General features: G+C 46.6%; 3 protein-coding genes and 1 non-coding gene across 6 annotated transcripts; 2 read left to right on the top strand and 2 right to left on the bottom strand.

The window, feature by feature from the left end:
- The first annotated feature begins 26,990 nt into the window (after nt 1–26,990).
- LOC125544625 (kinesin-like protein KIN-14C) lies at nt 26,991–34,516 on the top strand. Its single transcript, XM_087547465.1, has 22 exons — nt 26,991–27,334; nt 27,730–27,884; nt 27,964–28,071; nt 28,643–28,850; nt 29,247–29,344; nt 29,429–29,512; nt 29,627–29,704; nt 29,785–29,877; nt 29,955–29,984; nt 30,357–30,698; nt 30,777–30,858; nt 30,976–31,071; nt 31,148–31,327; nt 31,413–31,519; nt 31,930–32,106; nt 32,199–32,362; nt 32,458–32,711; nt 32,787–32,950; nt 33,314–33,470; nt 33,561–33,675; nt 33,886–33,992; nt 34,186–34,516. The coding sequence occupies exons 1-22, from the start codon at nt 27,295–27,297 to the stop codon at nt 34,263–34,265; spliced, it is 2,919 nt and encodes a 972-aa protein (XP_087403591.1). The 5' UTR covers nt 26,991–27,294; the 3' UTR covers nt 34,266–34,516.
- Nucleotides 34,517–35,025: 509 nt separating this feature from the next.
- Nucleotides 35,026–35,098, bottom strand: TRNAF-GAA (transfer RNA phenylalanine (anticodon GAA)). Its single transcript has one exon. It is a non-coding gene; the product is annotated as a tRNA-Phe (tRNA).
- A 161-nt stretch (nt 35,099–35,259) lies between these two features.
- On the top strand, nt 35,260–37,609 carry DTA4 (downstream target of AGL15-4). 3 transcript variants are annotated; one of them, XM_048711003.2, is made up of 3 exons: nt 35,289–36,688; nt 36,770–37,115; nt 37,206–37,609. In XM_048711003.2, the coding sequence occupies exons 1-3, from the start codon at nt 36,192–36,194 to the stop codon at nt 37,458–37,460; spliced, it is 1,098 nt and encodes a 365-aa protein (XP_048566960.2). In that variant the 5' UTR covers nt 35,289–36,191; the 3' UTR covers nt 37,461–37,609. The 3 variants fall into 3 exon arrangements, with proteins under 3 accessions (XP_087403593.1, XP_087403592.1, XP_048566960.2); XM_087547467.1 differs by having other exon boundaries at nt 35,260–37,115; XM_087547466.1 differs by having other exon boundaries at nt 35,286–36,688; nt 36,770–37,609.
- Nucleotides 37,610–37,727: 118 nt separating this feature from the next.
- On the bottom strand, nt 37,728–43,043 carry LOC125544627 (casein kinase 1-like protein HD16). Its single transcript, XM_048708367.2, has 16 exons — nt 42,414–43,043; nt 41,995–42,108; nt 41,803–41,876; nt 41,615–41,684; nt 41,476–41,531; nt 41,324–41,395; nt 41,158–41,252; nt 40,967–41,033; nt 39,708–39,837; nt 39,408–39,626; nt 39,190–39,332; nt 38,896–39,070; nt 38,682–38,772; nt 38,445–38,602; nt 38,146–38,334; nt 37,728–38,056 (listed from the first exon to the last, which is right to left on the bottom strand). Exons 1-16 carry the CDS (start codon nt 42,705–42,707, stop codon nt 37,997–37,999), a joined length of 2,007 nt encoding a protein of 668 aa, XP_048564324.1. The 5' UTR covers nt 42,708–43,043; the 3' UTR covers nt 37,728–37,996.
- Nucleotides 43,044–71,491: the final 28,448 nt, after the last annotated feature.

The following is a 71,491-nucleotide window of genomic DNA, read 5'->3' as shown; positions in this document are numbered from 1 at the left end:
AATACCATCTAATCTATTGTCAAAGCTATACTTAGCGATTAAGTGTGCCACCTTATTGGCCGAACGGCTAATCTTTGACAATTGAAGATTGTTGATCAACTTTGAGATGCTCAACGCTTTCATCTTCAGGTCACGCATAGCATACCTATCATAGTCCCGCGATGCAAGAGACGCTACCACAAAAGCGCAATCAGTCTCTAAAATTACAGGATTATGAAGAGAAATACCTATGTAGAGACCTGCTATGCATGCCCTAAGCTCCGCTTCCTCCACGCTTTGACAGGCATCAATGAAATCCCACGACCAAATTTATACTAAAAATATCAATATCTACAATACTGATTATAATGAGTATAAGAACTACGTTTTATAATGAGTGTAAAAATATTGATTTGACATTGTGAATGTTGACACATTTTTCTATAAGTCTGGTGAAAGTAGAGGTACATTGACTTCAAACAAAACTTAAATGCACAATGTAGACTAGTTCCTCCGTCCAGGTGCGTGCCATGTCCTATCTTGTCATCACAACAAGGTTAGCTATTAGAGTACCACTACCTCCCTTCTAGTTTAAAGGGCTCGATTCAAAAATTTCACCTACTCTTAGCAAGATAGTAGAGGCGGTGGAATAGTTTTTGAAGTCTGCAAAAGTACTCAACTAGTGCTGTCGTTCTTCACAAAAAAATGTGTTTACCAATGCATGCATGAACACTAGTTACTCTAACCCCCCTCTCTTCTTTAATTCTTTGCCACATCAGCATGTTTGCTATTCCCGTGTGCATGATACCAGCTAAGATACCACCATTATGGCCAGCCTTAATCATCGCATGCAATAATTTAGTGCACCTTGAAATATGAACATGTGTGGGGCGTGTATGTTTTTAATGACTTGAGACTATACCTAGCCCGGCATGCAAGATGACTTATTATGCACCATTCCCCATACCTGCAGGAAGCCCGTTCGTCTCCAAATCTTTTCCTCTCCATGTGTGGAAACAATATGCCTGCCAAACACTCCTTCTCCCTCCGGCGGTCCCACCACTCCACCCCGTGTGAAAAAATCTGCATGCATGACTCTCCTCCCCCCACGCTCGTCCAATCCGTTGTGACCAGCAATATTTCCACCCCTTCGCTCCCCCATAATTTACTCCAACAAATATGCCCACGTAGTATTTACTTAACTGCAGGTGCATTGGGTCACTGACATATGGGCCCAACAGGGGTCTGGCCCACATGTCAGTGACGCAACTGGACCTGTAGTTAAGTCAGTGCAGCTCAGTCCATATCTTACATAGGTGTGCCATTGCTCAATATAAATATTGCGCCTCCCACGACATCGCTATCTCCTTCCCCTCACGTTCACGTTCATCGCTATCTCCTCCCCCTCCCTCTCACGTCGACCACCATGGCATCGCCCCTCCCAAGCCATAGGAGCCCCTCGCTGCACCGCGTGGACGGTCACGCGTCGCTGTTCCATTCCTCGCCGCCACTAGTCGAGGAGGACGTGTCGGTGTTCCGCTCCTCGCCGCTACGCGACGCGTCGCCGTTCCGTTCCTCGTCGCCACTAGTCGAGGAGGACGCGTCGGTGTTCCGCTCCTCGCCGCGACGTGATGCATCGCTGTTTCGTTCCTCGCCGCCACTAGTCAAGGAGGACGCGTCGACATTCCGCTCCTCGCCGCGACGCATCGAGGTGGACGCGTCGGCGTTCCCAATCTCGCCAGCACGCGCACCGGAGGACGCGTCGGCTCCCCGCTACGAGGAGAACGCCGCGCCGCCCGCCAAGCCCCCCAGCCTTGAGGAGCTTTGGAAAGAAATGGATGTCACCTTGTGGGAGGCTTTGCCTCCAGCAGAGCGTGCCAAAATAGAGGTGGAGAAGAAGGCCGAGGAAGAGAAGCGCACCGCGGAACAAGCTGCCTGGGAGGCCTATGTCGCGTCCGAGAGAGTCAGGCAATTGGCTCTTTGGCAGAAGGCTCGTGCGAGGGCCATGAGGGTGGCGGAGGACGCCCGTGCCAACGCCCTGAGTGCAGTTGGGTCCAAGCGCCTCATCTACGCTTGGCGGTACGTCGACCGGGTGCACGCTTCCAGTGAGGAGGAGTACCTGTTGGCGCCGGATCACCACACCGGTGAGATCGCGCTCGCCCGCCGGCAAGCCGCCAATCAGCACCTCGCGAGTTGCGAGGCTGAGGAAGAGGCGTTGTGTCGGCGCGCTGGGAAATGGCCGCGCACCAGGGCACTCATGGCGCGCCGCAAGCGCTCCTGCGAGCGCCATGGCTTTTAGGAGGAGTATAATTTTTGTTTCGTAAGGCGATCTCATTAGTTTTGGGACGCAAATGATAAATCCCGAACGTTCAGGAATTTTTAGCGTCCTTAATTAAGTATGTAAAAGGGAAAGTTTGGAAACCTTGTGTATTCGTACGCATTTTGCAAGTACGTGCATATAGCACAGACTTTACTATATACTATCGCACTACACGTCTCTCTCGATATATGCTTGCAGACTGTGCTACTCCCTCCGTCCAGGTCAATAAGTTATCTTTGGTTGTGCACCGTGACCAAGAAGGAGAGAAGACTTATACACCTAGACGGAGGGAGTACTACTATTACTTATGTACTCCCTCCGTCCGGGTTTATTAGGCCTCTCAGCATCACAAGCATGTCCCCTTTTATAAGGCCCCGCGTTGGAAAGGTGCATGCATGCAACCATTTCATTGGTTGTATTGAAAGCTATTGTTGTTGGTGCCATGGCTGAAAAGTTAATACACTTCATGTGTGCTTTTTCATTGGCTGCATGCATGTGAGAGAGTGCATTGGGAGTGGAATGGAAGAATTAATGTGAGCAAATTACTATGTGTCTTGGTCTAAGAGAAGTTGTCTTTAGGCCTAATAAACCCGTACGGAGGGAATACGTGCAAATGCACGTTTTAACATTATGATGCGGTTTTTGTAAAAGTAGAAAAAACAGCACTAGTCAAGCTTGTGAAATGATTCAATGCAAAACAAATGCAAAAATGCTCGTTTGATTGTTTACTTTTAGCTTCCTTCTCTGTGGTTATTTCTCTGTAGTACTTTGTACGAAGTATCTCACTGGTTGGAAAGGCATGTAAATTCCCAAACCGCTTCCTACACCCTGTATCGAATTTTTTGCCTAACAAGTTGTGCCGTGCATTGGAATTCCAACTTGAGTACTACTACTAGTAGGAGTACCAGGGCCAGTTCTTTTAGGCTTCTAGATTAGTAATCCCATAACTACTACCTCCGTCCTGGTTTATTGGTCCCCATTGTAATCTGTGTCAAATTTTGATCATAAATTTAACTAATGAAATGTTAGTGCATGTCACATGCACTACTCCATCCGTCTAGGTGAGTAAGTCATCTTAGGCTGTGCACCGTGACCAAGGAGGAGGAGAAAATGAGAAACGTTAATGTTTATTTGCTAATTAATAGTATTGCATGCAATGAACTAACCACTGCATGTCGTGTTTGATATCTCAAGTCATTAAAAGCATGCACACTCTTTATCTCTTATTGGTTGATATGTCAAGAAACAAGAAATGAGGTAGAAGTTAATGCACCGCGCCTAAGTGTTTTGGGATTATTTGGTTTTCGTAAGATGACTTACACACCTAGACGGAGGGATTACAATGGTGAGGAATAAACCAGTTAAATCTTTGGTCAAAATTTAGCACAAATTACAATGGTGAGGAATAAACCAGGACGGAGTAGTAGTTTAGAAGCCCAAATAAATGAGTGAGGCGCCTTATTGTTACTCTCCACTGTGACTAGTCTTGTGGGAAAAGCTGGGGAAGCCGCCAAAAGAACTGGCCCTAGGAGTAGTAGCTAGGGATCGAGTGTGCGAGATAAACCGGAGAAAGTAAATGCAGAGAGATGAAATGCAAAAAAGACGGAGGGATGTGATAGTTGCTTGTCCGTTTATTTTACCAGGCCACTTATTACTGGGAGTGGTTGGGTTTTGTGATATGACGGCTTTACTGCCGCACCACGAGCGGGGTGAGAGGCGAGACTCCCGTGCAGCGCCGCCCTCTACACTTGTACTACATCGGCCGTGGTTTATTAGTCCCCCATTGAATTTGACTGAAGATTTAACTAACAAAATGTTAGTGCATGTCAACAAAAATTATATCGTTGGATTCGTATTTGAACATAGTTTTTGAATGATATAATTTTAGGTGACATGCATCAGCATTTATCGTACTATATATAATGTTAGTTCAATTTTTGGTCGTACTAATCTATAGTAGTAAGGTGCCCGTGCGTTGCATCGAAGAGTGAAATGCGTTGAACGGGGAGTTGTTTATTTTGACAAAGGATGTGGGGGTCATCTCATGTGTAACGGGTATCGATAGGTTTCTTCGGATATTATTTCATCTCTAGAGCTCACAAACATCCAGGTGAAATAGATAAAAAGGTATCTTTTGCAAACAAAAGCGTTCAACTGTTCAACCTGCATGCAAAACTTGTGAAGAAATAACACTTATTGTGCTTTGCAAGAAATGATCTTTAAGAATTAGTTTTTGAGTATCGATTGTTATACATGTTGGCTACAGATGACATGGCACTTTCTTATAGTCAACAGTTGTCTATACTATTAAGTAATATTAACCATGCCCTTATACACCTAGACGGAGGGATTAAATCAGGATGACTTGCAAGCGGCCAAAGGAGATGTAAGAAATGGTTCATCGTAAGTCTTTCACCAGTACTGTAGTAAAAATTCATACATGGAAGATTCTAGACTAAACCATAAACAGATACACTTTTATTCATGCGCGATACTCCAATAGAGCAAGATCCTGCATGGAAGTCTCCACATGCTTAGATAGCGGATTACATTGAGTGAAGACTAATGATCAACATTTAACTTGATAATGTGTATGTCCAGGTGAACCTCCTTGGAGTCCCCGTGCACCGCATCGGCGGGTAAAGGATGCCATGGGTTTTCCAAGTCCACATTGGCGGGATAGTCCCAGCTCCCCAGAGTCCAAGTCCGTTCGATGAGGCCGGTGTCGCTGCCCACGTGACCCGGAGGGGTAGTAACACTGACCATGCACCCGTACATCGACCTCGTGTCAGTGTCAGCATCAGTGGCATCGCCCCTGACGCACATTACAGAGACGGGGCGGCAGCCTGCACGGGCCTCACCGGTGCCCACGATCAAGAGGAAGACACTGCCATCCTCCTCCGAGACTAGCACGCGGCGGTGATCCTCCAGCGACTCCGGCATGGTGAACGGGTAGCACGTCTCGTACTTGATGTTCTCCGCCAAGGGTCAACAGTGACCGCTGCACGCATCCGTGAGGTGATGCACCATGTCCGCCGACGAGCCAGAAAACGGCATTGGGCACTCATAGCAGTGGACGAAGGGCTCCTTGGAGGCATCGACCAGGCCATCCATGAAGCGGGAGTGGCTGTAGGGGACGTTGCGCCAGTTGAATATATGAGCAAGTTACTACGAGATTTAATCTGAATAAGCACAAAATAAATCATGAATTCTACCACGATTTCGAACAGGAAGGACAGAAACACATATGGTGCAACGGGAGCAGCACCGTTGGCGTTGAGGTTGTCGCCCATGTCCAAACACCACGTAGACACGGTCTTTGAGCATGGTTCGTAGTCGTTCCATGCTCGGGCATTGAAGTTTGTAACTATTTTCGATTAGAATATACTACTCCTCTGGTGCTAGTAGTAGAGCAGAGTCCTACTCTACTACTCTACTCAAGCAAGTTAGGGCATAGCACTGTAGGGAGTACCAGTACTGTGATCACTCAAGCAAGTTGTCTGGCATCGACATGACCCTACGCTGCTGGTATGTGTCTCGTAAGTCAAGCGGCATGTTGTAGTCATCATCACCTATCCACTTCCCGCAGCACATATTCGCTTCTCCATCTTTGTCCGCACATAATCTTGTCCAATATTCCATCCCCGCTAAGGCGCCTCCCCCCTCGTCTGAAACCCAAGCACTAACAATGGCAGAGCCGAGCAGCGTCCATCGAAAGAGTGGCTGGAATTCGCTCCCCACAGAGGTAATCAAGCTCATTGTTTCGCGTGTGGACAATCTCAGTACCATGCCGCTCGCCGCGTGCTCGTCGAGGTTGTACCATTTACTCAAAGCCCTCAGGCCGGAGCTTTTTAAGCCAGCTCCTTGCTTGCTGATGCCGCCTGATCTTCAGAAACGGCGTGTCACGCAGCATAACAATCATAGGGTGGCGAGCATCAACCCCCTTGACTACGATCCGATCCCCGTCAGCCTCAACTACATTAACGGTATGTACTAGGTCGGCATGAACACGTCTTGGATGGTGCTCGTCGATGGTCGTGGCAGCTGGATGCTCGTGGAGGTCTACACCCGGTGATTGATCCCCCTTCCTTCGATTAACACTGCACTGCTTTGGCACCGTGACCCAGAATACTCGGAATCTTGTAGTAGCCAACATGATACCAAGTTTAATTTGCTCAAGGTTGTAATCTGCATGTCCATCGCAGGATCATACATCCTCCATGGTTCTCTGATGCCATTGAACACAAGGGCTTCATTTACGCTGTCGACTCCTTCTATGGCTGGACGTATTGCTGGCCTACTCTAGTCATCGCTACAAACGGCTGTTACAGCAGTATGTTACTTTTCTATGATATCATGATGGCTTGCTTATATTACTGTCAACATTTGCTGAAAAAAATATTCATGCTCATAACATGATGTTCTTAAGGTTGACTAAATCAAGAGCCCTTTTTTATTTGACTCCAACTTGATATGATGTTGTAGGCCGCCTGGTGTCCCTACCCTTCCTAATCCCAGAACCTTTCAAAGAAAAGCGGTATGGCAGTTGCAGGTGGTTCCTGGCTCGATCAGACGACGGCGAAAGTTTGATGATTGTTCGCACGTACCGGACGTGTTGTTTCACGGAATACAATCATAGTCACTGTAAGGTCTTTGAGCAGGATCCCAGCTTCTCTGGGCCTTCAGGAATTTTTGACTGGAGGCTGGTAAGTAGCCTTGGTACACGCTCTCTGTTTGTCGGACTGAATTATCCGATTAACCAGGAGATAACCGACGGCAAGGATCATGATGGCAGCGCGGTTTTGTTCATCAGGCAAAACTATGTGTACACAGCGTACCATGCGTCTTTGCATGCACCATACCCTGATATGTGCCGCCACGCTCTGCAGCCCAAAGTAGGAGAGAGGGTCACAAGTATCAGACTTCGACCTGCTGGCTGGAGTTTCCCCCGTCAGGCACCCATCTGGTTCAAGCCGTCAGCCAATCTCCACAGCTTAATAAATAATAACGTCTAACTGCGCCAGTTAGTTAGATGCATACACTTGGTGTAGTAGGATCTTTATTTAGTTTGATGCATACACTTGTTCTTTTTTGGTAGCCCTTTTGTAATGATGGCTGATGTTTGGTTTGGAAGAGAGAGCTGCGTCTTCACTCTTCTGGCCTGCTTACTGCTTCTGTTGCACCCCCAGCCCTGGTTGCTGCTGTTGTTTTCAATGTACAATCAATAGTATATTTCGTTTGTTGGTTGAATAAATGTGTTGTTAGAACAGCAAACACAATGTTTTGGAAGTCGTTGCACGGTTCGATCCTTTAGTGCCCCGTACCATACGTAGCGCATACTATTTTTCATACGGAACATATTTTCCACTTGTTGATAACATGCAGCCCACTGATGAAGGCCCAGTAGAGAAGCCCATAATTAACTGGAAGGGAGGCTCTCACATGAATCCGGCCCAGGTACATGCACATGGTCCCCTAAACATAAATAAGTAAATAAATAAATAAAGCTAAATGCTCATGCACCAGTTCTTTGGGAAAATAGGTAGCCCAGTATTTCTTTTTGAAGAATACCCAAGCTAGGCCTATTTGTTTTCTCCGAATTACTGGGCTGCAAATCTTTCAAGACGAGGAGGGATGCATTCTGGCCTGGCTTAAGAGTATGGTCAATGTCTGTTAAAAGTAATATCAAAAGGGGTTGAAAATTCCAAAAAAATATAGCAAATGGGATATAAGTTTCTTTTTTTGTTTTTGTTGTTCACTGATATCTTATACGTATTTCATTGGATTTAACATGGCATAGTACTAATTTATTTTTAAATTTGTTTTAGTATGGCTATTAATGTTTGGATTAAGAATATTTCGTTCCCCAGCAAAAATTGCGAATTTTCAAAATTTCCCACATATTTAGTTAATTTTTTGACCCTCGTACTGACGAGAAAATGGCCAGCAATTCTAAAAATGGAAAATGGGCTGCAATAAATTCCATATGAATTAGAAAATGAGTAAAAATTATAAAAATAATAGCAAATGGGCTGTACACGCCACAGATTTCGAGGCTGACTTGTTTACGCAAGGCTTTGTCAGTGAACACACGATTCTAGCAGCAGTGACTGTTGGATGTCCATCCAACGGCCGACGTGCTTCTTCAATCTCTGATCTTCCTGCTCCAGCCGCCTAAACTAGCGCCGGTGGGACTGCCTGCTCCTTCCTCTTGTGGCCCGTTGTGATGCCGCGCAGGCTTCCCCGGCCCACCCTACTCCCTCCGCTGGCCTGGCCGCACGCAATCAACTGCCTCCTTATTACGCGAAAAAATGATTCCTTCCACTGACATCTGGGGCGCACCAGTTGGGAGGTTGACCTGTGGGCCTAATAAGTTGACGCGTACGCAGGGCTTGTCAACTTAGTCAACAAACGATTCTAGCAGCAGTAACCGTTGGATTTGAATCGAACGGTCCTGGTGCTTCTTCAATCGCTGCTCTTCTTACACCAGCTGCCCAAACCAGCGCCGGGGAGACCGCCTGCTCCTGCCTCCGGTGGCCGGCTGTGCTACCGTTGAGGCCTCATCGCCCCCTACTACTCCCACCGCTAGCCAGGCCCTGCGGCGATGGCAGCCTCACACCACAGCCGAACCAGTGAACCCTCGTACTCCTCTTCGCATGGGCATCCACTGTCGCGTCTTCCCCGGCTCCGCGTCGTCCCCTTCCTAGGCCTCGCCGTCGTCCACCGCCTTGGTGCTCTCGGCGCGGCGTGGTCAACGTGGTCAACGACATTCCATCGGAAGAGTACTGTACATGGAGAGGCTGGCAGCTGGGTCCACGACCACAACCCAGTTTTTTTGTGATTTGCCAAGTAAGTCGCTTTGTCAGGCCTGTTGGGCTGCAAATCTTTCAAGACGAGGAGAGCTTTCATTCGGCTGGCCGAGAAAATGGCCCATTAGTAATGAGAAATGGGATGTACATTTTTAAAACACATCAAACCGGCAATTAGTTTCAAATATCTTTTTTTTTCATTTTGAGATTTTAAATTACATTAATTGTTATGCGTGGAGAATTTGTTGGATTTTATATTGATATACATTTATTTTTAAAATCAGTTTGAATGTGAGTCGAAATTTCGGGATTAAAAACAGTTCGGACCGCACCGAAATATGCAAAATTTCGTATAATTTTTTAACCGTGGCCACAATATGGGCTGTAATGCTAACAAAAAGAATATGGGCTCCAAAAAACCTTAATAATTAGAAAATGGGCTATAAATTATTAGAAATAATGGCAGATGGGTTGTATGTTGTTTTCCACAGATTTGACGCTTTCCTAAAAAAAGGTTGACGCACAAGCAGTGACTGTTGGATGGCCATCCAACGGTCGTCGTGCTTCTTCAATCTCTGCTCTTCCTGCTCCAGCCGCTCAAACAAGCGCCGGCGAGACTGTCTGCTCCCTCCTCCCTGCGGCCGGCTCTGCTGCCGTGCAAGCCTCACCGCCCCACCGTACTCCCATCGCTGGCCTAGCCATCCCTCTACTCACCCACACCTGCTGTTATTCTCCGGCGACGGCAGAGGAACTAGTAAACCCTCGTACAGTTGTACTCCCCTCCGCGTGGGAAACAACTGCCGAGTCTTCCCTGCCTCTGTGTCATTCCCTTCCTAGGCCTCGCCGTCGTCCACCACCCTGGTGCTCTCGGCGCAGCCTGGTCAACATGGTCAACGACCGACATGCATCTGAAGTGGACTGTACGTGGAGAGGCCGACAGCTGGGTCCATGGCTGCACGCAAGGAAATGCCTCCTTATTACGCGCAAAATAATGATTCCTCCACCTGACATCAGGGACCCACCGAAAGGGCCTCTGTATTTCGTGAAAAAAATGTTACCGCCGCTGATAGCTTGGACCCACCAGCTATATCTTCGCATGCAAGGAAGTGTCTCCTTATTACGCACAAAAAAATGAATACTCCCCCTGTTAGCTGGGACCCAGTATAGTGGAAGGCTGACTTGTGGGCCTACTAAGTTGGCGGGGACGGAGGGCTTTGTCAACTTAGTCAATATGCACGATTCTAGCTCCAGTGACCGTACGATGTCCATCCAACCGTCGTAGTGCTTCTTCAACCTCTGGTCTTCTTGGTCCAGCCGCCCAAACTAGCGCCGGTCGTGCCTCGTGCTCCTGCCTCCCGTGGCCGGCTGCGATGCGGCGGAGGCCTCACCGTCCCCTACTACTCCCACCGCTGGCCAGGCCATCCCTCTACTCACCCACACCCCCTGTTATTCTGCGGCGACAGCAGCCTCACACCATAGTGAACCAGTGAACCCTCATACTCCTCTACGCGTGGGCATCCACTGTCGTGTCTTCCCCGGCTCCGCGTCGTCCCCTTCCTAGCCCTCGATGTCGTCCACCGCCCTGGTGCTCTCGGCGCGGCATGGTCAATGTGGTCAAGGAACGGCTTCCATCAGACGTGGACTGTACGTGGAGAGGCTGACAGCTGGGTCCACGTCCGCAGCAAGGAAGTGCCTCCTTATTACGTGCAAAATAACTATTCCTCCACCTAACAGCGGGGACCCACCGGACGGGCCACCGTATTTCACGAAAAAACGTTTCCCCCTGACTGCTGGGACCCACCTGGTCGAAGCGTACGTAGCGTTGTCATTCTGGTCGTGAACGTGTACGTACATATATACTGGTGGATGTAGAGGCGCGCACGTGTCGTAGGAGAGGCGCGCACGTAGCATGTACACGTACGTACAGCGGGCAGGGCGCAAGAAAGAAAATACGGCCACGTATGTGTACATACGGGCGGGGTCTCGAACGCCTACTCGCGCATACGTACGGCCAGGGCTCGTGTACATGGTTGGGTCGGAACGGAGAAACAGCGTCATCTCGTGTTCTGGGGAGGAAACGGAATGCGTCATGTTCATGGGGAGGCAACGAAATGCGTCGTGTTCATGGGGAGGCAACGGAATGCGTCGTGTTCATCGGGAGGCAACGGAACGCGTGGGAGCCAACCGGCTGGGTCGGAACGGAATGCGTGGTCGTGTTCATCGAGAGGGCTTGGATGGAACAGGCGATGGAAACGAGGCCTGGCGTACCGCAAAACGGAGGAAACGGACCTCCTATGTTCGGAATGGGGTCCTGTTGATCGGGAGGGGTGTGGCGTACCGCAAAACGGAGGAAACGGACTTCCTACGGTCGAAACGGGGGTCCTGTTGATCGGGAGGGGTGTGGCGTACCGCAAAACGGACGAAAAGGACCTCCTACGGTCGAAACAGGGGTCCTGTTGATCGGGAAGGGGTGTGGCGTACCACAAAACGGACGAAACGGACCTCCTACAGTTGAAACGGGGGTCTTGTTCATCGGGAAGGGTGTGGCGTACCGCAAAACAGGACTCCACGGGATACTGTTCATCTCCACCATCGACCTCCTCCAGCCTCCACGGGCTACCGTCGACCTCCTCCAGCCTCCATGAGCTCCTGTTCATCCAGCCTCCACCGTGGGCTACTCCACCGGCTACTGTTCAACCACCCCTCCACGGGCACCCCTCCACCGTCTACTGTTCATCCAGCCCTCCACACCACGGGGTTCTGTTCATCCAGAGGCAGCGCCACCGCTCACTGTTCATCCAACCCTCCCCCCCCCCCCCCCCCGCAACACTCACTGTTCATCCAATCGATCGGCTTCAGTTAGCAGTAGTAGCAAAGGAATCGCTCGATCGGGTTCAGTTAACAGCCATCGATTGATCTCTCGGGTTCAGTAACGCGTAGCCTGCAGTGCAATCGCTCGGGTTCAGTTAGAGCCCAACGCCTCGCTCGGGTTCAGTTAGAGCCAATGCCTCGCACACACACGCGTACGTGTACGAGAGAAACATGCATCGCTCGGCCCCCGACCTCCCACCGTAACCGAGAACTCCCCGAAATTTCCCCCCCCCCTCACTTCTACCACGGTTTTTTCCGTCATGGACGGCCCAAAGAATGTCATGCAGTTGCGTCTTCGGCCCGCCCAGGACGAAAAGCCCATTTTCTGTCATGATTTTTTGTCATAGAAGTAGGAGCCCACCAGATCTATGATGATACCGGGTTTTGTCACAATTATCGTCATAGAAGTGTCATATGTATGACAGGAAAAAAAATTCATTCAGCCCAAAATGTCATGGATGTGTCTTTTTTTGTAGTGTTCGTTTCTCCATGAATTTAATACACTAGATGCATGCTAGATAGCGGTCGGTGTGTGGAGTAATAGTAGTAGATGCAGGCAGGAGTCGGTCTACTAATCTTGGGCGTGATGCCTATATAATGATCATTGCCTGGATGTCGTCATGATTATTCGAAGTTCTATCAATTGCCCAACAGTAATTTTTTTACCCACCGTATGCTATTTTTCTCGAGAGAAGCCACTAGTGAAATCTACGCCCCCCGGGTCTCTTCTTTATTATATTTACCTTCGAGACCTATTTTTATTTGCTTTTATTTTTAGATCTATTAATCTAAAAAATACCTTGCTAGAATTTATTGTTATTTATTTTATCTCATGTTCCCGCAAGATCTATTTATCCAATCTACTACAATTTTGCCTATCTTTTTACCCGTGAGGGATTGACAACCCCTTTCTTACGTCGGGTTGCAAGTATTTGTTCTTTGTGTGCTTGAGCCGTTCACGTGGTGTTGTGTGGTTCTTCTACTGGTTCGATAACCTTGGTCTCATCACCGAGGGAAATGCCTACCGTAGCAGTGTTGCATCATCCCTTCCTCTTTGGGGAAATACCGACGTAGCTCAAGCCGCATCAAAAGGAATTTCTTGCACCATTGCCGGGGAGACATCATCAACATCTATCAGGTTCCTAATCAAAAATCTCATATCCTTGCAATTTACATTATTTGCCATTTGCCTCTCTTTTTTATCTCCCCCACTTCACAAAAATTTGCCTTCTTTTTTGTTCGCCTTTTTCTCGTTAGATCTCTTGTTTGCTTGTGTTGGCATGTGTCTTCTATTTGCTTGCATCTTTGCTTGCTAAAAATTATTGATATGGATCCCCATCCACTTGCTAATATTTTCAAAAGATCCAATTATGATGAACCAATTTCTAGTGAATTGAGTTCACTAGATTATCTTTATGAAGTTTTGCTTGAGATTCATGAATCTGAAAATTGTGATGAAGTGTTAAACGGAGAAATTTATAAAGTGATTCATGATAGCTCCTTGAATGAAAAACATGATTGCAATGATGTTATTGTAAATTCTATTAGTGTCAATTTTGTTAGTGATATGCAAAACCCCAAGCTTGGGGATGCTTGTTTTGTTATGTCCACAACTTGTTGCAATGATCATGATTGCGGTGACAATGATTCTTATGATCTTGACAGTTTATTTAAGCCTCATGATGAATATGTTATTTGCAATAATATTAAAAGTGGGTTCCGAAGAGTGTCAACTTTAGGTAAAAATAACCCCACATATTTGGAGAGTGTTCAATCTTATGAAATTTTTGATGAAGGTGGGTTTGGAGAGGTCATGACTTTAGTTGATGTTAATCCCACTATCTTGGAAGATGATAAGACTTTTATGCATGTGGATCATGAGGAGAAATTTTCATATGATAGCTATATTGTTGAACTTGATTATATCATAGACGAAAATATGGTTGTAGAAATTTTCATGTTACTAAATTACCTCTCGTTATGTTGAGATTGCTATTGTTTCTTTCTTCTTCCTTGCATATGCTAGATATTTCTTGTCTTGATAATTTGTTTGCCTACAAAATGCCTATGCATAGAAAGTATGTTAGACTTAAATGTGTTGGTCACGCGTTTTATGATGCTCCCTTTGTGCTTCAATTCTTATCTTCTATGTGAGCATCAATAAAATCTTATGCCTAGCTAGGGGCATAAAACGATAGCGCTTGTTGGGAGGCAACCCAATGAATAAAATTTATTTTTGTATTTTTCTTTCTGTTCCTGAGTGTTTGCACAATTATGCTACTGTTATGATTGTTTTTTATGTTTTAGTTAGTGTTTGTGCGAAGCAAAGCCTTTGGGATCATGTTGGGTGATAGTTGATTTGATCTTGCTGAAAAATAGAAACTTTTGCGCTCACGGAAATAATTCTCATTTTTAACAGAAGAGCGATAAAATACTAATTATTTTTGCAGAATATTAATATACAAATTGCCCACGTTGTCCTAATTTTGTAGAATTGTTGGAGTTACAGAAGTATCGAAAGTTTTCAGATTGCTGCAAACTGTTATGTTTTTGACAGATTCTGTTTTCTTTGCGTTGTGTGCTTATTTCGATGAATCTATGGTTTGTATTGGAGGGTACAAGCTATAGCAAAGTTGGAATACAGTAGATATAATGCAAAAATAAAATATGAATGGGTTTTTAACATTACTTATAGTATTGATTTGCTTTCTTATACTAACAGATCTCACGAAGGTTTTGTTGAGTTTTGTGTGATTGAAGTTTTCAAGTATTGGGTGAGATCACGATGGATGAATGAATAAGGAGTAAGAAGAGCCTAAGATTAGGGATGCCCATGGCATCCCAAGCTATTATCTAAAAGAGAAGCAAGCAATTAAGCTTGGGGACGACCATCGGTATTTCACTTGGAGCTATATTTTTATTCGTCACATATCATGAGTTTTGCTTGGAGCGTCTTGTATGATATGAGTCTTTGCTTGTTTTGCTTTTTACTTTTAGTCATGAATCCTTGCTGGAAACACCTATTTGAGAGAGCCAAAATTATGCTATGACTTGTTAGAATTGCTCTCTATGCTTCACTTAAATCTTTTTGAGCTACGGAATTGCTATAGTGCTTCACTTATATCTTTTTGAGCACAATGTGCTTTAGTAGTTTTGAATGAATGCTCTCATGCTTCACTTAGATTTATTTGAGAGTTAGTAAATTTTTTAAGAAATTCTCTCTTGCTTCACTTCAATTATTTTGAGACAAGAAAATTTTTATGCTCATGTTCTTCACTTAGATTTGTTTGAGCTATCAAAAGCAACATGTGAAACTAGTCCCAAAGTGATAGATATTCAAGAGGGATATAATAAAAACTTTCATGAAGATCATTGGACAAAATAAACTTGATTCCTTGTAATAGTTTTGCGATATGATGATATAATATGTGAGTCATGTTGATGAGTAATTATGCTTTAGTAAGAATATTGATGTTAAGGTTTGTGATTCCCTATGCAAGCATGAAAGTCAATAGTTATTCTATGAAATTACATCCTACTTATGGTGCATTATTCGGTGTTAGTTATGCTTAATGCTCGCTTATGAGATTTTTTGTTTCCTGGTTGGATGCTTCTCAATCTTTTGCTAGCCTTCATTTGCACTAAGTATGATCACTACTTGTGCATCCAAAATCCTTAAGCCAGTTTTGCCACATGAATCCATTATACCTACCTATATGCGGTATTCTTTTGCCATTCTAAGCAAATTTGTATGTGTCATCTCTAATTTTCAAAAGAAATTTCTCTTTTGTGTGCTCATCCCACTCATGAAACGGTAGGGGGTGGCTGATATATTTCCATGCTAGATGTGTTATTCTCAAGATGAGTGTTTATTCACTTGTCATTGCACGAGAGTACGGCAAAGGTATTAGGGATGCCCAGTCCCGAAATGAAAAATGAATTTACTTTATGTTGTCAAATAATAAATTCCTTGGAAAATGTTGGTATGGAAGGCACCCGTGGATACAGCTAGCCATGGAAAGTGAAAGTATGGTGGAAAAAGGAATAAACTTTATTTTCTGTTTGGGGACCGCCTATGATATATCTAGCATGGAAAGTACTGGGAACTACTCGATCGTTTTCGTTGACAAGAAAATCATGCCACCCAAAATGTTTTTATCTCGATCCTTTTCTCTTTGAGCTCCAGCACCTCTACAAATCCCTACTTCACTATACGAAGGGCCTTTCTTTTACTTTATGCTATTTTTATTTTTTACTTGAGTCTCCATCTTCTCCTATTAAGCACCAACTAAGGGGCACTATGATCATACTTGAGCATTGGGTATAGCTAATATGCGAGTGTGTTTCATGAATGGATTAATGATTGAGCATAATGGGCTAGGGATGATACGTCCATTTTGCATCATGCTTTTATATTGATATTTAATGCATTATGGGCTATTATTACACATTATGTCACAATACTTATGCCTATTCTCTCTTATTTTACAAGGTTTACATGAAGATGGAGAATGCCGGCAGCCGGAATTCTGGACTGGAAAAGGAGCAAATATTAGAGACCTATTTTGCATAACTCCAAAAATCCTGAAACTTCACGGAGATTATTTTTGGAATATATAAAAAATATTGGGTGAAGAAAGAACCAGAGGGGGGCACCAGCTAGCCACAAGGGTGGAGGGCGCGCCCCCTGGCAGGCCTCCGATGCCCATCTTTGGCTATATGGTGTCTTTTACCCTGAAAAATCATAGAGGAGTTTTTGGGGCGAAGCGCCACCGTCTTGAGGCGGAACTTGGGAAGAACCAATCTAGGGCTCCGATGGAGCTATTCTGCCAGGGAAACATCCCTCCGGGAGGGGGAAATCGTCACCATCGTCATCACCATCGATCCTCTCATCGAGGGAGGGTCAATCTCCATCAACATCTTCACCACCACCATCTCCTCTCAAACCCTAGTTCATCTCTTGTATTCGATCTTGGTCCCAAAACCTCAGATTGGTACCTGTGGGTTGCTAGTAGTGTTGATTACTCCTTGTAGTTGATTCTAGTTGGTTTATTTGGTGGAAGATCATATGTTTAGATCCTTAATGATAATTAATACTCCTCTGATTATGATTATGAATATGCTTTGTGAGTAGTTATGTTTGTTCCCGAGGACATGGGAGAAGTCTTGTTATAAGTAATCATGTGAATTTGGTATTCGTTCGATATTTTGATGAGATGTATGTTGTCTCTCCTCTCGTGGTGTTATGTGAACGTCGAGTACATGACACTTCACCATTATTTGGGCCTAGGGGAAGGCATTGGGAATTAATAAGTAGATGATGGGTTGCTAGAGTGACAGAAGCTTAAACCCTAGTTTATGTGTTACTTTGTAAGGGGCTGATTTGGATCCATATGTTTCATGCTATGGTTAGGTTTACCTTAATTCTTCTTTCGTAGTTGCGGATGCTTGCGAGAGGGGTTAATCATAAGTGTGAGGCTTGTACAAGGAAGGGTAGCACCCAAGCACCGGTCACATATCAAATTATCAAAGTAATGAACGCGAATCATATGAGCATGATGAAAACTAGCTTGACAGTAATTCCCATGTGTCCTCGGGAGCGCTTTGCTTTATATAGGAGTTTGTCCAGGCTTGTCCTTTGCTACAAAAAGGATTGGGCCACCTAGCTGCACCTTGTTTACTTTATTTGCTTGTTACCCGTTACAATTTATTTTATCACAAAACTATCTGTTACCGATAATTTCAGTGCTTGCAAAGAATACTTTGCTGAAAACCACTTGTCATTTCGTTCTGCTCCTCGCTGGGTTCGACACTGACAACAGGGACCCACCGTACGGACCATCGTATTTCACGAAAAAACGTTTCCCCCTGACTACTAGGACCCACCAGCTACATCTTCGCACGCAAGGAAGTGCGTCCATATTATGGGGGAAAATGATTCCCTCCCTGACTGCTGGGACCCACCAGCTACATCTTCGCACGCAAGGAAGTGCCTGACAGTTGGGACCCACCTGGTCAAAGCGTACGTAGCGTTGTCATTCTGGTCGCGAATGTGTACGTACATACTGGTCGATCGGTCTGTCCGCAGGCTGCAGCAATGAACCGTGGCCGTGTAAGGAAGGGCACATGTCGTAGTAGAGGCGCGCACGTAGCATGTCACGCAGTCCCGTTAATATTGTGTACATATACATACAGTGGCCAGGGTGCAAGAAAGTAAATACGGCCACGTACGTACATACGGGCGGGGTCTCGAACGCCTACTCGCGCATACGTACGGCCAGGGCTCATGTACATGGCTGGGTCGAAACCCCTCCACGGGCCACTGTTCATCCAGCCCTGCACCGGCTATTGTTCAACAAGCCCTCCACGGGGTCCTGTTCATCCAGCCCTCCATGGGGTCCTGTTCATCCACCCCAACCGGCTCGATCGGGGTCATGTTCATCCAGCGGCAACGGCCACTACTACCACGGGGTTCTATTCATCCAACCCCCCACCCACCGGGAACTGTTCATCCAGTCCCCCCAACAACGCTCAATGTTCATCAAGAGGCGGCATCAATCGGCTTCAGTTAGCAGCAGTAGCGAATGAATCACTTGAGTTCAGTTAACAGCAAGGAATCGATCAGGGTTCAGTAACGTAGCTAGTGCAATCGCTCGGGTTCAGTTAGAGCCCAATGCCTCACTCGGTTTAGTTAGAGCACAACGCCTCGCACACACACGCGTACATGTATGAGAGAAATGTGCATCGCTTGGCCCCGACCACCCATCGTAACCGGGAACTCCTCGATATTTTCCTCGCCCTCGCTTCTACCACGGTTTTTTCCGTCATGGACGGCCCAAAGAATGTCATGCAGCCGCGTCTCCGGCCCGCCCAGGACAAAAAGGCCATTTTTTGTCATGATTTTTTTCATAGAAATAGGATCCCACCACATCTATGATGATACCGGGTTTTGTCACAATTATCGTCATAGAAGTGTCATAAGCATGACAGAAAAAAATTCGTTCGGCCCAAAATGTCACGGATGTGTCTTTTTTTTGTAGTGGCTCCCCGGGTGATTTTGGTAATTAATGCCAACATATCTTTTGTTGGACTAATATCTTTATCTAGCATATTTCAGAAAGTTCAACAATGGCGTGGCATGGACAAGAGGATGTGGAACCCCTTCAAAATGCTAAGGACAAAGATTGGCAAAGGCTCAAGACTCTTCATTTCTATTTTAGTGATCCAAGATCACATTGAGTCCATAGGAAAAGCCAATACTATTAAAAGGAGATGAGGTGCTGCTTAATGGTCTACTTGCTCAAAGTGCTTAGTGATATCCTCCAAAGCCCTCAACCACTTTCTCAATTCCAAATATGTCCAAAACCTGAAGTAAAACTTGGCCCCACCGATTTGATCTATCTGGCGCCATGGAGTTCCTTTGACATAGCCACTGCCAGAAACCCTAATCAATTCGGTCTCACCGATCGGGATCTCGGTCTCACCGAGATGGCAATGCAAACTCTTTGTTTCCCTTCGTAACGTTTCAGTCTTACCGAAATGAGCGAACGGTCCCACCAAGTTTGCCGGACTAACTCTCTGGTTTGCTCATTGCTGAAATCGGTTTCACCGAGTTCATGCAATCGGTCACACCGAGATGAGGTTTTGCCCTAACCCTAGCACATCGGTCCCATCGAGTTGATCATGTCGGTCCCATCGAGACTCCCAACGTTCACATTTTGAACTGAATCGGTCTCACCGAGTTCTTCTATTCGGTCTCACCGAGTTGGGTCAAATGTGTGTAACAGTTGCATTTTGTGTGGAGTCTATATATACCCTTCCACCCCCTTCTCTATTCAAGAGAGAGCCATCAGAACGTGCCTACACTTCCACTACTCTTTTTCTCAAAGAGAACCACCTACTCATGTGTTGAGACCAAGACATTCCAATCCAACCACAAGAATCTTGATCTCTAGCCTTCCCCAAATTGCTTTCCACTCAAATCATCTTTCCACCATAGCCAAATCTGTGTGAGATAGTTGAGTATTGGGGAGACTATCATTTGAAGCACAAGAGCAACGCGTTCATCATCATCACACCATCTATTACCTTTTGGAGAGTGGTGTCTCCTAGATTGGTTAGGTGCCACTTGGGAGCCTCCGACAAGATTGTGGAGTTGAACCAGGGAGTTTGTAAGGGCAAGGAGATTGCCTACTTCATGAAGATCTACCCAAGTGAGGCAAGTCCTTCGTGGGTGATGGCCATGGTGGGATAGACAAGGTTGCTTCTTCATGGACCCTTCATGGGTGGAGCCCTCCGTGGACTCGCGCAGCCGTTACCCTTCGTGGGTTGAAGTCTCCACCAACGTGAACGTACGATAACACCACCTATCAGAACCACGCCAAAAATCTTCGTGTCTTCATTACGTTTGCACACTCCAATCCCATCCCTTTACTTTCTTGCAAATAGCATGCTTTACTCTTTCTGTTGCTCATACTCTTATCATGCTTGCTTGAAATGTATTGTGAATGCTTAAACTTGTGCTAATACTCCACCTCAACTTGAAGAAATTAAAATCTGCTACTTTTGCTTGCTGAGGGTCTAATCACCCCCCTCTAGACACCTCTTCTCGATCCTTTCAAGTTGCTCCGACGCCAACAGAAGGCCATGTGGGGGATACGGTGCTGGATTTCATTGTCAAGTTGCACGATCCTCCCCGTAATCGCCTGCTGCTCCCTCGCCCCTTTGCCAAGGTGATGGAGGTAAACTATCCGCTCAGGCTGCGGCTGCGCATGAGCGGCTGCTATAATGGCGCTATGTGGGCGAACATCGAGTTCCCCGCACCTCGCGTCATGCTCCTCGGGCGTGGTTGGAAAACCTTCGCCCGTGCCCATTATCTGGTGGAAGGGCACGTCCTCTGCTTCAAGTTGATGGAGCCTGACATGCTCACCATCAGGGTATTTGGGCGCTCAGGTGCTTGCCTTGGGTGCTGCGTAGAAAGCTCGAGTGATGACGAAAGCTCCTCCTCGAGCGATAGTGACGATGAGGACACCGTTGGAGGACACAGTGATAGTGAGTCCCCGGTCGTCAAGCGCGAAGACGACGACTTGGACTCTGGCTGAACATCAGCCGCACCATCACCGTCAGCTAGGCGTTGGCAGCACCATCATCTGCAGCTAGACCCCGAAGAGCAATTTGCTGGGGGTGTTTGGCCAGGATGTCACAGCTTCCTCCAGCTGGACCCCGACAGGCTCGTAGAATCCGGCTTCGGAACAGATCTACATTGGGCATGACTCCAATAAAGTTCTCGCATAAATGTGCAAAAACTGCCATGCACGTTACGACATTTGGGGTGAAGTCAAGCAGCCGAAATCCATAAGTTGACATCAGCTCATAGAAGAAATCTGAGTATGGTGGCACCAATCCGCAATAAAAGTACGCACAGAAGAAGGGGGAGGAGTTGCTCAGGTCCATGGGGCCAAAAGGGGGAACCTTGGGGGCTCCATGACCATCAGTATCTTTCCCCCACATGTAGGCGTACATCTCGATCAAAGTATTGGCGGACAAGGTGGGCGGCGAGAAGACGACGTTCTCATTCCGCATTCTCTCCGGTTCCTCCAACTCCTTCTTCTTCTGCTCCACCTTGGGGTCAAGTGGCTTATCCGCCTTCTTCCCCTTCGCGGCGGCTGCCTTGGGCACCATCCAGGGCTCAGGAAGAAGGAGGGCTTTGAGGTCGAAGCAGATTGGTACGGGCGTCGGCGACGGCGGCGAAGGTGGTTTGTTCATGGCAAGAGGAAGGAGATGAAACAGGGGAGGGCAGAAGTGAATGAGCAATGCCCCTTCGCGGTTACCTTTTTATGGGGAAAACGCGAGGGGGCTAGCTCTTCTCCACCTACCCTAGCCGCTCCCGCCACAGACGCGCCTTGTTGGCTAACTACGACGGCGCCCATGCTCCCAGCCTCGCGATTAATGCGCGGAATGGACGTGCGATGACAAGAACTGTCATGATGACGGATCACAACAAGGGATCAAGTCAGTTTCTCTCCGCCACGTGTCTCCATGCACATTGTTGGGCCTAACCCAACGATGCCTTGGATGTGCATATGGTCTAGGCCCGGGGCTCCTGTTGGTGCACTAGGAACGGGGTCCCTAGTACTCCTGACTTGTGCACAGACAGTTGCAGCCTTCTTGGCGGGAGGCCTTGACGGGGACTGATGATGAGCCAGAAAAACCGCTCTTCGTGAGATCAAGCAGCGCATTAAGAAGACCAAAGTGACAAGTGCATCCCCCAGGAAGGTCTCCCTTGCCGGGCAGGCAAGACCAGCAGGGTCGAGACTACACCTGGGGCCAAATTGAGACCACCCCGGCAAGGTTCCCGGGGCCGCCAAGACAGAGCCCGGCAGGCCCCGTGTCGGCAAGCTTCCACCAGGACGCCACTGCTCCACTTCATCATACACCAGTCACTAATCAGTGCAGCGTCGAGCTCTCAAGTGACTAGGTGGATCCTGTCGGGTACGTGGTAGCCTGCTGGAGCACAGATTAACTTTATTGACACCCGTCTTGATGGTGTGTCACGCTAATAAGAGGTAGATGGATAGGCGGTGCGGCAGTCTTGTCGGGCTTCAACCTCCGAATGACACCTAGTAGTGCATTTAATGCACCTTGTCCTAACTGCCAGAGTTAGGTATATAACACTATTAGCTATCTAATCGTGTTGTAATGACTATTTTGCCACTATGGTCGCCCCTTAAGCTATAATAGGAGGCACGAGGCAACTGGCAAAGGGTTCAAACATTTGATCCCTCAACACTTGTACGCGTGTAGCTGCTCTCCCCGAGGTACACTTGTCGGGCTTGAGCGCTCCGTGTCTTCGCGTTCCTCCAATTCAATCCGCCAAAGCAGGAGTAGGGTATTATGCCGTAAAGCGGCCCGAACCTGGGTAAAAGAGAGTTGTCCATCGCCGTTGCCCTATTGTTTCTGCTCTTTGTGCAATGTGATCATCCCCTCGCCGAACCACAAAGGGGCAACCCTGCCCCATAGGTGATCGTGCTCCCCCACGGCATCTTTGGGAGGAGGATAATGCAAGCCCATGCACTTGATCCCTGATAACCTTTCCTTATCTAAGACGATAAGGACATCAAAGAGAGATAAGTTCACTTCATTACATCCCATCATCCCATGTTATGCTTATGTATGAGAAACTTGCACGTAAGGAAACCTTGCCGCCTCTGGTATTCGCGCTCCTATCCTTGACTTGAGTCCACTCGACAAGGATGGTTGTAGCTGCATTTGGAGAGATTGGCGAGGGACCGGCCTTTGTTCGCGCTTCCAACCCATTTTCGATCTCACTAAACAAGGTTGGGTAGCATCTGCGCTAAAGACCGGCAAGAGGCCTTGCCGGGAAACTTTACTTACAAAAAGTATTGAATGCTCATCCTTCAGTATGTTTAAATATATGTACAAGTATCCGGCAAACTCTTTTTTCAAATTTACGTGGACAAACAAGTACAAATCATACGAGTACTAATATGGATGAAGTATTACATAATTTTGATTCAAATTTGGCAAGCGCCTGCATTTTCTTGATTTAAAAAGAGAAGTGCCCCGTAATGCCTTTCTTGTCCCTCTCCTCCTAGGAGTTACATTAAGAAGGAAAGAAGGAAAAAGGAGTGCCTGGGCAAAATCCCAGCCTGACCCCGTCAGGACCAGCGGGATGCATCCTAACAAGATCGGGAGGGCGCCTCCTCGGCAAGGAAGAAGAGGCCGTAGATGGAGAGAGCGGCTAGGCGATGCCCTAGTAACCCCCACCACGACCAGAGGGACGCGGATCAGCAGGGACACCGGCAGGGAAGACGAAGCCGAAGTCCACGAGCCTGTCGGGGTCCAACTGGAGGAAGCGGTGACATCCATGCCAAACACCCCCGGCAAATCGCTCTGCCGGGGTCCAGCTACACATGATGGTGTTGCCGGTGCCTAGCTGATGGTGATGGTGCGTCCGGCATTCAGCCGGAGTCTGAGTCGTCGTCTTCGCGCTTGACAACTGGGGACTCTCTGTCGCTGTCTCCTCCATCGGTGTCCTCCTCATCGCTATCGCCCGAGGAGGAGCTTTCATCATCACTCGAGCTTTCCGCGCAGCACCCAAGGCGACCACCTGAGCGCCTGAAGACCTTGATGGTGAGCATGTCAGCCTCCATCAACTTGAAGCAGAGGACGTGCCCTTCCGCCAGATAATGGGCACGGGCGAAGGTTTCCCAACCACACCTAAGGAGCATGATGCGAGGTGTGGGGAACTCGATGTTCGCCTACACAGCGCCATTACAGCAGCCGCTCATGCGTAGCCACAACCTGAGTGGCTGGTCAACCTCCATCACCGTGACAAAGGGGTGAGGGAGCCGCATGCGACTGCGGGGAGGATCACACAACTTGGCGATGAACTCCAACGTTGTATCCCCCACGTGGCCTTCTGTTGGCGTCGGAGGAGTTGGAGGAGGAGCGGCGAGTACACCACTTCGCCCACCTTGGCCGCGGGTGCTGCGTCGACCCCTACCGCGCCCTGCAGCTCCACCTTGTGCACTGGATCCAACCTCTGCAACTACAACGGAGGCAGGAGCGAGGTTTCGAGAAGAATTTCTCGTTGCTACTGTCGGAGCACGAGCTCGGCCCCTTCCCTTCGCCATGGTGGAGGCGGAACCAAGGAAGAAGAAGGAAGAGATGGTGGACGAGCATCGCCACCCCCTCATGTCTCCTTTTATAGCGGAATAAGAGGGGGGGCTGGCTCTTCACTACTCTGGGGCAACTGCCCCACTTCTCCAATCCAGCCCTCTGCGTCCCGGATGGCGTCCTGATTCATTGGTCGTCCCACTATGCCAATCTGAGGTGCCACGTATTCTGCCAAGGCACACGTCCCCTTGCCCTGCGCATCCACCACCACCTCGCGCAATGCATGCAGCACGCATGGCGGAAAGGGCAGGCGTGGTGGGTGAGTTAAAGGTAAAAGTGGCAGTTACCCCAATCCACGCGCGGACGCCCGAATGGAGTCCTGTGGACGCGGGTGTCCTTGGTTTACAACATGAACAACACACACCGTGTGGTTATGAAGGCACCATGGGACCCTTGAGAGCTGACTCAAGTCCAGGTTAATGAAGAAGTAGAGAAGATCTCAGAAACACAACGCCCAACCCCGACAAGGTTAACATGTACGCCCGCGCATTTGTTGGGCCTACCCCAACGATGCCCGGTGGCATGTATGGACCAAGCCCGGGGGCTCCTGTCGGGCCATCAAACATTTGCGTTTGCTGCTCGGACTAGTGCACGGGCGTATGACGGATCATACCTCAAGTACCAATACTTGACACAAGATAAGCCAGAGAAACCACTCTTCGTGAGATCAAGGAGCGCATTAAGAAGACCAAAATGACCAGTGCATCCCCAGGAAGGTCTCCCTTGCCGGGTAGGCGAGCCAAGCAAGGTCAAGACTATGCCTGGGGCCAAATCCAGACCACCCCGGCAAGGTTCCCGGGGCCGCCAAGACAGAGCCTGACAGGGTTGCCCCTCTGTGGTTCGGCAAGGTTCCCGGACTCTGTCTTGGTGGCCTCGGGAACCTTTAGGGGTGGTCTGGATTTGGCCCCAGGCGTAGTCTCGACCTTGCTTGGCTCGCCTGCCCGGCAAGGGAGACCTTCCTGGGGGATGCACTGGTCATTTTGGTCTTCTTAATTCGCTCCTTGATCTCACAAAGAGTGGTTTCTTTGGCTTATCTTGTGTCAAGTATTGGTACTTGAGGTATGATCCGTCGTATGCCCGTGCACTAGTCCGGGCAGCAAACGCAAATGTTTGATGCACCGACAATAACTTCTTATATGTCTGCTCATTTCTCTTTGAGAATGCTAACTCCGATATAATGAAGAAGTCTCCTGAAGATAGCGAGACAAATCCATTGCTTGCCACTCTAACATATATTGTAGCGAAGAAGGCAAGCATATTGAAGATAACGAGACAATCCCAAAGTCATGTCTTGACGTAGTGTTCAAGATACCCGCCACTAGCAGTGCAACAAACTTGCTGAAGTCGCCTCCTAAATCAGTTCAACTTTCCCAGTCTCAACTACAAGCGGAAAGACATGGTTTGACTCTACTTCGACCTGAAGTCCAATCTCCAAGGAAGATTGCGTAGAACTGGAATGCACACATTATTGATAAGCGATTAGGGCTTTAGAATATGAGGGTTACACAAGGACAATCTAGTAACAAAAGATATAGACCTCAGACGATTCGAAGAGATTGAACTTAGTGGTTCCGAACGCACAAAGTGACCTGTCCACATAGTCTTGGTGGCTTCGGAGGAAATATATCGGAGGGTCCGAATGAAACTTAGAGTTTGGGTAGTTCACCAATCCCATCTAGGAGGATCTGGCCGCTCACCATCAAAGGGTCGACGCTATACTGGGATCCTAGGATTTTCGTACCGGATGTTCGTAGAATGTCCACATGAGTGTCACTCGGAGGGTTCGAATGAGGCTTTGATTACAAATCTAATAAACTCAGAGCTACCAGATAGCTATCACTCAAGGGCACCGAACGTGAGCAACAATCTTATGCATATCATATATATACTGAATCACTCACTCAGAGGGTCTGAGCTGCACGCAATGCAACCAGCTAACTATCCTTGAAATTCTTGGAGGCTCCAGACAGAGACCATTCGAATGTTGAACGTATGAATTCATGCCAAATAGCATGAACAAATCTCGGTTTCGTGGTGCGATTGCCCGTTCCTGTATGATTCTTTTTGCAAGAGTTTTCGTCAGAAAAAAAACTCCAAACGCAATTATAGGTGCGTCCTAATTGTTCTTTTCAAAATGAAGGCTGATTAAAGGACAATGTTTCCGTTAACCCCATAAGTAAACCTAGTTAATTCCCCCCAAAAAAAGTAAACCTAGTTAATCACACTAAACGGACGCGAGAGACAGTACCTAGTTACCTATATACACGAGGGACTGACCACCGAGCGGCCTTAACGCACACGCAAAATCGAAATCAAACCCCAACTAACCACCGAAGAAAAAGTTCCACAAGAAGAAAACAAACACCGAAGAAAAAGAACAAAACAAAGGATGAGCTGCTGAAACCAAAGCACATTCCAGCACGAGGGGGAGAAGGGAGAGGGGAGCGGCAAGAAAACCCAAACCAAAAGCCCCCACTGCTCCGGATCCACCTCCCACATTGCTTCCAGGCCGCCAGATTCGTCCGAATCCGGCGCTTGCCCCGCCGGAGGGCTCGATCTGGCCCCGGATCGACCGGCATTCCGGCCCCGTGCACGCTCCAGTCCCGGCGGTGAGGCATGGGGACCTTCGGTGGCCAGTTCGAGGACTTCCATGCGGGTGAGCCCGTCGATCTGAGCCTTCCCTTTTCTGTTCGCCGTGGGAGAATGGCTCAGTTCAAGCTGCCGTGCTCAAAGCTTGGTTCTTTTAAGAGTCCTCTTTCACGCACCATTCGTGTGTGTATGTTTGCTGAAACCTCAAACTGGGGAGATTCAGTTCTTGTTGAGCTCCTGGTCAGGCCCAGTGTTTGGGGCGTTGAGGTTTCTTGCTGCCTATTTTGGCAGTGCAAAACGACGCACCTGTTTCTCTTTAGCACCCGGCTTTGCTTAATTTTTGTCCGGATACCGTCGTTTTCTTACTGTATCAAATTGAATTTGGGAGCTCAAGGTTTCGATTTTGACACATCGTACCCATTTCTCACGCTTTGTTTGTCTCGGCGATGCAAACATTTCCAGACGACCGGCGTGCGGAGGTGATAGATTGGCTCGGCGGGCTGCTGCCGGAGTTCGATTTGCCGCTGGATTCTTCAGACGAGGAGCTGCGGGAGTACCTTATTGACGGAACGGCGCTGTGCTACACTGCGGACAAGCTCATGCCTGGTGTTCTGGAGGTGGCTAATCGATCTCAGAGATGGTGGATGCTTTCTGTCTGTTCCCCTTGCTGTGCTGATATAGCTTCTTCGTCTGTAGGGGGTTTGGGGTGGTTATGCATCAGACCATCGGTCAAATGTGAAGAAGTTCCTCTCTGTTATCGCGGAGATGGGGCTGCCAGGATTCAGCGTCAAGGATCTTGAGGAGGTAAGCTTGCTCCTGTCATGTGAAGCTGTTATATACTGGAATTATTATGATGCTATTATGTGTTCCAACTGAATGCTGCTCTTTCTCCTGTCAAGCTGCAGGCTAATATGTTAGGGCAGTTCGTATTTACTGCTTACTTACTTGGACCTTTTTGGCATTAAGGATTCTAATCTTGTAGACACAGAGTAGCAGTTGTGTGGTTACGATTTATATATGGCATGGGACATACCATTAACTTTGCCCTTGTTATTAGTAAGGCTGGAAGGGGTTTATTGATGTGGAACCAGAGTGGTCTTACTTAGATGTTCATATGCTGCTGTAGAATTCTGTCGAACAATGGAAGCAAGTTCATTGAAAGTATTGACTAAATGTGCCTCATTCCTTAGATGCTTACTCGTAACACTTATGGTTATGGATCTGTTCAGATGTTCTTAAGAGGCAGATACAATAAAGCTAGATACCTTCAGATCACTTTTGAGCTGCCAAATGAATTTGTAGTTCTGTGTTTCTGTCCATATCCTTTTATGTTCTCATATTTCCTAATTAACTCCTGTCGGTTCTATGATTACAGGGATCAATGTCGTCTATAGTAGAGTGTCTCTTGGCTCTAAGAGATAATGTGTCAGCAGGATTGGGTGAAAATATGTCTAACTATCCTGCTAAGACTCCTGCAAGGCCTGTGGCTCCAGTTTCCACACCAGGAAGGAGATCTCCTGGGGAGGATAGAAGAAGGGGTCTTTGGGACGCCAAATCCCCACAAAGAAGTCCACTTCTTTCAGGTGTGCCCGTCTTCTCGATTCTCTTGCATGAAGTGCCATATCTCGGGACCATCAAACACTGTAATTACTTTCTATTTGAAAGTTCAAACAAGAATACTCAGTATTTGGCTGCATAGCACTGATGATTAGCATTGGCTAGATGTAGCACATCCTGTGAATTGTAGAGTTCTACAAATTGCCACAGTGACAAAAATTTATATGACCCAGCATTGTTACTTCAGCGCGGCTTTTGTATATTGGTAACGTTGATTACGAGTGTGTTAATCAATTATTATGTTTCCCATCCAGCATTGTTAGTTCAGCAAGTAACATTTATAACTTCCAGGTTCTGTTGCTTATCCCCTCCAATTTTGACTTAGGGTGTTAATCAATGATTATGTTTTCCATCCTTTGCAGGACAGAAGGCCAATGAGGTTTTCCAATTTAAGCGCGGACAATACACAGATCTTCCTGCTGCTAAGATTTCAGAGATGATCCAGTCAAACAGTTTAGATGTAACATCTTTAGTGTCACATTCCATACCAACTTAATACTTATTCGTCTCACCCTTTTCCTAATGATAGCCATCTTTTTTTCAGAATGCCCCTACTCAATCACTTCTTAGAGTTGTTAACGGCATTCTGGATGAAAGTATTGAGAGAAAAAGAGGAGAAATACCACATGTATGCCTACTTGCCTAGTTCTGGTGACTTTGAATAAATGAATTTTATGGAACACTGATGTTTATTTCTTTTATCCTTCGTTATTGATGACTAACTTTTTCCTACTTGTCTCAGCGAGTTGTTTATTTACTAAGGAACGTTGTTCAAGAGATTGAGCACCGCATTTCTATTCAAGCAGAACACATTAGAAATGTAAGGATACAGTTTGTTTCGAAATTGCCCCTTTTCCATGTGAATTGAATTCCTTAATCAGATGGTAACTTATTTTTCAGCAAAATAGCATCATCAAAACACGCGAGGATAAGTACCGTTCAAAAATTAAAGCACTCGAGACATTAGTAAATGGAACAAATGAAGAAAACGAGGTAAGCCTGAAATTATCGATGGTTAGAAAATGTCTACAAGGCGCTGTAATACTGACAACACATGCTTATCTTTTCAGATGGCAATAAACCGTCTTGAGCTAGTTAAGGTATTCAATAAATCCTCATATATTTCTATTAGTCTCATGTGTTTTTCCATGTATTTTACTTGCTTTTACAACAACAACAACAACAACAAAGCCTAGCAGTCCCAAACTAGTTGGGGTAGGCTAGAGTTGAAACCCATAAGATATCGAAACCAAGTCATGGTTCTGGCACATGGATAGCTAACTTCAACGCACTCCTATCCCTGTCCAATGCATTTTCTTGCTTTGCTATCTAGAAAACTTTTATTTTTTAGAAATGCTGGAAACTCTATTTTGGACTATATGAATTTGAGGTTACATATTAGTTATGTACTGTATGCATATGCAGTGTCAACTAATTGTGATAAAAATAGTACACATGTGTTTTTCTTATAGGTAGAGAAGTCAAAAATTGATGAGAGAAGAAAGATAGGCGAGCAAGACATGGTCCGGCTGATGCGTGAAAAGGAAAATGCAGAGAATACAGTTACTAACCTTCAGCAGGAAATTCAAGTCATGAGTAGGATGTTCGAAGAATACAGGGAGCAGATGGAGGAAAAAACAAGCCAAATGGAGGAACACTTGACTCTAAGAGCTAAGGAGGCAGAGTTTCTTCTTATGCAATCGAAAAAGAGAGTTGAAGAAGTTGAAACTGCTTCTGAACTACAATCGCAACTCTGGAGCAAGAAGGCAAATACTTTTCGAAGTTTTATGGATAACCAAAAACTGTCTATTAAGGTTAGTGTAGTGTATCTTTGTGTTATTAAGTTCTTTCAGATTTTAGTTTATAGTTTTCTGACTATTCAACTCTTTCAGGATATAAGGATATCGTCTCAGTCAATTAAGCAGGAAATGTTTGCCCTTCAAATGAAATGGAGGGATGAAATATCTAACATCGGTATGTAGACTATTGCTCATGACGTGTGTATTTGCATTGTCCTTATCCACAAATCGTGTTTTGTTACTTCACTATTTTGGTTTGCTAGACCTAAAAGGTACGTTCATAATTGTGTAGGACTTGACCTAAAAGGTTTGGTAGATGCTGCTGAAAATTACCATGGCGTTCTTGCTGAAAATCAGAAGTTATTTAATGAAGTGCAAGAACTAAAAGGTAATTCTTGCGCTGTTTACTGTTGGAGCACACTTTGCGACTGTAACTAATTTGTTAATATATTGCTTCTTATCAGGTAATATAAGAGTATACTGTCGTGTCAGACCATTTCTTCCTGGTCAAGACGGGAAATCAACCGCAGTTGATTATATTGGTGAGAATGGTGAAATTCTCATTTCAAACCCCTCCAAGCAAGGAAAGGATGGCTATCGGATGTTCAAGTTTAACAAGATCTTTAATACACATGTTTCTCAAGGTATAACTAAGTAATTGATCGAAAAACAACTAATTTGGTGTATATTTGAATATTGATCATTAACGAGTTATGTAATACCTTACAGCTGAAGTTTTCTCCGATATCCAGCCTTTGATTAGATCTGTTCTTGATGGATTCAATGTGTGCATTTTTGCATACGGCCAAACTGGATCTGGCAAAACATACACAATGGTATTACCTAATCTTTGACTTGTTCAGGAAAACAAACTTGATTAATATACTTTCTTGGGGATATTGCTAATTAGGAAATAATGTGCTTTGTATGGGTTAGAGCACATGATTTAATAGTCACACCTTTGCATTTCAATTGAACCCCAAACAAAATAAATCACATATGTGCAACAGTAATTTTGTGAGTGAAGACAGGACGAAATGTGCATTGTACAAAAGAGACCATATGCACAGCTTATTTCTCAAACAGTAAAGTTGCACTCTTGTCCTTTTTGTATACTTCATATGTTAATGTTAGTATATTTTTTAGCAAACTTTTGCAGATGTACATGTTTTGTGTACCCACCACCAATACAAGTGAAGGAACAATATTCATTACTAACTGTATGTGTTGCCATCTTTTGTTTTAGAGCGGCCCCGGCAAATCAAAAGAAGATTGGGGTGTTAACTATCGAGCTTTAAATGACTTGTTTGATATCTCGTTAAAAAGGAGAAACACTTTCTCATATGAGGTGGAAGTGCAAATGGTTGAGATATACAATGAACAAGTCCGGGATCTTCTATCAAATGATATTGCACAAAAGAGATATCCTTTATTAAACATCTATTTTCTTTCTGTTATCATGTCTTTCTTTGTTCTGCTATTCGTATAACATGTTATTCTTGACATAAAGAAACACTCGGTATTTGGAGTACTTCTCAACCTAATGGACTTGTCGTACCCGATGCGAGTTTAATTCCTGTCAAATCAACATCGGATGTATTAGACTTAATGGAAATTGGACAAGCAAATAGAGCAGTTGGATCAACAGCGCTGAATGAAAGGAGTAGTAGGTCCCATAGGTATGTAGATTTGACTACTAAGTGAAGTTATCCCATAAAAATCTTGTGAGAGGACAAGCAAATAGAGCAGTTCTAAAAGCTTTGTTTGCATGCAGCATTTTAACCGTGCATGTGAGAGGTCTGGACGTGAAGAATGGATCTACTTCTCGAGGATGTCTACATCTGATTGATCTTGCTGGGAGTGAGAGAGTAGAGCGATCTGAAGCAACCGGAGATAGATTAAAGGAAGCACAACATATTAACAAATCTCTTTCTGCTCTTGGAGATGTCATCTTTGCTTTGGCCCAGAAGAATGCTCATGTGCCCTACAGAAACAGCAAACTGACTCAAGTTCTTCAGAGCTCTTTAGGTAAACATAAGGTTGCCAGTAATTGTGTATGTGGACAAACTTTCTTGTTTTTACAAAATTTACCTTTTCATGTAGGTGGGCAAGCAAAGACGCTAATGTTTGTTCAGATAAACCCTGATGTGGAATCATGTTCAGAAACCATAAGTACTTTGAAATTTGCTGAAAGAGTTTCTGGGGTTGAGTTAGGTGCTGCAAGGAGCAACAAAGAGGGCAAGGATATAAAAGATCTGCTAGAACAGGTTTTTTTTGCCCTCCATCTCTGATGAACTTCAAATTACTTGTTTTGATTTGAACTGTAAACATTGGTGAGCAAGCTTTATGTAGAGTTCATATGGCCAGTTTATATGCTATTTTCCTTGTTGTATCTCCTCAAGTAAAACCCTTGTCTGCAGGGAAACTCAAGTTAACTATTGAATGGAAAACTAAAAAAGAAGATACATTGTCTAGCTAACTGGAGTAAATACATTTATATATCTTAGCCTGTTGTTTATTAATATTGTCTGCTGATGCTTTGCGGTATACTCTTATCATATAGTTTCCACTTTCAGTCATGAATATTCTTTCTATATCGGTTTCTCAAGTGTCATCCTCATTGTATCCAGGTTGCGTCTTTGAAAGACACAATATCGCGAAAGGATATGGAAATCGAACAGCTTCAAGTCAACAAAGTCAAATCTCCCAGTTCATTAACAGATAAAAGTGGCAGTAGCTTGCTAAAACAGTCCTCTACGGCAAGCCAACAGAACCAACTAATATCAGGTAAAAGACCGCTGAAGTCTCAAAACTATACAGCGGTCAACAGAGGCAAGAAATAACCTTTGCTTCCCACTCACCAATATGTATATGCAGGGTCCATTGGATCAGGTGAAACTGAATACGAAGATAATGCATCCGACGATGGTTGCTCGGTAGGTGAAACCGAGTATTCTGTCGGCAGCGCTTCAGAGTCAGCAGCAGATCGAATGTACGTGCCCATTCTGCTTTCTTTTCTATTATCTCTCGTATGAAACCATCATGCACCACACCAGCGCCGGAATTTATTTTACTTCCCCGCAAAAGATGACTTAAAACACCGCACTCTGAACTCAGAAGGGTTTCCCATCAGTTCTGTTGGCCTCACGTCACAGAAAACGCCTCTCAGCCGGATGTGTAACAACATTCTCTACAATTACAGGCAGAAGGGTCCATCAAGACTGACCAGATTTTTCCTGACGAAGAATGGGCAGCCAGCGGCTTCCAGACCAAAACCAAAGGAACCTGTCCCAAAGTCAACGACCATAGGTACGCAGCCGCAAGCAACCTGGCATTTCTATCATATGCTAGGCCACTGGTGCCTGGTATTTACCTGAACATTCTTTCGCGAATGCTCTCGGCTCTCTGACAGTATGCAAATTCAGTGAATGGCATGCCTGAGCATGGCATTGCCCAACCAGAAATTACTGTACTGACTGAAGCTACTGTATTTGTAAACCAGGTCGCCGGAACTCGATAGCCAGCCAGGTCCCGACCGCGGCATCTTCGATCAAGCCCCCCAAGAAACGGGTGGTCCAGTAGACGATGACGATGATGGGACAGCTGCAATGGTGTCTTTGCATCTGTCACGAGACTTGGAATGTTGTTGCCCTGTAAACCTGTAGCACGAGGCGCGGGTTAGGATTGTTGTACCTTATGTATCGATTTCGCTGGGCAGGCAGCCATGTACCTGTAACACAACTCCGAATGATCTGAACTAAGGATGATGAGCAGCCGAGCTACGCTTGCTGGCCGCTGTGATGAGATATGATGAGTACGTGGGTTTATTGGCCTCCTGTTTGTAAAACCTGCTGCATCTGCATGCATCCTGATGCAAAATGTGCCGGCCTGCTGCCGCTTTTGCCACCGGAGACCGGTTGTGCAGGCTGCGCTGTCCCTGGCACTGGCTATGGTAATTGATGTAGCACAAAGGAGAAGGACATGTATACCTTCAGAATACTCATATTTTCAAAATTGGAATACTTAATCCAATGCAAAATTATGCTTCACGACTCTACTCATAATCCAATTTTTATTTTGGATGCAATTTAAATTAGTCTTTGGATACAAATCGCCAGAATGTATATTCTTCCTGCATATGCTGTTGAGCGGAAAAGGATTTAATCCTTTATAAGAACTAAAGTTTTCATCAGAATATAAAAATTAAAAACTTAAGGATGCCTTAAGTATATCATTTCAAATTCAGTTATTAAAGCCGCCACATGTTTTCATTTTGTGGGATGGTTTTCCAGAATCTATAGCATCGAAATGCTGATCGCCAGTAGGCGAAAAAAAGTTGCTTTGCGGTGAGCGTGGATCGAACACGCGACCTTCAGATCTTCAGTCTGACGCTCTCCCAACTGAGCTATCCCCGCTGTTGACGCTTCTGTTCAAACAAGGTTATTTAACAATACAACACTTCATGAACTGAGTTGCCAACATCGTTGATTTTTGCTTAATAAAAAGAACGAAAGAAATACCACGAACCAAATAATGCTGTAACGACTAAAGTTGGTTGGAACGAAACACTTCAACCCATTGTTATATGCAAGCTGCTCGTGCGTACTCAACCACTGGCATTGATAGGCTAAATTTCATGTTTTGACCCTTTTTTGAAACCTATTCGAGATTTGACCCTAATTTAAATTTTTTTTGAGATCTGACCCTTTTGCTACCGCCAGGGATCATGACGGTAGGGTATAACAGCCTACCGTCAAGGTCTCTGGCGGTAGGGTTGCATGCCTACCATCAAAAACCTTTTAAGTATTGAACACTGTGCGTGCTCATGTCTACCGCCAAGCACCTTGGCGGTAGGGTTGTGCGGACTATCACCAGCCCAGTTGGCGGTAGCGATGTTTCCTACCGCCAAAGTCCCTGGCGGTAGGCTGTTAGACCCTACCGCCATGGACTCTGGCGATAGCAAAAGGGTCAGATCTCGAATTTTTTTTAAACTAGGGTCAAATCTTGAATAGGTTTCAGAAAAATGTCAAAACACGAAAATTTGCCGCACTGATACAACACAGCAAAAGCTTGCGAATAAAGAACTTGACTGAAACGTCGCAGACAACAGGACGCTGAGCAGGCCTTCATTTAAAGCAGTTCAATTGTTCAAAGAGAGCAAAGCACTTTGTCGTCCGAGGAACATCTTTAACAGAACGCGGAAGGATATTTAGACAGCACAGACTGTTCCCTAGTATGGCTCATCTGACACAATGATGCAGCATCATTGCACCATCTTCTCTTTCGAGCTGGCAATCTGCCACAGAGAAAAGGAAGCTTCACACTCTGTCCCTACAACAAAGCCAGGACGGAAGAGCTCGAGCTGGGCACTTGTACAAATATGGCGCAATGTATTTCTCCATGGCATTGCCAATCCAAGAAGCATATATACATTGATTGACCACCTGGTCACTGCATCCGTCGCTACTGGAGTACCTATCTTGAGCTGCCTAGAGGGCTCCGGGTGCGATGGCTGCTGCATCCTTCGTTACCTACCTCGAGACGCCTAGAGAGTTCCGGCTGCTGGGGTTCCGGGCGCCGCCGCCGTCTCCGGTCACCGGCGTTGTGACAAACGGTGGCTCTGGATCACCTGAGTACGGTGAGTGCCCCGACGGCAACGAAGATGACGAGGTCGGCAGGTTCCTGCGTCGCTCCGCCAAGGTCCCGGTGCTGCGGCTGCCGGAGAGGGCCATCCCGCGGAAGAAGAAGAAGAGTGATAAGGCGGCGTGGGTTCCCCCAGTCATCGACATGCGCCTGCTGGACACGCCGGATGGCAGTGGTCCGGTGGTGGAGGCTCTGAGGTCGGCGGCCGTCGCGTTTGGCTGCTTCCAGGTGGTTGGCCATGGGGTCAATTTGTGCCTGGTCTCTGCTGCGGCGGGGAGGGCGAGTTCGCCTACGCCGGAGGAGGCCGGTGGAGAAGATGGTGAGGAGCTGTGGTGGTCACCGAGCGAAGGAGACCAGTTGAGGTGCGAACTTGCCCATTTCGTCGGAAGGCAACTAATCAAAGGACTCTATATGATGCTAACCCCTGGTTTTGCCGTGTCCAGGAACGGGGCAGCCGATCTGTTCACCCAGCTGGAGCAAACCGCAGCCAAACTGGTGGATGCCTTGCAGCGGGACAGCGTTGGCGCCACCATGGTCAGAGCTGACAGGAACGGCTCGCAACTCTGCATCCGCACGCACCACGGCCGGCAGTGCGATATCGGCCCTATCACTATCAGCCAGGACGACATCCTGAGGATGCTGATCAAGAGCTCGCGCTGCCCGCGTGCTCTCGCTCTCCACCTCTGCCCCGGCGCCTCCACGTTCCACGTCTTCTCCCGGCAGCGGGGATGGTCCAGGTTCCGCCCCCTCGGTGGCGCCGCCGTGGTCACCGTCGGAGACCAGCTTCAGGTGACGCACCAGTCTCTTGAGCGTGACCCTTTTTTCAGACGAAATCTGGCCGATCTTGCAAATGCACGCTGCATCATCATCACAATGCAGGCATGGAGCAGTGGACTCTACAAGAGCGTGGCCGGGAAACCGGCTTACAGCGACAGCGATCTCCGAGCAGAACGCGGCTGCGACGTCGTCTCGGCGGAGTACCTCCACACCTGCTCTTCGGCTAGCATGGAGAGCGAGCCCCTGGACGCGGATGCCGGGAAGACCATTCAGTTGAATGTGCAGATCATTGTAGCAGCTTGCCTTGTGCTCCTTTACTACTTTCTCCTGTCATGCTTGTATACGATTTGGTCTTGAGAAGCTGCAGCAGGACTTGTTGCCCTGAAAATGCAGCTCGGTTTTTATTTCAAGTTCAGCTCGGCTTTTGGAAATGGAATTGGTGTGTCAGTTTTGGCGAGAATATTACTCCCTCTATAAACTAATATAAGAGCGTTTAGATTACTACTTTAGTATTCTAAACGCTCTTATATTAGTTTACGGAGGGAGTATTTAGCACGGGACCAAAAGGATAGGGTAGGAAGCAAGAACCTCTTTGGGGCTCTCACACGACCACACGACCAGACAGAAGCACGAAACATTTAAGTCAGGTGTTTAAACATCTAAGTATCACCTTACACTACAGTCAAGAGTCGTCTGCTACACAAAGATTAACACGACTACAAAACATTTACTACTGTACACTATGTTCTATAATTAACAGCGACAAGCAGAAACATCTTCACAAGAACACGCTAGGCCGCATTCAGAACTTTGCCCACAAACACGAAACTACCACTGAGCTGGATCAAAAAGATGAGGCAAACCCGCACTTCAGCCCTCATGGCAAAAGATTTCTACGATACGGTACGCCCATAACATACTGAAGCAAGGTAGAGATTCTTGGACCATTTCTCCTGCAATGACACAAAAGGGCACAATTTGTCACAACAATTTCACAAGATAAGAATTACAGACGTTATCAGTAAGTAGTGCAAGTGTGGACCTTCACATGCTGACTGGGGAAAGCAGATGTTCTCAGCGTCTCTTGGGTTTCATCGGTAGGCTTCCTTCTTGGTACACTTAAGATCAATGCAGTCTGATCCCAAGTCGCAGCAACTGCTGTTATCCGGTAACCACAGTCCCACCTCTTATGGACTCCCTCACTAGGGTACAAGAAGTCCAGCTCAACAACCTGGAAAATAAATGCATGACAAACAAGGAATGCAAAATAAATAAATAAAATGAACTTAGCTTGGCAGTGTCCAAGTAAAGACAAACACAACCGGTGCAAATGGTGATTACCTGTTCGGAAAACCCTGCATTGCGAGACATAACAATCGCCCACTTATTCCCCGCAGTTGCCATGGAAGTCACATAGAAACCATCACGCCATTTCTTGTTTATCCACTTAAAGGGAAAGGTATCACTTACTTTGTAGGACTGCTGAGTATACAGTGTTCCTGGATAGAAGAGCCGGATAGTCAAAATGATATTTCTATTGTATAAGATAGAAAGGGCCTTAAACTGCCAGCTTGTTACCTTTGGACATCACTACCAGGGAACTCCCATTGTTTGCTCCAGCAAGTGCAGTTATATAGTAGTTCCTATCCCATTGGTCCATTATCCATTCCTTCAAATAACCAGAAATCACGACATATAAATAGGTAATGTTGAAAAATATTATATATGTAATCTTGCCTCGAAAGGTTAAGGGGTTATTTTGCCATGAAAGAAACAGACTGCAGTTACTAACTTTGTGAAGAAAATGTGGTGAAAGTTCATAAACTTGAGAAGAGAACCCAGTGCCAGCATCCATGATTAGTGCCCACAGATTTGCACAAGATGATATGCAACTAATAAACAGTCCATCTTCATTCCCTTTGTCAATGTGTTGTACAAGCCTTGAATCTGCAACATTGTAGTGATACCTGCAACATCCAGAACAGTTATGTTGACAGTGTTATACGTACAGTTGCTCAACAAAAAGAAAAAGGTGCACCATGCTGTTAACCAGAGTCAAAATCTTCGGCCTTATAAGAGATGGTACCTTTGTTTCATAGGCCGCCTTGCATTATAAACACTTATCCACTGTGTTGCAGGCATTCCCATCCTGATCTTCTTCTTTGGTTGCTCATCTGTCTCTCCTTCCAACGATATGCGCCCTCTCTTTTGGCCAACTTGGTGTATAAGCTATATAGAAGTTGCAAGAGAGATTAGAAGAACTGAAGCAATGTTTTCAAATAGCAAACTACAAAATAAGACTACCTTCTGAGCACCATCTGTGTTAATTGGCCTGATATCTGGATTTGGGCCCACTATACTATCAAAAAGGGAGATACACTTGGCATAGTTGGGTTCTTCATCAAACTTCAAGTTGACCACATATTCTACAAACTCCTTAAAGGGCTGAGGGCAGAAGCTACAGAGAGATTCTGGAGAGGTGCACATTTTCTTTTTGCAAACAAGAAAACCCTTGTTTTCACCCTGCAGGCAAAAACAATTACCAGTTTACATGTAGACATCACTAGAATCAACATAACTGGAAAGGTGAGTCCCACAAATTACCTGGTAGCCTTGCCAAGGTAGACGTCCCCGTAGAAGAAAGACTAGTGTATAGGCCAGAGATTCTAAATCATCCCTCCTGCTGCCTATCCTCCCCAGATGTGCATGAACACTAGCATAACGAACTGTTCCCCTGAAACAACAGCCATGATAAAACAATAAGACAACCAGACCAGTATAGACGTATGAATGATCTAGCTATGTGTGCAAGCAAGCCTAAGATGCACAGAGGCATGGCAGGTCTACTGATTACTATTACATGAAGTTAAATTTGACATCTCAATGATTTGACAAAAAACGGACTGTATTTCCTAGTCAGAGCGGGCAGCTATCAACATACTCCCTCCTTTCAGGTATGTGTCACACACACACACCCAATTAGCTGCACGAGAGCACGCGCAACACCTACATGGCAAGTAAGAGCATGGCTAATAGAAAAGCCTGCTGCTGGCTCTATGATTGTGCCATGTCACTTAAAGCCTTCACACAAGTAGACTCATATAATAGGATGGATGTACATTAGCTATTAGATTGCCTATAGCACTGCATCACATGATTGGGAGGGAGGAAGAACCGCTAGCCAAAAGCTCTCACACCAGCTGCATGTGGTGCCTTTTTTCTCGTTTCCTGTGCTGCAGCCCGCTGTAGAACTAGCGCCCGCTTCGTTCTCTCTCTTCCCTTCTCACTCCACAATCCACACAGGATTTTGCTGACATGGAGCATGTAGTCTGCTGACTAGAACCTATTATACTTGCTCTAAATAACCACGGCTCCGCAAATAATTGGCTCACTCATTTACCATTGGCTGCATGCCTGCATGGTGTACAAGCAACAGCTTGCATGCAGCATTTAGTTAGTTCTCTCATGGGAGAGGTAATCTACCGGCCTAACAAATACAAAAGATCTAAAAAATCTGAGCAGCCTAAAGATACCCGAACAGAAGGCGTGTCAGTCAGGATCTGTTGAATGATACCAACTCAAATCTGGTATATTTGGCGATGTTAAGAAGAACATAAAAGCTAGTGGTTTCGCAAGATATCGGAACAGAAAATGAGGAAAAAGTACAAACGGAAAGTACAAAAATGGCTGGCCAGTAACCGAAAAAAAGGACGGCTTTTGGTGTAACAGCTGGTTGATGGATTTCTCGAAAAACAGGACACAGAGCGCATAGAGGCAATACGGCAGAATATTCAACATTCAGAAAGTGTTAGCCACAATGCAAATGATGCAGGCCAGTTATCATAAAGGAGTCATCTAGTCACCTGAAAATATCAGGTCGCTGATCATACTCAACATGATGGCCTGTCGATCTATCCTTCCACTTGGTGGCTGTCATTAATGAAAAAACACCCAATTAATTCAGACTCCTAAATGTATCTCTAACCTAAAGAAGAGCTGAATACACAGGATTGTCGCGATGTTGGTAACTTGAGGAGCAAGTAAAATTAATTACCTAAGCCAAGGTCGACAAGAAACAGTTTTTTCTCTTCAGGAGTTCCAGGAGGTCCTAGCAAGAAATTCTCGGGTTTCACATCCCCGTGGACATATCTGCAATTGTTTACAAATATATGAGACGAAGGGGAAGGGTCGATGACTAAGAGTTAGGGATGCCAACTCACCCTTTTGAGTGCACTTTCTCAAGTATGGAGATAGCTTCGATAGCAATGCAAGCAACCATCTCAACTGACATTCTGCGAAATAAATAGTAATACTAATGGTCAGGTAAGAGCCTAAACGACTATGGAAATTTAGGGTTAATCTGATAACTCACGTGTGGGAATTATTACTACATGCATCCCACAGACTGAGACCTAGCATATCCATAACCTGCATTTTTAAGCAATTTGAGAAAAAACTAGAAATGAGCAAAATGAAATAAGCTTATGTTAGTCCAAAGCAAGTGCCATTACCATAATGAAGTAATCCCCTTGGCGGCCTTTGTAGTGGACTCGAGGAACCCCATGAATGCCACCGAGGATACTATACATGTTGTAGGCATGAAAATTAGTCAGCAGCACTCAGCAGCAATATCTGAGAATTACAGGAAAGCATTTATTTTACTAGTACCCAAAAGTCACAAGGTCATGAATCCACTTACTCATAAACCTGCCACTCATAAGGAGGCCCATGGTTACATCCTTTGCTGTTCTTATGCTCAAACTTTAACGCCACCTATCACACAAAAGCAGAAATCTTATTTGCCACTGCCAATATTATCTCCACTGTTACACAGGTCAGAAGCCAACTATTCCAGCTTTTTTAGCAGGTTGGTGGTCAGATCATCAATTACCTCAACTGCGCCTGGAGCATTAGCTGAAATGCGGCGGCCAACGTATACTTGGCCAAATCCTCCTTTCCCAAGCTTCCTTTCAACTTTATACCTAGGTGAACTGGCCACCTGGACCTGTATAGAACGACCAGACACAGATTAAACGAGAAAAAAAGGATTATCTGGAACAGTTAGAGGCAAAATGCAAGCTAGGGCAAGCAAGCTAACGCATTTGCGGGTAGAATAAACAGCACAGAACAGGACCATGCGAGCTAAAACACATATATCAACAATCTATGGAGTAACCTCGGGATAGTTTAAACGTTCGCAACCAATAACCTGCTTATAGCCTTATAAAATTCCATAAAAAAAACACATTAACAAAGTGAACCTCAGGGTAGCAAGTATGGGTGGATCGAAACATAGTAGGAACAGCTCACCGTCTCGGGGATTGGAGAGGCATCCTCGCCGGCCTGTTTGTCGGCGCTGTCCTGGTCATCCATCGGCTCCTCACCGGCGCGTTCCCCTGAGACCTCCGCGGGCGCGATCTCCTCCGCCGCCGCCCTCTCTTCCTCCGGTACCGCGGCCTCACGGACGCCTCCCGCCTTCTGCCTTCTCGCCGCCCTGCGCCTCCTCGTCGCCGGTGGCACAACCGGTGCCTCCGCCGCCGCCGCCGCCGCCGGATTCTCCTGCGCCTCACGGGCCCTCCGAGCCGCACTACGCAGCACAGGCATCGTCAGCGATTGAGCCCCATGGCCCGCGCCCCGCCGCTGTCGATCCCTCAGATTCCGCCGGCAAACAGCAGTAACGGCGCCGATCTCGAAGGGGAGGGGGCGGTGCGGCAAGGTTCCGGTGGCGGCGTGCGGTGGCGAGTGCGGGGAGCGGGACGGGAGCGGTGGTGCCGGCGCAGATTTGAGGGAAGGAAATGGGAGCGAGGGCCGAGGGTGGAGGGCTGGAGGCGGTGGTGCTGATGTATACAAATCGGCTAGACGCGGAGTGTGTTCGCTGCGAGAGGAAGGAAGCGAAGGAAAGGATTAGCACAGCACCGCGTGTACCTCCGCCCAAACATTACAAACTTGCAGCACGGGACGGCGTAATGAGGTCTAGATTTTTGCTTCCAGGACCTCACAAGCTACACACAGACTTGGAATGATCATCTAAAAAAAGACCTATAAAATCGACCTATACCTCTTTACTATCCAAAATTCCTTTTCTGTGCAGCTGCCAACTTTTGTCCGACTACGTCCAACCCTCCCGCCATCCGTTTATGTTTTGTTCTTACGTCGTCTTTCGACGCCGCACAAAGTATCAGCGAAAAATTCGGCCGGGCTAATCCCACATGCGCACATCTTATAATTCCCGCCCTTCTCCCCTCCCTCCTTCTGGATCGCCGTCGGAGCGCGCCGCCCCTAACTCCCACCTCTTCACGATTGTCGTGTGCTAACCCTAACCCTATCCATGGGCACGCCGCCGCCTTCAATCTCTAGGGCGAAGTCATCTCAGGATGACTATGGGTATTAGGGATGCACAACGTTGCACTGAATCACTCTCAAGGGAGGTAGGCATGATGGTGCTTATGCCCATGGGGAATGGGACGGGCGACCGGTTGGAGGAGGCGATGGGCGTCAAAGCATGATAACGACCTACCGGGAGGCCTTGGGGCTCCAGATCAGGGTCGGCAGTGCAATTACATGTTGCTAGTAGCGCAACAATGGTGTAAATTCATTGCCTCCACTGACCATAGTCGGCGAGGCATGGCCACGTGATGGGCATGTGGGCGCTGCTCAACCTGGCGCCTAGGTGGGAAGGATTCCACTTAAACTGGTGCAGATGCCCAAATGGGCTAGCCTGCTATTGAAAAATGGGGCACTCAACGTACTGTCCATTGTGTTGAGAAGATGGAGTTTCACTAACCTACTGGGTCACGTTGATAGGTAAGTAGGTGATCTGAGTTTTCATTATAAGTTTGTGGTTTGTCTTTGGGACGCGAGATGCAATGTTTACCTAGAGTTATTAATGTTGGTTACGCATGGCGGGTTCCAAATCAATGGGGAGTGACTGGTTATTCGAGCACGGATCTCTGATTATGACGTCGTCCTGAATATATACTGAGATATAACGGAAAAGAGTGCAGGTGAGACAACGTCAGAGAGTGTTGTAGGGAGCTATGTAGGTGAGTCGGGGTGATGACATGGAGCGCTCTAAAGGCCACAACGGAGATTGCTAGGGCTTCTACAACGTAAAGAAATATTTCACCTTACTAGTGAAATTGTTTTGGTATTTGTGTTATCATATTAGCATTCAAAGTTCAACCATATTTTGTTGACTTTGTTGATTTCAATCATATTTATTGTGTGTTGCATAAGTTATGGAATTCTAAAGTTTTTTTAGTGAATATTTATACATATGTCTCTCGCCTAACGTGTTTGCACACATAGGGGGAGAGGAGTTGGTTGCAGGATACTAAATCTTTCTTGGTTGCCAAAGTTCCGTGATTGATCTGCTGGACAATAGCACATTTTTTATAAACGGGAAAGCAATTAATCATTTACCCTTGTATTTCTTAAGATGATTTAGGTACCCTCCTCATGGGTCGGCTTGCGATGCCTATAACTTCACTAAAGTTTACCTCATGTTATCATGTTTAATATTGAATATCTGCTATATCATATGTTGAGCAACACTAAAATTTTCTATGTTGTTGGGTATCTGGTAAGCAAAGTTGGCCTCCTCTACTGACCATAGTTGGCGAGGCATGGCCATGTGGTGGGCATGTGGGCGCTGCTCAACCTGGCGCCTAGGTGGGAAGTATTCCACTTAAACTAGTACAGATGCCCAGAGGGGCTAGCTTGCTATTGAAAATGGGGGCACTCAACGTACTATCCATTGTGTTGAAAAGATGGAGTTTCACTAACCTATTGGGTCACGTTGATAGGTAAGTAGGCGATCTGAGTTTTCATTATAAGTTTTTGGTTTGCCTTTGGGATGCGGGATGCAATGTTTGCCTAGAGTTATTAGTGTTGGTTACGCGGTGGGTTCCAAATCAATGGGGAATGGCTGGTTATTCGATCACGGATCTCTGATTATGACGTCGTCCTGGAGATATACTAAGATACAAAGGAAAAGAGTGCATGTGATGTGAGACAACGCCAGAGAGTTTTGTAGGGAGCTATGTAGGTGAGTCGGGGTGATGACATGAAGCGCTCTAAAGGCCACAATGGAGATTTCTAGGGCTTCTACAACGTAAAGAAATATTTCACCTTACTAGTGAAATTGTTTTCATATTTGTGTTATCATATTAGCATTCAAAGTTCAACCATATTTTGTTGACTTTGTTGATTTCAATCATATTTATTGTGTGTTGCATAAGTTATGGAATTCTAAAGTTTTTGAGGGAAGGGAATGGGAGCGAGGGCCGAGGGCGGAGGCGGTGGTGCTGATGTATACAAATCGGCTAGACGCGGAGTGTGTTTGCTGTGAGAGGAAGGAAGCGAAGGAAAGGATTAGCACAGCACCGCGTGTACCTCCGCCCAAACATTACAAACTTGCAACACGTGACGGCATAATGAGATCTAGATTTTTGCTTCCAGGACCTCACAAGCTACACAGAGACTTGGAATGATCATCTAAAAAAAGACCTACAAAATCGATCTATACCTCTTTACTATCCAAAATTCCTTTTCTGTGCAGCTGCCAACTTTTGTCCGACTACGTCCAACCCTCCCGCCATCCGTTTATGTTTTGTTCTTACATCGTCTTTCGACACTACACGAAGTATCAGCGAAAGATTCGGCCGGGCTAATCCCACATGCGCACATCTTATAATTCCCACCCTTCTCCCCTACCTTCTTCTGTATCGCCGTCGAAGCGCCCCGCCCCTAACTCCCACCTCTTCACGCTTGTCGTGTGCTAACCCTAACCCTATCCATGGGCACGCCGCCACCTTCAATCTCTAGGGCGAAGTCATCTCAGGATGAATATGGGTGTTAGGGATGCACAACGTTGCACTGAATCACTCTCAAGGGAGGTAGGCATGATGGTGCTTATGCCCATGGGGAATGGGACGGGCGACCGGTTGGAGGAGGCGATGGGCGTCAAAGCATGATAACGACCTACCGGGAGGCCTTGGGGCTCCAGATCAGGGTCGACAGTGCAATTACATGTTGCTAGTAGCACAACAATGGTGTAAATTCATTGCCTCCTCCACTGACCATAGTCGGCGAGGCATGGACATGTGATGGGCATGTGGGCGCTGCTCAACCTGGCGCCTAGGTGGAAAAGATTCCACTTAAACTGGTGCAGATGCTTAAGGGGGCTAGCCTGCTATTGAAAAATTGGGGCATTCAACGTACTGTCCATTGTTTTGAGAAGATGGAGTTTCACTAACCTACTGGGTCACGTTCATAGGTAAGTAGGCGATTTGAGTTTTCATTATAAGTTTGTGGTTTGCCTTTGGGACGCGAGATGCAATGTTTACCTAGAGTTATTAATGTTGGTTACGCATGGCGGGTTCCAAATCAATGGGGAGTGGCTGGTTATTCGAGCACGGATCTCTGATTATGACGTCGTCCTGGATATATACTGAGATACAATGGAAAAGAGTGCAGGTGAGACAACGTCAGAGAGTGTTGTAGGGAGCTATGTAGGTGAGTCGGAGTGATGACATGGAGCGCTCTAAAGGCCACAACAGAGATTGCTAGGGCTTCTACAACGTAAAGAAATATTTCACCTTACTAGTGAAATTGTTTTGGTATTTGTGTTATCATATTAGCATTCAAAGTTCAACCGTATTTTGTTGACTTTGTTGATTTCAATCATATTTATTGTGTTTTGCATAAGTTATGGAATTCTAAAGTTTTTTTAGTGAATATTTATGCATATGTCTCTCGCCTAACGTGTTTGCACACATAGGGGGAGAGGAGTTGGTTGCAGGATACTAAATCTTTCTTGGTTGCCAAAGTTCCGTGATTGATCTGCTGGACAATAGCACATTTTTTATAAATGGGAAAGCAATTAATCATTTACCCTTGTATTTCTTAAGATGATTTAGGTACCCACCTCATGGGTCGGTTTGCGATGCATATAACTTCACTAAAGTTTACCTCATGTTATCATGTTTAATGTTGAATATCTGCTATATCATATGTTGAGCAACACTAAAATTTTCTATGTTGTTGGGTATCTGGTAAGCAAAGTTGGCCTCCTCTACTGACCATAGTTGGCAAGGCATGGCCACGTGGTGGGCATGTGGGCGCTGCTCAACCCGGCGCCTAGGTGGGAAGTATTCCACTTAAACTAGTACAGATGCCCAAAGGGGCTAGCTTGCTATTGAAAAATGGGGGCACTCAACGTACTATCCATTGTGTTGAAAAGATGGAGTTTCACTAACCTATTGGGTCACGTTGATAGGTAAGTAGACGATCTGAGTTTTCATTATAAGTTTTTGGTTTGCCTTTGGGACGCGGGATGCAATGTTTGCCTAGAGTTATTAGTGTTGGTTACGCGGTGGGTTACAAATCAATGGGGAATGGCTGGTTATTCGATCACGGATCTCTGATTATGACATCGTCCTGGAGATATACTAAGATACAACGGAAAAGAGTGCATGTGATGTGAGACAACGCCGGAGAGTTTTGTAGGGAGCTATGTAGGTGAGTCGGGGTGATGACATGGAGCGCTCTAAAGGCCACAATGGAGATTTCTAGGGCTTCTACAACGTAAAGAAATATTTCACCTTACTAGTGAAATTGTTTTCGTATTTGTGTTATCATATTAGCATTCAAAGTTCAACCATATTTTGTTGACTTTGTTGATTTCAATCATCGATCATATTTATTGTGTGTTGCATAAGTTATGGAATTCTAAAGTTTTTGAGGGAAGGGAATGGGAGCGAGGGCCGATGGTGGAGGGCTGGAGGCAGTGGTGCTGATGTATACAAATCGGCTAGACGCGGAGTGTGTTCGCTGTGAGAGGAAGGAAGCGAAGGAAAGGATTAGCACAACACCGCGTGTACCTCCACCCAAACATTACAAACTTGCAACACGTGACGGCATAATGAGGTCTAGATTTTTGCTTCCAGGACCTCACAAGCTACACAGAGACTTAGAATGATCATCTAAAAAAAGACCTACAAAATCGATCTATACCTCTTTACTATCCAAAATTCCTTTTCTGTGCAGCTGCCAACTTTTGTCCGACTACGTCCAACCCTCCCGCCATCCGTTTATGTTTTGTTCTTACGACGTCTTTCGACACCGCACGAAGTATCAGCGAAAGGTTCGGCCGGGCTAATCCCACATGCGCACATCTTATAATTCCCGCCCTTCTCCCCTCCCTTCTTCTGGATCGCCGTCGGAGCGCGCCGCCCCTAACTCCCACCTCTTCACGATTGTCGTGTGCTAACCCTAACCCTATCCATGGGCACGCCGCCGCCTTCAATCTCTAGGGCGAAGTCATCTCAGGATGACTATGGGTATTAGGGATGCACAACGTTGCACTGAATCACTCTCAAGGGAGGTAGGCATGATGGTGCTTATGCCCATGGGGGATGGGACGGGCGACCGGTTGGAGGAGGCGATGGGCGTCAAAGCATGATAACGACCTACCGGGAGGCCTTGGGGCTCCAGATCAGTGTCGGCAGTGCAATTACATGTTGCTAGTAGCGCAACAATGGTGTAAATTCATTGCCTCATCCACTAACCATAGTCGGTGAGGCATGGCCACGTGATGGGCATGTGGGCGCTGCTCAACCTGGTGCCTAGGTGGGAAAGATTCCACTTAAACTGGTGCAGATGCTTAAGGGGGCTAGCCTGCTATTGAAAAATTGGGGCACTCAACGTACTGTCCATTGTGTTGAGAAGATGGAGTTTCACTAACCTACTGGGTCACGTTGATAGGTAAGTAGGCGATCTGAGTTTTCATTATAAGTTTGTGGTTTGCCTTTGGGACGCGAGATGCAATGTTTACCTAGAGTTATTAATGTTGGTTACGCATGGCGGGTTCCAAATCAATGGGGAGTGGCTGGTTATTCGAGCACGGATCTCTGATTATGACGTCGTCCTGGATATATACTGAGATACAACGGAAAAGAGTGCAGGTGAGACAACGTCAGAGAGTGTTGTAGGGAGCTATGTAGGTGAGTCGGAGTGATGACATGGAGTGCTCTAAAGGCCACAACGGAGATTGCTAGGGCTTCTACAACGTAAAGAAATATTTCACCTTACTAGTGAAATTGTTTTGGTATTTGTGTTATCATATTAGCATTCAAAGTTCAGCCGTATTTTGTTGACTTTGTTGATTTCAATCATACTTATTTTGTGTTGCATAAGTTATGGAATTCTAAAGATTTTAGTGAATATTTATACATATGTCTCTCGCCTAACGTGTTTGCACACATAGTTAATGCACTACGCCCAAAAGTTTTGGGATTACTATTTGGTTTTCGTTACGTGATTAATGCACCAGTACGGAGGTGGTACAATAGTAGTCTTTGATTGCAATTTTTTGTTGGTAGCTTACAAAGCTGAGCGCTGTGTGAGTATAATAGTAGTCTGATTGATGAGACTTCGGATTTGAGCCATCCACCGAAGGAATAAAACAATACACGATGTATTTATTTACAGAGGGATTAGTACATTTTTTGTGACATGCATTACTAGATATTGCTAGTCAAATACTAAATCCAGATGGATGTGGTAGTACTACTAAATCTAGATGGTGGTGCTAGTACTAGTAGTAGTACTACCAATGTAGTAGCACTGTACTACCCGTTTGTCAAATTATTATGTGCTGCTCGTCGCACTGAAGTGACAAGAACCTGCGCCAGAGATGACACCTGAGTATAGGCATCGTGTTTGGCATAACACACAAGTCAGCCTCACCGCCTGCAGTCACTATCATCATGGCTATAGAGCTAGCCTGCTTACAACTAGCCGTGTTCGACATAATTTCCCGTGCGTAGATGCACGTGCATTGGATGGAACACCAAGATTGGGGGTGGACGGTGCCGACAACGGCAATCGCGCCAGATTTTTCCATGGCCTCCTAGATGTGGTGGGAGGAGATAAGGCTGACTGTGAGAGACAAGGAGTTGTTTGTAAATAGGGAACAAGTGCGGGCATCTTTTTGCAAAACTGGAGAAGTTTGGTTTGTATGCGTCAGATCTAGATCCGATGGCTATTGGTTGAAGATGGCAGGCACAACATCATTGTCGGCGTTCTGGGAACGGGGGTCCCCAGACTTGCCTGCATGCGGCCCACGGCGTGGCTTTGCTAGCAGGCCTGTACGGCCCATCTTCATCAACAAGGAATCAAGACCCTCTCGAGGGGCCTAGCCTCGCGAGGCGGACGACACAAGACCTCCTCAGGAGCAGCCTCATCAGGCCGGCTCGTGAGGGGCGGAGAGTTCAAGGTTGGGCAAACCTCGTGAAGTTTCCGTGACGTGAGCCATGACGATCGAGGCTAGGCGGGCGCCAACGCGCGCATCATCCTTGTTTCCTCTTTAGTGCTAAGGGGGCAAGCGCAGGCGCGGAGTACCGATGCATCAAGCAAAGGTTTCCATATTGGTGCAACGAGACCAAGACCAGAAGGATGGCAAGACGGAGGTCACCATGGAGCCCAGGACGATGTCACCACCAGAACCTTTGGCAGGCGAAGACCACCTTTTGTCAGGATAGCTTGTACCAGTTGTCCCCTTTCAAATTGGCCATTGTTGGCTCCCTTCCCGCTCAATATTTGGGGAGAGGACCAGGGCCTCTATAAATAGGACTAGCCACCACCATAGGCGGTAGGACAATCCAAGGTCACCCCTAGCCACACAAGTGCACCAAGCACAAGAACACCTCAACATGAGGAGGCTGTTCTTCCCCTTGTACTGTTCATCCTCAGCCCAAGAGGCAATCCACCACTGCCACACTGGAGTAGGGTATTACACCACAATGGTGGCCCGAACCAGTATAAATCTCGTGTTCTTTGTGTTGCGAGTTCATCAAGTTAGTTCGTGAGATCTAGGCTAAGTTAGGACGCGGATCGATAGGGGGGAGATCTTCGCGCGCACCCCAGTGTTCGAACCTTAAGGGTTTTGCGGGAACCCGTGATCCGACATTTGGCGCTCTAGGTAGGGGTGCACCGAAGCTTCCCTTTCATCGCTCCGTGTAGCGTCGCTTCATCGTCTCCATGGCGGACGCGCGTCGTGCCTGTGCCGAGTGCCGGGTTGCCCTCGCCACCCGTGTCGCTCAAACGGCCCCTGTCGGCGAGCCACCCCGTCGCTCTCCGCCGCCTGCTGCCAACGCCGCCACCGGCCCGGCGGGGAACAAGCAGCAAACATCCTCGCTGCACCCCTCGGTGCGACAGGACGGCCGCACCGCCACTCCGTCGCTGACTCCCGCTGGTTCGTCGTCTCACGCTCGTTGCGTTCCCACGGACGCATGGGCCGCGCTCCTCATGGCGCGTGAGCTCCTGCGCTACCGCCCGGTCGACAAACTCTATGAGGATTGGTTTGACCGCATCGCCGAGTTTGTCCGCGTTGCAGGGGGCTCCCCTGCGCCGTCCCACTCTCTACCTCGCCCTCCGCCAGCCATGGGCGACGCAGCTCATGAAGCACATCCACCACCTCTTCCCCAAGACGGCACCCTGGCGCCAAGGCATGCGGCTCCGTGGCGCGACCCACCACGTCCGGCGCCCGCGCGTGAGGAAAGAAGCTGTCAAGAAGTCCTTCGACTGCAGGCGAACGCTTTGCCACTCCTCGCTCCGCCGCGCCAGGATCGTTTGTTGTGGCAAGGCCCCGCGCCGCTGGCTGTAGCAGCACGCGGGCGCCAAGGCCAAGCTCCACCTCCAAGGCGGGCCCCGATGACCACGGCCGGCTGCCGCACCTTCACTCCTGAGCTGGGTAGCGTCACCTGGCCAGGCAAGTTCAAGCCAGATCCGCCCCCTCGCTACGACGGCACCCCCGACCCCGCGGAGTTCCTGCAGCTCTACGAGCTGAGCATCGAGGCGGCCAACAGCGACGAGAAAGTCATGGCGACCTGGTTTCCTATGTCTCTCAAGGATGGCCCCCGCTCCTGGCTCCTGAACCTGCCTCCAAGCTCAATTTCCTCCTGGGACGAGATGCGCAATCGCTTCATGCCAACTTCCAGGGCACTCGCAACCCCCCCAAGTCGCGGGTGACCTGCGCCGCATCAAGCAACAACCAGGAGAGACCCTGCAAAAGTACATTCAGCGCTTCAATAGTGCGCGCATCAAAATCTCCAAGGTGACCGACGAGGCCATCATCTCAGCGTTCTCCGACGGTGTCCGCGACATCCAGATGAAGGAGGAGCTCGCCATCCATGAAGAGATGTGCACGACCCTAGAGCTGTTCAACATCGCGACCAAGTGTGCAAGAGCTGAGGAGGGGCGCCTCTCCCTCCTCGAGCTCCCTGCTGTGGACCCATAGGAGAAAAAGACCAAGGCTAAGGACGTGAAGCGCAAGGGAGCAGCCGTGCTCGCGGCGGAGCCAGACACCAAGTGTGGCAAAGACCAGTCCGAGTCATCCAAGGGCAGCCGACTGTTCTGTGCCTTCCACAACCTGCATACCCACAACACCAGCGACTGTCAAGAGCTCAGAGCCATTCGAGAAGGACGCTTCGGTCGACGCCCCGAGCGCCGCGACCGAGGCTATGGCCGAGGAGGAGGACATGGCGGCGGACGCTGGGACGACCGTAGCCCGCGCCAGGAGTGGCACGACCGACCTCGTGACGACCGCTGGCAGGATCAGCCTCGCGAGGGCGCCTGGAGGGACCAACCTCGTGAGGCTCGTCCTCAAGGCAAGGCAGGCCTTCCTCCATTACCACCACCACCCAGAAGGAATGACGACCACCATCAAGACGAGGGGGCTGGGGGCTTCCAGGAGCCACGCGCTGTCGCCTGCATCTTGGGCGGAGCTCAAGCCCCAGCCTCGCAGCGTATCTTCAAACAGTTTGCCCATGAAGTGAATGCAGTCCTCCCCAAGCTCGAGGCCACACGCCCACTCAGATGGTCTAGGTGCCCCATCACGTTCAGTTCGGCAGATTAGCTCAAGTGCGCGGCCACTGCTGGCGTCCTCCCAATGCTCTGTTTGCCAGTCATCAACAACGTACAAGTTACCAAGACCCTCATCGACGGCGGCGCAGGGCTCAATGTCCTGTATGTCGACACGTTCAACAACCTCCAAGTGCCATATGATTAGCTTTAGCCTACCAAGCCTTTCTCAGGAGTGACCGACGGCTCTACTACCCCGATCGTGCAGGTCCACCTCCCCGTTACCTTCGGAGAATGCAACAACTACCGCACTGAACTCATCAACTTCGACGTCGCCTACATCCACCTGCCATACAACGCCATCCTCGGGTATCCAGTGAAGGAAATATGCCCTAGAGGCAATAATAAAGTTATTATTTATTTCCTTAAATCATGATAAGTGTTTATTATTCATGCTAGAATTGTATTAACCGGAAACATAATACATGTATGAATACATAGACAAACAGAGTGTCACTAGTATGCCTCTACTAGACTAGCTCGTTAATCAAAGATGGTTATGTTTCCTAACCATGAACAAAGAGTTGTTATTTGATTAACGAGGTCACATCATTAGTTGAATGATCTGATTGACATGACCCATTATATTAGCTTAGCACCCGATCATTTAGTATGTTGCTATTGCTTTATCCATGAATTATACATGTTCCTATGACTATGAGATTATGCAACTCCCGTTTGCCGGAGGAACACTTTGGGTACTACCAAACGTCACAACGTAACTGGGTGATTATAAAGGAGTACTACAGGTGGCTCCAAAGGTAGATGTTGGGTTGGCGTATTTCGAGATTAGGATTTGTCACTCCGATTGTCGGAGAGGTATCTCTGGGCCCTCTCGGTAATGCACATCACTTAAAGCCTTGCAAGCATTGCAACTAATGAGTTAGTTGCAGGATGATGTATTACGGAACGAGTAAAGAGACTTGCTGGTAACGAGATTGAACTAGGTATTGGATACCGACGATCGAATCTCGGGCAAGTAACATACCGATGACAAAGGGAACAACGTATGTTGTTATGCGGTCTGACCGATAAGGATCTTCGTAGAATATGTGGGAGCCAATATGGGCATCCAGGTCCCGCTATTGGTTATTGACCGGAGATGTGTCTCGGTCATGTCTACATTGTTCTCGAACCGTAGGGTTCGCACGCTTAACGTTACGATGACAGTTATTATGAGTTTATGCATTTTGATGTACCGAAGGTTGTTCGGAGTCCCGGATGTGATCACGGACATGACGAGGAGTCTCAAAATGGTCGAGACGTAAAGATTGATATATTGGAAGCCTATGTTTGGACATCGGAAGTGTTCCGGGTGAAATCGGGATTTTACCGGATTACCGGGAGGGTTACCGGAACCCCCCGGGAGCCAAATGGGCTAACATGGGCCTTAGTGGAAAGGTGAGAAGGCAGCCCACATAGGGCTGCGCCTCCCCCCTCTCCCTAGTCCTATTAGGACTAGGAGAGGGGCCGGCCACCTCTCTCTCCCTCTCCCCTTTAAGGAATCCTATTAGGAATAGGATTGAGGGGGGGAGTCCTACTCCCGGTAGGAGTAGGACTCCTCCTGCGCCTCCCTCCTTGGCCGGCCAGCCTCCCCCCCTTCATCCTTTATATACGGGGGCAGGGGACACCCCAAGACACACAAGTTGATCCTTGAGATCGTTCCTTAGCCGTGTGCGGTGCCCCCTGCCACCAAATTCCACCTCGATCATACCGTTACAGTGCTTAGGCGAAGCCCTGCGTCGGTAGTACATCAAGATCGTCACCACGCCGTCGTGCTGACGGAACTCTTCCTCGACGCTTTGCTGGATCGGAGCCCGAGGATCGTCATCGAGCTGAACGTGTGCTAAGAACTCGGAGGTGCCGGAGTAACGGTGCTTGGATCGGTCGGATCGGGAAGAAGACGTACGACTACTTCCTCTACGTTGTGTCAACGCTTCCGTTGCGATCTACAAGGGTACGTAGATCATACTCTCCCCTCGTTGCTATGCATCACCATGATCTTGCGTGTGCGTAGGAATTTTTTTGAAATTACTACGTTCCCCAACAGTGGCATCCGAGCCTGGTTTTATGGTTTGATGTTATTTGCACGAGTAGAACACAAGTGAGTTGTGGGCGATACAAGTCATACTGCCTACCAGCATGTCATACTTTGATTCGGCGGTATTGTTGGACGAGACGATCCGGACCAACCTTACGCATACTCTTATGCGAGACCGGTTCCCTCAACGTGCTTTGCACATAGATGGCTTGCGGAAGACTGTCTCTCCAACTTTAGTTGAACCGAGTGTGACTACGCCCGGTCCTTGAGAAGGTTAAAACGGAGTCTATTTGACAAACTATCGTTGTGGTTTTGATGCGTAGGTGAGATGAGTTCTTACTTAAGCCCGTAGCAGCCACGTAAAACTTGCAACAACAAAGTAGAGGACGTCTAACTTGTTTTTGCAGGGCATGTTGTGATGTGATATGGTCAAGGCATGATGCTAAATTTTATTGTATGAGATGATCATGTTTTGTAACCGAGTTATCGGCAACTGGCAGGAGCCATATGGTTGTCGCTTTATTGTATGCAATGCAATCGCGATGTAATGCTTTACTTTATTACTAAGCGGTAGTGATAGTCGTGGAAGCATAAGATTGGCGAGACGACAACGATGCTACGATGGAGATCAAGGTGTTGTGCCGGTGACGATGGTGATCATGACGGTGCTTCGGAGATGGAGATCACAAGCACAAGATGATGATGGCCATATCATATCACTTATATTGATTGCATGTGATGTTTATCCTTTTATGCATCTTATCTTGCTTTGATTGACGGTAGCATTATAAGATGATCTCTCACTAAATTATCAAGAAGTGTTCTCCCTGAGTATGCACCGTTGCAAAAGTTCTTCGTGCTGAGACACCACGTGATGATCGGGTGTGATAGGCTCTACGTTCAAATACAACGAGTGCAAAACAGTTGCACACGCGGAATACTTAGGTTATACTTGACGAGCCAAGCATATGCAGATATGGCCTCGGAACACAGAGACCGAAAGGTCGAGCGTGAATCATATAGTAGATATGATCAACATAACGATGTTCACCATTGAAAACTACTCCATATCACGTGATGATCGGGTATGGTTTAGTTGATTTGGATCACGTGATCACTTAGAGGATTAGAGGGATGTCTATCTAAGTGGGAGTTCTTAATTAATTTGATTAACTGAACATAAAACTTATCATGAACTTAGTACCTGATAGTATCTTGCTTGTTTATGTTGATTGTAGATAGATGGCTCGTGCTGTTGTTCCGTTGAATTTTAATGCGTTCCTTGAGAAAGCAAAGTTGAAAGATGATGGTAGCAATTACACGGACTGGGTCCGTAACTTGAGGATTATCCTCATTGCTGCACAGAAGAATTACGTCCTGGAAGCACCGCTGGGTGCCAGGCCTGCTGCTAGAGCAACACCAGAAGTTATGAACGTCTGGCAAAGCAAAGCTGATGACTACTCGATAGTTCAGTGTGCCATGCTTTACGGCTTAGAATCGGGACTTCAACGACGTTTTGAACGTCATGGAGCATATGAGATGTTCCAGGAGTTGAAGTTAATATTTCAAGCAAATGCCCGAATTGAGAGATATGAAGTCTCCAATAAGTTCTATAGCTGCAAGATGGAGGAGAATAGTTCTGTCAGTGAGCATATACTCAAAATGTCTAGGTATAATAACCACTTGATTCAATTGGGAGTTACTCTTCCAGATGATTGCGTCATTGACAAAATTCTCCAATCACTGCCACCAAGCTACAAGAGCTTCGTGATGAACTATAATATGCAAGGGATGAACAAGACTATTCCCGAGCTCTTCGCGATGCTTAAAGCTGCGGAGGTAGAAATCAAGAAGGAGCATCAAGTGTTGATGGTTAACAAAACCACTAGTTTCAAGAAAAAGGGCAAAGGGAAAAAGAAGAAGGGGAACTTCAAGAAGAACAGCAAGCAAGTTGCTGCTCAAGAGAAGAAACCCAAGTCTGGACCTAAGCCTGAAACTGAGTGCTTCTACTGCAAGCAGACTGGTCACTGGAAGCGCAACTGCCCCAAGTATTTGGCGGATAAGAAGGATGGCAAGGTGAACAAAGGTATATGTGATATACATGTTATTGATGTGTACCTTACTAATGCTCGCAGTAGCACCTGGGTATTTGATATTGGTTCTGTTGCTAATATTTGCAACTGGAAACAGGGACTACAGAATAAGCGGACACTAGCAAAGGACGAGGTGACGATGCGCGTGGGAAACGGTTCCAAAGTCGATGTGATCGCGGTCGGCATGCTACCTCTACATCTACCTTCGGGATTAATATTAGACCTAAATAATTGTTATTTGGTGCCAGCGTTGAGCATGAACATTATATCTGGATCTTGTTTAATGCGAGACGGTTATTCATTTAAATTAGAGAATAATGGTTGTTCTATTTATATGAGTAATATCTTTTATGGTCATGCACCCTTGAAGAGTGGTCTATTTTTGATGAATCTCGATAGTAGTAGTACACATATTCATAATGTTGAAACCAAAAGATGCAGAGTTGATAATGAAAGTGCAACTTATTTGTGGCACTGCCGTTTAGGTCATATCGGTGTAAAGCGCATGAAGAAACTCCATGCTGATGGACTTTTGGAACCACTTGATTATGAATCACTTGGTACTTGCGAACCGTGTCTCATGGGCAAGATGACTAAAACACCGTTCTCCGGTACTATGGAGAGAGCAACAGATTTGTTGGAAATCATACATACCGATGTATGTGGACCGATGAATATTGAGGCTCGTGGCGGATATCGTTATTTTCTCACCTTCACAGATGACTTAAGCAGATATGGGTATATCTACTTAATGAAACACAAGTCTGAAACATTTGAAAAGTTCAAAGAATTTCAGAGTGAAGTTGAAAATCATCGTAACAAGAAAATAAAGTTTCTACGATCTGATCGTGGAGGAGAATATTTGAGTTACGAGTTTGGTGTACATTTGAAAAATTGTGGAATAGTTTCGCAACTCACGCCACCCGGAACACCACAGCGTAATGGTGTGTCCGAACGTCGTAATCGTACTTTACTAGATATGGTGCGATCTATGATGTCTCTTACTGATTTACCGCTATCGTTTTGGGGATACGCTCTAGAGACGGCCGCATTCACGTTAAATAGGGCACCATCAAAATCCGTTGAGACGACGCCTTATGAACTATGGTTTGGCAAGAAACCAAAGTTGTCGTTTCTTAAAGTTTGGGGCTGCGATGCTTATGTGAAAAAGCTTCAACCTGATAAGCTCGAACCCAAATCGGAGAAATGTGTCTTCATAGGATATCCAAAGGAAACTGTTGGATACACCTTCTATCACAGATCCGAAGGCAAGACTTTTGTTGCTAAGTTCGGAAACTTCCTAGAGAAGGAGTTTCTCTCGAAAGAAGTGAGTGGGAGGAAAGTAGAACTTGACGAGGTAACTGTACCTACTCCTTTATTGAGAAGTAGTACATCACAGAAAACTGTTTCTGCGACACCTACACCAATAAGTGAGGAAGCTAATGATGATGATCATGAAACTTTAGATCAAGATACTACAGAAACTCGTAGATCAACCAGAGTGAGATCCGCACCAGAGTGGTACGGTAATCCTGTTCTGGAGGTCATGATATTAGATCATGATGAACCTACGAACTATGAAGAAGCGATGATGAGCCCAGATTCCGCAAAGTGGCTTGAAGCCATGAAATCTGAGATGGGATCCATGTATGAGAACAAAGTATGGACTTTGGTTGACTTGCCCGATGATCGGCAAGCAATTGAGAATAAATTGATCTTTAAGAAGAAGACTGACGCTGATGGTAATGTTACTGTCTACAAAGCTCGACTTGTCGCAAAAGGTTTTCGACAAGCTCAAGGGATTGACTACGATGAGACTTTCTCACCCATAGCGATGCTTAAGTCTGTCCGAATCATGTTAGCATTGCCGCATTTTATGATTATGAAATTTGGCAGATGGATGTCAAAACTGCATTCCTGAATGGATTTCTGGAAGAAGAGTTGTATATGATGCAACCGGAAGGTTTTGTCGATCCAAAGGGAGCTAACAAAGTGTGCAAGCTCCAGCGATCCATTTATGGACTGGTGCAAGCCTCTCGGAGTTGGAATAAACGCTTTGATAGTGTGATCAAAGCATTTGGTTTTATACAGACTTTCGGAGAAGCTTGTATTTACAAGAAAGTGAGTGGGAGCTCTATAGCATTTCTGATATTATATGTGGATGACATATTACTGATTGGAAATGATATAGAATTTCTGGATAGCATAAAGGGATACTTGAATAAAAGTTTTTCAATGAAAAACCTCGGTGAAGCTGCTTACATATTAGGCATAAAGATCTATAGAGATAGATCAAGACGCTTAATTGGACTTTCACAAAGCACATACCTTGACAAGATTTTGAAGAAGTTCAAAATGGATCAAGCAAAGAAAGGGTTCTTGCCTGTGTTACAAGGTGTGAGATTGAGTAAGACTCAAAGCCCGACCACTGCAGAAGATAGAGAGAAAATAAAAGATGTTCCCTATGCTTCAGCCATAGGCTCTATCATGTATGCAATGCTGTGTACCAGACCTGATGTGTGCCTTGCTATAAGTTTAGCAGGGAGGTACCAAAGTAATCCAGGAGTGGATCACTGGACAGCGGTCAAGAACATCCTGAAATACCTGAAAAGGACTAAGGATATGTTTCTCGTATATGGAGGTGACAAAGAGCTCACCGTAAGAGGTTACGTTGATGCAAGCTTTGACACTGATCCGAACGATTCTAAATCGCAAACCGGATACGTGTTTACATTAAACGGTGGAGCTGTCAGTTGGTGTAGTTCTAAACAAAGCGTCGTAGCGGGATCTACATGTGAAGCAGAATACATAGCTGCTTCGGAAGCAGCGAACGAAGGAGTCTGGATGAAGGAGTTCATATCCGATCTAGGTGTCATACCTAGTGCATCGGGTCCAATGAAAATCTTTTGTGACAATACTGGTGCTATTGCCTTGGCGAAGGAATCCAGATTTCACAAAAGGACCAAACACATCAAGAGACGCTTCAACTCCATCCGGGATTTAGTCCAGGTGGGAGACATAGAGATTTGCAAGATACATACGGATCTGAATGTTGCAGAGCCGTTGACTAAGCCTCTTCCACGAGCAAAACATGATCAGCACCAAGACTCCATGGGTGTTAGAATCATTACCGTGTAATCTAGATTATTGACTCTAGTGCAAGTGGGAGACTGAAGGAAATATGCCCTAGAGGCAATAATAAAGTTATTATTTATTTCCTTAAATCATGATAAGTGTTTATTATTCATGCTAGAATTGTATTAACCGGAAACATAATACATGTGTGAATACATAGACAAACAGAGTGTCACTAGTATGCCTCTACTAGACTAGCTCGTTAATCAAAGATGGTTATGTTTCCTAACCATGAACAAAGAGTTGTTATTTGATTAACGAGGTCACATCATTAGTTGAATGATCTGATTGACACGACCCATTATATTAGCTTAGCACCCGATCGTTTAGTATGTTGCTATTGCTTTATCCATGAATTATACATGTTCCTATGACTATGAGATTATGCAACTCCCGTTTGCCGGAGGAACACTTTGGGTACTACCAAACGTCACAACGTAACTGGGTGATTATAAAGGAGTACTACAGGTGGCTCCAAAGGTAGATGTTGGGTTGGCGTATTTCGAGATTAGGATTTGTCACTCTAATTGTCGGAGAGGTATCTCTGGGCCCTCTCGGTAATGCACATCACTTAAAGCCTTGCAAGCATTGCAACTAATGAGTTAGTTGCAGGATGATGTATTACGGAACGAGTAAAGAGACTTGCTGGTAACGAGATTGAACTAGGTATTGGATACCGACGATCGAATCTCGGGCAAGTAACATACCGATGACAAAGGGAACAACGTATGTTGTTATGCGGTCTGACCGATAAAGATCTTCGTAGAATATGTGGGAGCCAATATGGGCATCCAGGTCCCGCTATTGGTTATTGACCGGAGATGTGTCTCGGTCATGTCTACATTGTTCTCGAACCGTAGGGTCCGCACGCTTAACGTTACGATGACAGTTATTATGAGTTTATGCATTTTGATGTACCGAAGGTTTTTCGGAGTCCCGGATGTGATCACAGACATGACGAGGAGTCTCGAAATGGTCGAGACGTAAAGATTGATATATTGGAAGCCTATGTTTGGACATCGGAAGTGTTCCGGGTGAAATCGGGATTTTACCGGATTACCGGGAGGGTTACCGGAACCCCCCGGGAGCCAAATGGGCTAACATGGGCCTTAGTGGAAAGGTGAGAAGGCAGCCCACATAGGGCTGCGCCTCCCCCCCTCTCCCTAGTCCTATTAGGACTAGGAGAGGGGCCGGCCACCTCTCTCTCCCTCTCCCCTTTAAGGAATCCTATTAGGAATAGGATTGAGGGGGGGAGTCCTACTCCCGGTAGGAGTAGGACTCCTCCTGCGCCTCCCTCCTTGGCCGGCCAGCCTCCCCCCCTTCATCCTTTATATACGGGGGCAGGGGACACCCCAAGACACACAAGTTGATCCTTGAGATCGTTCCTTAGCCGTGTGCGGTGCCCCCTGCCACCAAATTCCACCTCGATCATACCGTTACAGTGCTTAGGCGAAGCCCTGCGTCGGTAGTACATCAAGATCGTCACCACGCCGTCGTGCTGACGGAACTCTTCCTCGACGCTTTGCTGGATCGGAGCCCGAGGATCGTCATCGAGCTGAACGTGTGCTAAGAACTCGGAGGTGCCGGAGTAACGGTGCTTGGATCGGTCGGATCGGGAAGAAGACGTACGACTACTTCCTCTACGTTGTGTCAATGCTTCCGTTGCGATCTACAAGGGTACGTAGATCATACTCTCCCCTCGTTGCTATGCATCACCATGATCTTGCGTGTGCGTAGGAATTTTTTTGAAATTACTACGTTCCCCAACATCCAGCCCCGGCCAAGTTCATGGCGGTGACCATCACGGCTACAATGTCCTCAAGATGCCGGGAAGCGGCGGAATCATCACATTCCAGTGTGAAGAAAGAGACGCGGTGTGCTCCCTCGAGCGCTCCTTCCAAGTTGCAGCAATCGATGACCCCGACAGTCAGGGCGAGTGCCCTCCTGAGGCCACCCCCAAGAAGAAGAAGCAGCTGCGTCATGCAGGGCCTCAGGCAAGCGGCGCCTCGTCAGGATCGGCGTCCGCGCCTGGGGCGCCTCCCTCCATCACATAGGGAAGTGCGCCCAGCGCCCCTCTCGGGCAGGGCTCGGGGGCTCTCTTTTGGAGGGCCTCAGACTTTGCCAACATCACGAGGGAGGCGCTTGGGAACCACTTGGAGGCATGCTTCGCGGCACATTTCCCTCAGGAGAACACAGGGCAAGGAGTGCCCACCGTTCATGAGTTCATCACCAAGAACACTCAGGAACTGCAAGACGCGAGGGCCATGCGTGGCAGCCGCCGCTCACCAGGCGCAGCTCCCCATCCAGGCGAGGATGCCGGGCTGCGCGTCTGCATCGACGTTCCAGGGCTCAATCGGGCCGCCTCTCAGGAGCTTCTCTGGCCTTCGCGCATGGGACGTTGCGAGGGCCCACCTCATAGTTATGTTCGCATGCCCTTTGGTCTGCCAAGCGTGGCGGCCGCCTATCAGCGCAACCTGTGGAGCATCCTGGTGGCTCAGGAGGCCAGGCACCATGCGGTGCTAACGGAGATGAAGACGGTCCTTGAGGAACCCCCTGGACCCCCAGAGCCTCCCGAGGCTCAGGGCCCCGGTGGCTCATGAGGGGCAGCCCTCTCGCCGCACACCTTCAGCTACCTCAACTCTCCTTCATCAACAGAGCCATGTGATATTTTCCAAAGTTCATTCAGCTGGGAGCACCCCCAGGGCTGCATCATTCCCGGGCCGCGTGGGTCCGTCCTTGTGGCGTGTATCTTTCCTTTTATGTCTTTAGCTTACCCTGATGGGGGCGCCCCTCAGGCTGCATCATCCCCAAGCCGCTCGGGCCAGACCCGGTGGCATGCATCTTCCCTGCACTTACCTGAGCTAGGTTGCTTTCCATGCTTAATCTATATATGACTATCGCCTGCTTGATTGTCACCCACCCTGGGAGCCGCGCGCCGGCCGACTTTCTTCAGGGCCCTTCGCGTTGTCTAACCATTTCGCAGGACCAGGACAATGAACAAGAATCAAGACCAGGCGCAACCCGCCTTGAGGTAGGGCCTCGTGAGTCCCGCCACTACAAAAAAAAAAGACACATCCGTGACATTTTGGGCCGAACAATTTTTTTTTCTGTCATACTTATGACACTTCTATGACGATAATTGTGACAAAACCCGGTATCATCATAGATGTGGTGGGGTCGTACTTCTATGACAAAAAATCATGACACAAAATGGGCTTTTCATCCAGGGCGGGCCGGAGACGCAGCTGCATGACATTCTTTGGGTCGTCCATGACGGAAAAAACCGTGGTAGAAGTGAGGGCGCGGAAAATATCGGGGAGTCCCCGGTTACGGTGGGTGGTCGGGGGCCGAGCGATGCGCGTTTCTCTCATATGTATGCGCGTGTGTGAGGTGTTGGGCTCCAACTAAACCCGAGCAAGGCGTTGGGCTCTAACTGAACCCGAGCGATTGCACTGCAGGCTACGCGCTACTGAACCTGAGCGATCGATCGATGGCTGTTAACTGAACCCGATCGAGCGATTCCTTCACTACTGCTGCTAACTGAAGACGATCGATGCTGCCTCTGGATGAACAGTGAGCATTGCGGGGGGGGGGGGGTGAACAGTTCCCGGTGGGGTTGGATGAACAGGACCCCGTGGTGTTGCCTCTGGATGAACAGTACCCCGATCGATCGAGCCGGTTGGGGCTGGAAGAACAGGACCCCGTGGAGGGCTGGATGAACAGGACCACCCCGTGGAGGGCAGGATGAACAGTAGGCGATGGAGGACATGATGAACAGTAGCCCGTGGAGGGGTGGTTGAATAGGAGCCCGTGGAGAGGGCTGGTTGAACAGTAGCTGGTGGAGTAGCGCGCAGTGGAGGCTGGATGAACAGGAGCCCATGGATGAACTGTCGCAGGTGGAGGCTGGAGGAGGTCGACGATGGATGAAAGTAGCCCGTGGAGGCTGGAGGGGGTCGACGGTGGAGATGAACAGTATCCCGTGGAGTCCCGTTTTGCGGTACGCCACACCCCTCCCGATGAACAGGACCCCCGTTTCGACCGTAGCGCTCCAACACAAGTCCGTTTCCTCCGTTTTGCGGTACGCCACACCTCTCCCGATCAACATGACCCCCGTTTCGACCATAGGAGGTACGTTTCCTCCGTTTTGCGGTACGCCAGACCCCTCCCGATGAACAAGATCCCGTTTCGAACATGGCCGGTCGAACACAAGGACATTTCCTCCGTTCTGCGGTACGCCAAGCCTCATTTCCATCGGTTGTTCCGTCCAAGACCTCCTGATGAACACGGCGACGCATTCCGTTTCGACCCAGTCGATTGGCTCCCCATGAACACGACGACGACGTTGTTTCTCCGTTCCGACCCAGCCATGTACATGAGCCCTGGCCGTACATATGCGCGAGTAGGCATTCGAGACCCTGCCCGTACGTACGTATGTGGCCATATTTTCTTTCTTGCACATTGGCCGTTGTACGTACGTGTACATGCTACGTGTTCGCCTCTACATCGACCAGCATGTACGTACACGCTCGCGACCAGAATGACAACGCTACGTATACTTCAACCAGGTGGGTCCCGACTCACAGGCACTTCCTTGCGTGCGAAGATGTAGCTGGTGGGTCCCAGCAGTCAGGGGGCGAACCGTTTTTTTTTGTTTTTGCCCGGACGCACTTCCTTGCGTGTGAAAATGTAGCTGGTGGGTCCCAGCAGTCAGGGGGAAATGTTTTTTCACGAAATACGGTGGCCCGTCCGGTGGGTCCCCACTGTCAGGTGGAGGAATAATTATTTTGCACGTAATAAGGAGGCACTTCCTTGCTGCGGTCGTGGACCCAGCTGTCAGCCTCTCCACGTACAGTCCACGTCCAATGGAAGGCGTTCCTTGACCACATTGACCATGCCGCGCCGAGAGCACTAGGGCAGTGGACGACGGAGAGGCCTAGGAAGGGGACGACGCGGAGCCGGGGAAGACGCGACAGTGGATGCCCATGCGTAGAGGAGTATGAGGGTTCACTGGTTCGCTGCAGTGTGAGGCTGCCGTCGCCGTAGAATAACAGGGGGTGTGGGTGAGTGATAACCCACAAGTATAGTGGATCGCAACAGCTTTCGAGGGTAGAGTATTCAACCCAAATTTATTGATTCGACACAAGGGGAGCCAAAGAATATTCTCAAGTATTAGCAGCTGAGTTGTCAATTCAACCACACCTGGAAACTTAGTATCTGCAACAAAGTGTTTAGTAGCAAAGTAATATGATAGTGATGGTAACGGTAACAAAAGAGTAACGAAAGCAAAATAATGTTTTTGGTATTTTGTAGTGATTGTAACAATAGCAACGGAAAAGTAAATAAGCGTAAACCAGTATATGGAAATCTCGTAGGCATCGGATCAATGATGGATAATTATGCCGGATGCGGTTCATCATGCAACAGTCATAACATAGGGTGACACAGAACTAGCTCCAATTCATCAATGTAATGTAGGCATGTATTCCGAATATAGTCATACGTGCTTATGGAAAAGAACTTGCATGACATCTTTTGTCCTACCCTCCCTGTGGCAGCAGGGTCCTAATGGAAACTAAGGGATATTAAGGCCTCCTTTTAATAGAGTACCGGAACAAAGCATTAGCACATAGTGAATACATGAACTCCTCAAACTACGGTCATCACCGGTAAGTATCCCGATTATTGTCACTTCGGGGTTAACGGATCATAACACAATAGGTGACTATGGACTTGCAAGATAGGATCAAGAACTCTCATATATTGATGAAAACATAATAGGTTCAGATCTGAAATCATGGCACTCGGGCCCTAGTGACAAGCATTAAGCATAGAAAAGTCATAGCAATATCAATCTCAGAACATAGTGGATACTAGGGATCAAACCCTAACAAAACTGACTTGATTACATGATAAATCTCATCCAACCCATCACCGTCCAGCAAGCCTACGATGGAATTACTCACGCACGGCAGTGAGCATCATGAAATTGGTGATGGAGGATGGTTGATGATGACGACGGCGACGGATTCCCCTCTCCGGAGCCCCGAACGGACTCCAGATCAGCCCTCCTGAGAGGTTTTAGGGCTTGGCGGCGGCTCTGTATCGTAAAACGCGATGATTTCTTCTCCCTTATTTTTTTCTCCCCGAAAGCAGATATATAGAGTTGGAGTTGGAGTCGGGAGGTCTCCAGGTGGCCCATGAGGTAGGGGGCGCGCCCTGGCGGGGGGCGCCCCCCACCCTCGTGAGCAGGGTGTGGGCCCCCTGGTCTTCATCTTTGGCGAGGATTTTTTATTATTTATTGTAAGGTATTCTGTGGAGTTTCAGGTCATTCCGAGAACTTTTGTTTTCTGCACATAAAACAACATCATGGCAATTCTGCTGAAAATAGCATTAGTCTGGGTTAGTTCCATTCAAATCATACAAGTTAGAGTCCAAAACAAGGGCAAAAGTGTTTGGAAAAGTAGATACGACGGAGACGTATCAACTCCCCCAAGCTTAAACCCTTGCTTGTCCTCAAGCAATTCAGTTGACAAACTGAAAGAAATAAAGAAAAACTTTTACAAACTCTGTTTGCTCTTGTTGTTGTAAATATGTCAAGCTTAGCATTCAAGTTTTCAGCAAAGATTATAACTAACCACATTTGCAATAATTCTCAGGTCTCATGATTACTCATATCAATAGCATAATCAACTAGCAAGCCATAATAATAAATCTCGGATGACAACACTTTCTCAAAACAATCATAATATGATATAACAAGATGGTATCACGCTAGCCCTTTCTGAGACCGCAAAACATAAATGTAGAGCACCTTTAAAGATCAAGGACTGACTAGACATTGTAATTCATGGTAAAAGAGATCCAATCATAGTCACACCCAATATAAATTAATAGTGATGAATGCAAATGACAGTTGCGCTCTCCAGCTAGTGCTTTTAATAAGAGGGTGATGACTCAACATAAAAGTAAATGGATAGGCCCTTCGCAGAGGGAAGCAGGGATTTGTAGAGGTGCGAGAGCTCGGTTTTGAAATAGAGCTAATTAATATTTTGAGCGGTATACTTTCATTGTCAACATAACAACCAAGAGATGGCGATATCTTCCATGCTACACATATTATAGGCGGTTCCCAAACAGAATGGTAAAGTTTATACTCCCCCTCCACCAACAAACATCAATCCATGGCTTGCTCGAAACAACGAGTGCCTCCAACTATCAACAGTCCCAGGGGGAGATTTGTTTTGCAATTATTTTGATTTAGTTTGCATGAAGCATGGGACTGGGCATCCCGGTGACCAGCCATTTTCTCGTGAGTGAGGAGCGGAGTCCACTCCTCTTGAGAATAACCCGCCTAGCATGGAAGATACAGGCATCCTAGTTGATCCATGAGCTATTCGAGCATACAAAACAGAATGATTATTTGAAGGTTTAGAGTTTGGCACATACAAATTTACTTGGAACAACAAGTAGATACCGCATATAGGAAGGTATAGTGGACTCATCTGGAATAATTTTGGGGTTTAAGGGATTGGATGCACAAGCAGTATTCCCGCTTAGTACAGGTGAAGGCTAGCAAAAGACTGGGAAGCGACCAACTAGAGAGCGACAACAGCCATGTACATGCATTAAAATTAATAAACATTGGATGCAAGCATGAGTAGGATATAATCCACCATGAAATAAATATCGTGAAGGCTATGTTGATTTGTTTCAACTACATGCGTGAACATGTGCCAAGTCAAGTCACTTAAATCATTCAAAAGAGGATACCACCCTATCATACCACATCATAACCATCTCAATAGCATGTTGGCACGCAAGGTAAACCATTATAACTCATAGCTAATCAAGCATGGAACAGGAAACTATGATCTCTAATTGTCATTGCAAACATGTTTATTCATAACAAGCTGAATCAAGAACGATGAACTCATCATATTTACAAAAATAAAAGAGGTCGAGTTCATACCAGTTTTTCTCATTTCAGTCAGTCCATCATATATCATCATAATTGCCTTTCACTTGCACGACCGAACGATGTGAATAATAATAAGAGTGCACGTGCATTGGACTAAGCTGGAATCTGTGAGCATTCAATAAACAGGAGAAGACAAGGCAATACGGGCTCTTTTGTCAGATAAACAATAATGCATATAAGAGCCACTTCAACAATTTAATCATGGTCTTCTCCTACTGACCCCCAAAGAAAAGAAAAGAAATAAAACTATTTACACGGGAAAGCTCCCAACAAGCAAAAGAAGAACGGGAAATATTTTTGGGTTTTCTTTTTAATTATTACTACAAGCATGGAAAGTAAATTAATTAAAAGCTAAAACTAATTTGTTTTTGGTTTTTCTTAAGGTTTATTAAACACACAAGAAGAAAGCATAAAAAGGAAAATAAACTAACATGGATGATACAATGAAAAAGTATGAGCACCGACATCTAGCAATGAGTGTGTGAACATGAATGTAATGTTGGTGGGAAATACGTACTCCCCCAAGATTAAGCTTTTGGCCTAAGTTGGTCTATGGCCAGGGCTGGCCTGGCTGATATCCGTAGTAAAAGTTGGGGTCGTACTGAGATGCAGCGGCTATCGCCTCCTGAGCTGCAGTGTGGCGACGAGCGGCCTCCGCTCTCCTCTCGTACTCATCTGCCTCCTCTCTGGTAATAGTGTATCCTCCTCTTGTCTGATAATCAAAGAAAGCAGGAGCAGGGAGAGTAATACGGACAACATGCCATTTGTTAAAGATTAATCAATACTGGAGAGGTGGCTCAGTCCTCTCAACAAACTGGTGAGAAACCATAGAATCAAAATCTAAATAAGCAGGAGGTAATTCAATATCATCTTCATGTACATCTATACCAAGAAAATTAGCTACGCGGGTTGCATAAATTCCTCCAAAGAAATCTCCATTATATCTATTATGATGCAACCTACGAGCTACAATGGCTCCCATATGATAAGATTGGTCTCCTGACACAGCACTCCTGAGAATGCTAAGGTCAGGGACACACATGTGACATGCTTCATCCTTAGCATTTATGCACCTACCTATGAAGAGAGCAAAATAATGTATAGCAGGAAAGTGAATGCTCCCTATGGTAGCTTGCGTTATATCTCTAGATTTCCCTACAGTTATACTAGCAAGAAAGTTTCTAAATTCATATTTAATTAGGGGGATCCCTAACACTACCCCATTGTGGAAGTTTACATGCAGTGGTAAAATCCTCTAAGTCCATGGTATAAGATTTATCATAAAGATCAAACAGGACAGTTGGAGAATTACATGAAGTAGAAAATTCAAACCTCCTTACAAAGGAACTAGTGAGGTTATGATACTGACTGCACTTCTCTTCCTCGAATCTCACAAGATCGGCGTTACACAAATATGCGTTGAATTCTTCTTTTATTCCCACTCGATCCATAAAATTTTCAGAAGGCCACTCACAATGACGCACTGGAGCGTCTCTTGGTGGCTCTTCGTCAGCATCACGCATTGCAAGCCTGGGTCCTTGCTTCTTTGAAGAACCACCTTGGAACATTTTCCTAAGCATTTTCTTCCTCTGAAAAATTCTGAATTTTTTTAGTAACTTCAAAATAAAAGTAAACCAAACTCAATAATATTGATAGCAACTACTCCTACAAGTGCCTAGGGCCTATATCATGCATCAAAACTATTTTTGACCATATAAATTTGACATGCAAGCTCAAGAACAGGGTCACCTAAGCAACAAAAATTTGCAATGAATAAAACACTAGAACAAAAACTAATTGGACCAATGGAGGAGTCACATACCAAGGAACAATCTCCCCAAGCAGTTTTGTGAGAGGTGCTTTGAGCAAGGAGATCGAAAATGGCAGCAAAGTGAGTTGGAACTCGTGCTTGAGTTGGTTTTTCGTGTATGTGGGAGGAAGAAGAAGAGGATGGGTGCAGGAATAAGTGGAGGAGGGCCACCGTGGGCCCACGAGGCAGGGGGCGCACCCAGGGGGGGTAGGGCGCGCCCTCCACCCTCGTGACCAGGTGGCAGCTCCCCCCGCGGTAATGTTTGCACCATAAATCCTCAAATATTCCCGAAAAAATCATATTAAATTGGCATGTCATTCTGAGGACTTTTATTTTTGGGATATTTTTATATTGCATGGATAAATCAGGAAATAGACAGACAAAATACTATTTTTACTTTATTTCAACTAAATAACAGAAAGTATAGAGAGGGTACAGAAGGTTGTGCTTCTAGTTTCATCCATCTCATGCTCATCAAAAGGAATCCACTAACAAGGTTGATCAAGTCTTGTTAACAAACTCATTCCGATTAACATGAAACCAGAGAAATTTCGAATAACACTAGGTTACCTCAACGGAGATATGCACATCCCCAACAATAAGTATATCATATTTCTTCTTGACAGTAGGAAGAGGAAATTCAAAACCTCCAAATATAATCGATGGAATTTTTCCGATAGAATTGATACTATGAACTTGAGGTTGCTTCCTCGGAAAGTGTACTGTATGCTCATTACCATTAACATGAAAAGTGACATTGCCTTTGTTGCAATCAATAACATCCCGTGCAATATTAAGAAAAGGTCTTCCAAGAATAATAGACATACTATCGTCCTCGGGAATATCAAGAATAACAAAGTCCGTTAAAATAGTAACGTTTGCAACCACAACAGGCACATCCTCACAAATACCGACAGGTATAGCAGTTGATTTATCAGCCATTTGCAAAGATATTTCAGTAGGTGTCAACTTATTCAAGTCAAGTCTATGATATAAAGAGAGAGGCATAACACTAACACCGGCTCCAAGATCACATAAAGCAGTTTTAACATAGTTTCTTTTAATGGAGCATGGTATAATAGGTACTCCGGGATCTCCAAGTTTCTTTGGTATTCCACCCTTAAAAGTATAATTAGCAAGTATGGTGGAAATTTCAGCTTCCAGTGTCTTTCTTTTATTTGTAACAATATCTTTCATGTACTTAGCATAAGGATTCATTTTGAGCATATCAGTCAATCGCATACGTAAAAAGATAGGTCTAATCATTTCAGCAAAGCGCTCAAAATCCTCATCATCCTTTTTCTTGGATGGTTTGGGAGGAAAAGGCATGGGTTTCTGAACCCAAGGTTCTCTTTCTTTACCGTGTTTTCTAGCAACAAAGTCTCTCTTATCATAACGTTGATTCTT

Source organism: Triticum urartu, chromosome 3A (assembly GCF_056163025.1).
Source record: "Triticum urartu cultivar PI428250 chromosome 3A, HENAU_Tu73, whole genome shotgun sequence".
Lineage (NCBI taxonomy): Eukaryota > Viridiplantae > Streptophyta > Magnoliopsida > Poales > Poaceae > Triticum > Triticum urartu.
The sequence above is the reverse complement of the archived record's forward strand: the minus strand, read 5'-3'. Positions and strand labels throughout refer to the sequence as shown.

Coding starts and splice junctions, on each gene's coding strand:
- LOC125544625 (XM_087547465.1), top strand. CDS start 27,295: ATGGGGACCTTCGGTGGCCAGTTCGAGGACTTCCATGCGG. Junction 33,676..33,885: donor GAGTCAGCAGCAGATCGAAT/GTACGTGCCCAT, acceptor CTACAATTACAG/GCAGAAGGGTCCATCAAGAC. Junction 33,993..34,185: donor CCCAAAGTCAACGACCATAG/GTACGCAGCCGC, acceptor TTTGTAAACCAG/GTCGCCGGAACTCGATAGCC.
- DTA4 (XM_087547466.1), top strand. CDS start 36,192: ATGGCTGCTGCATCCTTCGTTACCTACCTCGAGACGCCTAGAGAGTTC. Junction 36,689..36,769: donor AGCGAAGGAGACCAGTTGAG/GTGCGAACTTGC, acceptor TGCCGTGTCCAG/GAACGGGGCAGCCGATCTGT.
- LOC125544627 (XM_048708367.2), bottom strand. CDS start 42,707: ATGCCTGTGCTGCGTAGTGCGGCTCGGAGGGCCCGTGAGGCGCAGGAG. Junction 41,877..41,994: donor ATGCTCCAGGCGCAGTTGAG/GTAATTGATGAT, acceptor TTTGTGTGATAG/GTGGCGTTAAAGTTTGAGCA. Junction 41,685..41,802: donor TATGAGTGGCAGGTTTATGA/GTAAGTGGATTC, acceptor CAACATGTATAG/TATCCTCGGTGGCATTCATG.